The 72089-nt window shown below is 32.3% G+C and overlaps 3 protein-coding genes and 1 pseudogene across 4 annotated transcripts; all 4 read right to left on the bottom strand.

Moving 5' to 3' along the window:
• Positions 1-34643: 34643 nt before the first annotated feature.
• On the bottom strand, positions 34644-36086 carry LOC134240221 (putative uncharacterized protein DDB_G0286901). The gene has a single exon (XM_062722319.1). The coding sequence runs from the start codon at positions 36084-36086 to the stop codon at positions 34644-34646; it is 1443 nt and encodes a 480-aa protein (XP_062578303.1).
• Positions 36087-44085: 7999 nt separating this feature from the next.
• LOC134240218 (sulfotransferase 1E1-like) lies at positions 44086-52201 on the bottom strand. 2 transcript variants are annotated; one of them, XM_062722317.1, is made up of 6 exons: positions 52123-52201; positions 51449-51641; positions 49559-49876; positions 48132-48238; positions 45751-45946; positions 44086-44365 (listed from the first exon to the last, which is right to left on the bottom strand). In XM_062722317.1, exons 2-6 carry the CDS (start codon positions 51606-51608, stop codon positions 44256-44258), a joined length of 891 nt encoding a protein of 296 aa, XP_062578301.1. In that variant the 5' UTR covers positions 51609-51641; positions 52123-52201; the 3' UTR covers positions 44086-44255. The 2 variants fall into 2 exon arrangements, with proteins under 2 accessions (XP_062578301.1, XP_062578300.1); XM_062722316.1 differs by having other exon boundaries at positions 51449-51634.
• A 1609-nt stretch (positions 52202-53810) lies between these two features.
• On the bottom strand, positions 53811-59848 carry LOC134240216 (sulfotransferase 1B1-like; annotated as a pseudogene).
• An 819-nt stretch (positions 59849-60667) lies between these two features.
• LOC134240217 (sulfotransferase 1E1-like) lies at positions 60668-65654 on the bottom strand. The gene is made up of 5 exons (XM_062722315.1): positions 65418-65654; positions 63986-64309; positions 62347-62453; positions 61553-61757; positions 60668-60893 (listed from the first exon to the last, which is right to left on the bottom strand). The coding sequence occupies exons 1-5, from the start codon at positions 65581-65583 to the stop codon at positions 60784-60786; spliced, it is 912 nt and encodes a 303-aa protein (XP_062578299.1). The 5' UTR covers positions 65584-65654; the 3' UTR covers positions 60668-60783.
• Positions 65655-72089: the final 6435 nt, after the last annotated feature.

Here is a 72089-nt window from a genome sequence, read left to right as displayed (position 1 = left end):
ATTTGTTTTAAAAATTTTTTTTTTACTTTTATTCTTTTTATACACTCCGTTTAAAAAAAGCAACAATAATTTGTCACAAATTTCAAGGCTAATATCGCATCTGAAAATGATATCGATGAAATAATAATGAAACAATGAATCAAATGTGTTGTTGATTGGCTAGACAACGATGTGCACATCCAGCGAGCGTTACCCAAGGTATACTATAAGACAGGTGTGAAACCCCCAGGGCATGCCGTTTCCTGCTCAGGCACTGCTAATCCCTATACACAGGAAATGATCGCGGCTAATACTTAATACACAAAGAAACAGAATTTGTCAAAGAAAACAAAAATATATGAATTTTTGCATTGAATATTTATTAATATAAACTATAATTTCGTCTGTGAAGTTTATCATTACACCTACACATCCTATCCTATCTATTGAACACGAAAATCGAGAAATATTGAAATTAAAAAGAAAGACATTGTATTAAAAAGTAAAACATGTTAATGTGAAGGTGAAAAACGATATTTTTTCTTGATCTATTGTATAAAGTTCACGTGCTCAAAGTTAACTCTCGTCTTCAAATGCTTTCAGGTCATTTGACAATTTGAGAAAAATGCCTGCACATTTATATAAAAGAGGGAAATACATTAAAGAAAATTAATTAATCAAATTAACTTAATTTGGGAACAGAACATAAACGATGAGAAATAAAGAAGAATAGAACTTTTTCTTGATATCTTGGATAAAGAAAATTTAAGTTCACGTGCCCAATACGTGTAACTGCAAATGCTCGTCATCGGATGTTTTCCGGTAATTTGACACTTTAAGAAAAAGCCTGTACATTTTATATACAATAAATCGAAATTAATTAATAAACAATATGAAGATGTACATTTTTTAAAAGATGTACATCTTTTTTTTCAAATGAATGCTGAAAATCGTTCATCGAAACTTAAACAGTCTGAGTTCAACATTTATTACAGTTTGCATATAATATGAAGATTAAAAAAACTAATTAAAATTTCTAGTATTTAGTTTTGTTTCTTGATAGATTCTTAATAACATAAAAAAATTAACCAATTGCAAAGACGTAACAATTTAATGAAATTTTCTATTTAATTTCAAAGATTGATATGTAATTTTAGAAACAAAAATAAACTTATTTTTTCTTAGTTTAAATTCTATTCATAGCAAAATTTATTAAAAAACACACAGTTTTTTTTTGTTTTGTTTGTTTGTTTGTTTTTGTTTTTTTTGTTTTTTTGTTACAGGGAAAATTCGCAAATTTCAATTCGGGGAGATAACTCCCGTTTGTTTACGATACTAATTGTCAGTAATTGATCGATGATTTAACCGCGGCGGGGACAGGTAAGTGATGAATTTCCCGCGGAGGGAACGCGGTTTACCTGTCTACCTGGCCAAATACCGCGTTGTGATTATACCGCGGCGGGGACGCGGGAAATACGGGATCCGCGTTGCCTGTACTGTAGAATAAAAATCGCTAAAAACTGGGAAAAGGTTGCATTTCATTTATTAAATTCAGTACTGCCTTGAAATCATATTGAATATTTCTGTTTATTAAGCTCTGTCAATTATAATATTAATTAACTGTTATTAATTGATTTGATATGTAGAAATATGAAGTTATCACTGTCCTTGAAGCCTATCTCCACATGACATTGTAGAAAATTTGAAGTCCATATTTTTAACATGTGTCAAACACTCAATTTCTGAGTAATAGATATTCTACAGAAGGTATTAACAGTATATAAAGAAAAACAACCCATAATTTTCAAAATATTTAACATAAAAGTACGATCTAAATCCAGCTTTTAATTACTTTTTGTTTAAAAAAAAAATGTACATAGCTTTATCATGTTGCATTTACTGTCAATATCCCTTTTTCAGAACCGAAAATTAGATCAAGCATCATTAATTGCTTTTAAATGCTAATACCGGTATATGAAACTTAAAATCATTATGATAGACACATCTCATTAATAAAAGACAAAATAAAATTAAATAATTTCTAAAAGGTAAAGCAATGGAATCCATTATATTCCTGGGTATATATTGACCAAATATTAATGATATTATGTGTCTTGATTACTCTATAATGATAAGTTCAAAATGTCCCCATCTTCCTCTTCATTGTCCAATTCCTCGAACTCATGGAGGTCTCTAGAAGAGTTACTGCAATTTCCAAAGCATTCACCACACCAAATTGAACAATCTAAGCCAGATTTACGACATGTGCATTTCTTTGTGTCACAGTTGAGTCTGCAGTTGCATTTGATGATTTTCATCAGATTATCTGGCGCAGGAGGAAGTGGCATCTTTACTGGCAAACAATTTCCATTCTCTATGCACCAACCCAACTCTTTTACATCGAGTACAGTTTCTCCTTTTCAAACTTGGCATGGTAAGTATGTGCGAAGGCTATGAAATCGTGCTGCATCTGGTGTTGGAGGTAAAGTTTGAACTGAAACTGGAGTTCCTCTGTTCTGGGTCAGTTTTGTTGTAAATTTTCGCCACCTTAACACCTGAAGCCCTTCAAATGGAAGACCACCATATAAGCATGACAAGGCTTCCTCTCCAGCTTGTATAATCTTGTCCATTGTTGAGTCTTTTGACATGAAGATTTCACCCTGCTTCATAAAGTTATTTATTTGTAATGATTTTCTTTAAAGCAAGTGATTTTCCGATTCCAAAAAGCCTGGTACTCTGCTTGTTTTGACCTGGGATATCTTTGCGGAACGAAATACAACCTGTTTGTGATGCCTATTTATGAGATGACACAAAAGGACTAAAATATCAGTGTCTTCCCCAATCACAGTGGTTGGTTTATTCTCAGCTGACGCAAGAGCTGTTTGTGCAATGAGGAGACCAGCATCATCTTCAGCTTGTAAGACTTCGACATCTTAATTTTTCATTTTCTCAACTAGGAGGTTTAGGAATCTGTGCTTATTTCTGCTGTTTTTTGTTCTACATGGCATGTTTTCGGTAAACATAATATCTGTAACTTTTTTGCCTTTAGATCTTCTGACATGTGTTGCATCCTTTATGGTAGGGTGCTCTGGATAACTATCAAATACAATAACGACGTCCGAAAAGTTATGTTTGACATGATCGATGTATATCTGACATAACCTTGAGAACGTTGTGCCAATCACCCATGGAATCCGTTGAATTAATGATCCTCCATCTAAGACATACCTATATTGATCTGTTTCTTTGTAGCTTTCTGCTAAACAGTGATCTGTGTTCCATAATGCCTCTGCTAGGGAGGGCTTCGCAGCCTCGCGTAGAAATCCATGATTGTCAAAAATTGCAGGAGGAATGCTTGCAAGCTCATACTTAAATAATTCTGAACTGTCGCTGAAATATTCCTCTCCTGCTACCACCAATCGTTGGAACATTAGTTGAGGGTCTATTTGTATTTTGATATCTCCACTATCATTTCCTTCTTTACCCATCGTCTTCACACTAAGTGGTGTTAATTGCTACTTTCGTTTGAATGTAAAATCTAGTACATGTTTGTCCAACATCTTTTCTAATATCTTTTCTCCAATACCTTTAGCCTCATCTGCATTGGCATTTGTGGCTGCTGTTTCACCTGTCTCAATGTTTCTGAGAGTGAGGTCATCAAGAGTAAATGGGTTATGCTCTCTGAGAAACTCTTGTAGAAGGTTGATATCATGACAGTCTCTTTTTATCCTAGTTCTTGAACCATCTTTATGCTGATCACCTGATTCATAGGGCATAGCTGTCAGGGTTTGCATAGATTCATTAATTTCTGAGCAAGCTGGTGTGGAGAGTAGCCACAAAGTTCTCTGTGTAAGTCCTAAACCTCTCCCATGTGTCAATCCACCAACTGATTTGATGTTCCGCATAAGAACTTGCTCTATGGCCAAATCAGAAGATATTCCTCCCCACAAATGGTTAGTTCTTCTTATGACATGGAGTCCTTTGCAAAATAAAGTATGAACCTCTGGGTGGGTCTGTCATAAGTTCTGCATCTGCATTTATTTAGATAAATATTAGCCGATCTGGTGTATAGATTATGCCCTGCAGCTGCAAAGAAGGGAAGCATTTCCTTAATTGATTCCAAATGAAGCATCCAGTTTTCTGTGCGTTCAGCTAAAAGGAATTTTCTCAAAACTGACACCATCTCCATAAACATAAGCCATAACTTTGCTGTTCTTGACTTAGACAGAGCTTCTTTCTTTCTTGAGAAGTCTTTCTCGAGAATATAAATCTGTTTACACTTTGCAAACTCATCAACAGACATTGACTGAATCAAAAGCTTATCAAATAATGCAAGCAGATTATTCTGTAATTCTTCACTAGAATCCAAGGGTTCCATCTGCTGCATAAGTAGGGAGCCAAGGGCTGTGTCTACCAACAGATATCCTCTGACAGCTCTGGAAACTGCTTTACCATTCAACATATGAATGACAGAATTGGGTGCATATACAAGTTCTAACAGTTCTCGAAATCCAGAACCTGCCATGATGCGTCCAATACTTCCAATAAAACTCATCTCTGTATGAAATGCACCAAGACGGATGACCATTTCTCCTAGGTCTGAATCACTCACTATTAACATGGCTTTCTAGTAAAGAGGCTGGTCAAATGTTACAACTGGGATTCTATCATACTTTCTTGCCTCTCTATCGATAAACTTCAGCGTTGAATACACGCAGGAAAGGTCGCTAGGGTTGAGATCTATAATTGGTAAAAACTGGATTGAAGACTTGCCAGCAATGTGTCCTTTACTGACCATCTGCATTGTAGCTGACCATCCAGGTATTTCTTCTCGCAGAGGCCAAACTGCTTTCATCAGAAGATCTACTTTCAAACCGGAACATAATGTTTTTATTTCTTGAATTGTTTCAAATTTCATTTTATTCATTAGGCTTGAATGACTTGGACTGAAATAATAAATTTCTATGCGGCCGAGATTTGAGAGTTGATCTGATGACACATCTTGTCTCCTTATCAACCGTCCAAAGTAACCAGAAGGAGAAGGTGTGATGCATGATATCATTCCCATTGCGTGGAAAGTGTTTCTCCCATCTATTGTGTCAGTGTTGTGGTCTATGTTGTCTGCAACATACTGTACACAGACATCCGATCCTAGCTGCAATTCTTCCTCTGATTTTTCAACTGCTGCACACGACTCATATTTCTGAACTTCAGAGTAAGATACAGAAACTCCTAAATTATGCAAAGATTCAATTAGCAATCTTGATCCAAATAGACGATGCATCTGCACTCCCAATCCAAGTTGTATCGGACAAAGTATACCTCTTGGTCTAGTTACCTGCATAATGGCATGTCCAAGTGCTGCAGTTTTAAGTTCGGATTTTTGTCATTGAAGATCAAATCCAAAAGAAGATGCAAGCTGCTTGGAATGAGCTTCAAATTCTCTTCCAGGTTTTGAAATTTGGAAAACTGTGGGATAGATATCCTTATTAGTGTCTAGTGAATAGATTTCATCACGAATAATTTCAGCTGCTGCTTTGATTACTGTTTCCTTGTCTTTTTCTTGTGATTGGTCTTTTAAACTCTTTCTGTAAACTTTGTGCAAAATTTCAACAGCATTTTGTTTAAAAGTAACAACATTTGCTTTACCTTTGATATCTGTAATAATGACATTGTCTCCATAATGTTCTTTTAATTTCTGTGTCATCCAAACTGCTGTATATGATACCTTATTTTCAGAAAGTTCTAGTATTTTGTTAACTAGATCATTTACTGTAATTTGTTCTCTAAGGTTTTCTTTATCCTCTAAGTACTGAATGACTTGCAGAAATTCAGGGACTATAGGTCGCCCAACAGATTTTTGTACCTGGCAACTTGTGAGTGGAGAGAACTTTTTCGGAATAGCTTTGAGGGTTCTGAAGTTTACACTGCAGACATTGTGATAGACAGCGTCAGCAGCACACAAATCGCTAACTGAGGCCAATCTTCAATTTTTGAATGGGTTTATGCAAAATGTTAAAAATCATTAAAAAAAATTATAGTTATTATATTTATGCATATTATTTCTATACTTATTTCTATTCATGCTCTCACCATTTTATAGATTATATCACTTTTAGGTGCATATTGAATCATGTACATTCAAAACATAGCTGAATCAGAAATATTTATTTAAGGAATTTTTTTCTTTTTCAGTGAAGACAGAAACATAAAATGTGATATAATTATTAAATACAATTAAAAAAAATGAGAGATAAAATGGTCTCACCTCAGAAATATTATGCATTTTTCCAACTCATGACATCAGTGGTACAAACTGATGACAACATTGATGTACTATGGAATCCCATACTGGAAATGCGAATTATACCAAATGTCTATCATATATACCCCCATATTTTTTTGTATTTGTACATGGATTTAGAATGCAAGATTTTAACATTTTATTAACATTAATACCATCTACCATTTCCAATATATTTTATTTGTGTTGCAATTACTTTGATGTTATATTTTATTTTGACTGTACTAACATGCTTTAACAGGAAGAACTTGACAGACAAGTTCTCTTTGTAGACACTGACTCGGGACATAGACAATTTGGCCACATGCGATCCAAATATGCATTGCCTTTTGATATGAAGATCATAATTAATTGGAACAAATGAGAATCATGTATATACAGTCAAATGAGTATCACATGTGGCTATTCATATGTGAATCATATGAATACTTATGTTAATCATATGAAGCACTTGGTATACCTATGAAAGACCCTCCACATGAGAATCTTATATATGTTTGAGGATGAACACAGAAAAATCGTATGAAACAATGTTCATTTACTTATCTTTCTTTTACTCGGGTAAAATTGCAATTTTATTAAAATATATGTATATATCAGGATAAAATGAAATGTACACTTATTCGAAATAATCAAAAATGGTAAGTTCTACTATGTTACTAACCCACCCCTGCAAAAAAAAAATACTCTCACAAAATTTGTTTTCTACAACGATGTCTTTCCGAAATGAAATTGCTCAAGAATATATTAATTTGTATTTCATTGAAAAATACATACATATTGTAAAATGGCAGTGACAGTTGCTAGGGTTATACTTAGGTAGTTCATAAAATGATTTTTTGCTTTGTCTCATTTGAAATTTTTGATTATTTTGAGAAACAAGGCCTGGCCCCTGTTTCTCTAAGCGATATTATCGTAAGGCTTTAGCATTTTTTACTTTCTTATATGGGCAGTAATGCTTATATAGTCAAAGAGCATTTTATTTTGGTATTGTTTTTAGGAAGTACAATAGATTAACCTTAGAATATTTATTAAAATGTTACATCGTTTAATACCCCCACTTCATTATGTCCTGTCTCCAAAGGCAAGGGAGTATACTATTTTATAATTGCGTGTCTGTCTGTCAGTCTATGTGTCTGCTTGTCTGTCCGTAGCAGATTTTTGTCGCAGTGTTAACACCAACTATTCAAGGCAGATGCTTGAAGTTTAAACACACTTTTTTGCATTTTTATAAGGTATGACATGTGTTGGCATTCATGTTAAAGTATCTTCAGATCTGAGCTGGGGCATTAATTTCTTGTTAATATTGGCCCAGAGACCTCTTGATTTACACATGAGAGATATGAATTCACACCACTGGAGTTTATAGTGTATGATTATAAATATAAAAAATGCAAATGTTTTCTTTATATTAGGGATAGCAGTTTTTAACCGATGAAATTAACCAATTACTCGGTCGGAACGATGATAATCGCTAAGGAAATCTCTTTAAAATCGGTCAGTCTGAAAAATAAAAAAAAATTGTAAATATGAACGCAGTTTATTATTTTTTTTTAATTCATCTAACAGATTTGCACTCTTTCCTTTTGTCTAGCCCTATTTAAAGTGTATTGCTTAAGATAAGAATGCTTAGAGAATTTTTGGACTTATTAAACTTTTTCTCACAGTTAAGAATTTTCATGGTGGACCTTTCCTACCCCGGCTGCTTAAACGTTGATAATTCATTGTTTTCACGTATCAAACTGACTTGGATGTAATTTTTTATGGTGACAATTCCAAATGAACATCTGTCTTACATGTGAGATTTGTTTTGGAAAAATACCGATGTCTGATATGATTCGTGTTTTTCTTGTTTATTTTCTTGTTTATTAAAATTGAAATAAAAAAAATACATGCCTGAAGTTTTCTTTTCAAGAATCAAGACACATAGAATTTTTTTAACTTCTGGACTTTATAAGTCTTCTTGTCTTTACAAATAGAGCTCTTATAAAGAAAATGTATACCAAGAAAATGTGTAGTTTGATACAGCCAATCGGTTAATCGGTCAGCTCGTATTGCAGTTCACCGATTGTCAATTCTGTATTCGGTTGCCATCTGACTCAGTCTAAATCCGTTCTAATGGACATATTGTAAAATCACTATTTTTTTTGGGGGGGGGGGGTCAATTTTCTTTGTTTTTGGGGTATGAAGAGACCCATGAATTCATGTCCACCACGAAATGTAAAATGTTTCACAACACAAGAATTCTTAATTCGCGAATTCAAATCACCACGAACAAAAGAGTTTTTACTCATACCACGAAAAGTTGACCCCACAAAATATGTGATTTTACAGTATATATGATCTAACAAAAGAGAACCAAATTCTCAGGAAAACAAACACTGTAGTATTTACAAAAAGTGTGGTGCTATTTAGTTGAAAAACTAACAAAAATACCTCGTACTTTTCAACACTTCTTTCCCTAGGCGTCTCCATATGAGTGTCTGAACAATTCTTGAGAGAGACGTTAAACAACTTACAATCAATCAATCAACACTTTCTTTGTTACAATTTTAACCCTGTCAATTATTCAATTATAAGAAATGTAAAGGGTAATAATGACCAATAAGTAATAAAAGTATTTATTTGCAGAACACCCTTCTAACAAATAGTATGGTTACTTGACGATGGGAAAATTTAAAGCCGTCTGTTGGATCGTCGAGAGTTTCCTATATAACCCTCGTCGTAGGTTCCTTGGTTATCCCTCAAATAGTCTCCGTTATTGGATCTTCGGGTACCTCTCGAATAATCCCCATTGTTAGAGTATAGGCCATCGTTAGAATAGCCATTCTGATCATAGAGATTTGATTCCAGTCCGGTACCAGAGACAGTTCCAGTCAACCTGTTAACGTTATCTATGGGATCAACCAGACCATTGTTTAAGGTATTCCCGCCGACTAGTCCGTCGTTTTGAAGACCTCCCAATCTGTCGGTGCCTCGTGACAGATCATTATTCCTGGTCCTAGTGACGGTAGAGTGTACCGTTTTAGTTTTTGTAACTCCGTGTCGAGCTCGGTTGTTGAGTCTGTCGCCGTTACGGTATTCATTCTGGTACAGAGCCTCGGTGACGGCCAGTGCAAGCAAACTAAAGCAAACAACGGTTCTCAGCATGCTTAAAGAGGAGACAAGACCCCAAAGTAAAGCGTCAGTCTTCCAACGAAGAGTTAATTGTGAAATGAAGCATCGACCTACCAATATTTATATAAGTGTTTTTGTGACATCTGGCCATGGTTTTACGCCGTTTTGCAGAAATTTATAGATGGATGATTTCTTAATTTTTGAAGTTAACATCAATCACGAACCAAATTTAATTATTGTTTTTTTGCGTAGGAAAACTACGCACGTATAAAATTTCAAGGGTATCGACAAATATTTACACCGAAATTCATGGGCATTAAAATATTTTTCTTAAATCAAATTCTGACTAAAACTTATGATAGTCCTATCCTCAAGTTCATAAAATCAGAAGTTAAAAATTCTCCAAAAGTTCTCTTAGTTCTCAGTTTGTAAATTTAGCCATATATACATCTATGTCTTCTTTGACACATTTTGTAAAATGAAATATATGCCTGAAGTTTTCTTTTCAAGAATCAAGACACATCGAACTTCTGGACTTTATAATTCTTCTTGTCTTCACAAATAGAGCTCATATAAAGAAAATGTATATCAAAAAAATGTGTAGTTTGATACGGTCAATCGGTTAATCGGTCAGCACGTATTGCAGTTAACCGATTGTCAATTCTGTATTCGGTTGCCATCCCTACTCAATTTAAATCCGTTCTGATGGACATATTGTAAAATCACTAATTTTTTTGGGGGGGGGGGAGGGGGATCAATTTTCTTTGTTTTTGGGGTATGAAGAGACCCATGAATTCATGTCCACCACGAAATGTAAAATGTTTCACAACACAAGAATTCTTAATTCACGAATTCAAATCACCACGAACAAAAGAGTTTTTACTAAAACCACAAAAATTTGACCCCACAAAATATGTGATTTTACAGTATATATGATCTAACAACAGAGAACCAAATTCTCAAATAATCAAACACTGTAGTATTTACAAAAAGTGTGGTGCTATACAATTGAAAAACTAACAAAAATACCTCGTACTTTTCAACACTTTTTTCCCTAGGCGTCTCCATATGAGTGTCTGAACAATTCTTGAGAGAGACGTTAAACAACATACAATCAATCAATCAACACTTTCTTTGTTACAATTTCAACCCTGTCAATTATTTAATTATAGCAAATGTAAAGAGTAATAAAGACCAATAAGTAATAATAGTATTTATTTGCAGAAAATTCTTCTTACAAATATATGGTTACTTGACGATGGGAAGATTTAAAGCCGTCTGTTGGATCGTCGAGAGTTACCTATATAACCCTCGTCGTAGGTTCCTTGGTTATCCCTCAAATAGTCTCCGTTATTGGATCTTCGGGTACCTCTCGAATAATCCCCATTGTTGGAGTAGAGGCCATCGTTAGAATAGCCATTCTGATCATAGAGATTTGAGTCCAGTCCAGTACCAGTAACGGTTCCAGTCAACCTGTTAACGTTGTCTATCGGATCAACCAAACCATTGTTTAAGTCATTTCCTCTGAGGAGTCCGTCGTTTTGAAGACCTAATCCGTTCCTGTCATTAGCCCTGGTCCTAGTGACGGTAGAATGTACCGTTTTAGTTCTTGTAACTCCGTGTCGAGCTCGGTTGTTGAGCCTGTCGCCATTACGGTATTCATTCTGGTACAGAGCCTCAGTGACGGCCAGTGCAAGCAAACTAAAGCAAACAACGGTTCTCAGCATGCTTAAAGAAGAGATAAAACCCCCAATTAAAGCGTCAGTCTTCCAACGAAGAGTTAATTGTGAAATGGAGCTGCAACCCACCAATATTTATATTAGTGTTTTTGTGACATCTGGCCATGGTTTTACGTTGTTTTCCAGAAAGTTATAAATGGATGATTTCTTAATTTTTGAAGTTAACATCAATCACGAACCAAATTTAATTATTGTTTTTGCGTAGAAAAACTATTTGCGTAAAAATAATTTCAATGTTACTGACAAATTTTTACACCCAAATTCTTGGGCATTTAAATATGTTTCTTAAATCAAATCTTGACCAAAACTTATGATAGTCCGATCCTCAAGTTCATAAGATCACAAGATAAAACAAGATTAAACAATTAAAAAAAATCTCCAAAAGTTCTCTTTATTCTCAATTTGTGAATTTAGCTATATATATTTCTTTTTTGATGCATTGTGTAAAATTTGTGGCTTCTTGATCATTTTTTTATTTTATACTAATAAGTATTGGTATACATCATAACTTCAAGAAATTTGTATCCTTCTCAAAATTGAACTTATTTTTTGTCCTTTTATTGCGAACATGTAATCATTAAAAATCCTTTTCTAAGATTTAACAGAGCCTTGGTTTTTGTTAAGATTTCAATAATAATCTTCATTCTTGTTTTATTGATATCTAAAATTTTAGATCTATAAAAAATGTAACTGAATAAAGAACTGGATCTTAATGTTAAAAATATGTCTACAACTTTATTAATAATTAATTTTACAATTAAGAAAGGTATTAAAGAAAAACTCGAATGAAATTTTAATAGAAAAATTAAAACCATGATTGTTTTTAAATAAATAGCTGAAGCACACTCACTATCGCTGTGACTTCGATCAGCCGCCAATTTGAAACATATACATTTGTTGTGAGTAACCAATTTTTATTATACAGTTGAAAAGATAAATATCATATTTAACAAATATATATAAACCCAATATTCAAAGGACGTGTATAGGACTGTGGAGAATAAAAATGACTGTAGAGAATAAAAAGTTTTATTTTAAAGAAAGATTTTGATCAGAATTAAATATTTCAAACAATGATTTAATACGAATGATCCAATAAAAAGATTACAAATGATAGTAATGTCAGCTGGTAATTTTTTTTAAATCAATTAATTTATTATCTTGTGGATCTATCTAATTGGAAGTACCTCAAAGTCAGCCAATGCGTCTTAATCTAATTGAACTTTTCTTTTCAAAGAGCAAGTGTCTTTTAAAGGTAAAGTTGTTCTTTGTTTAAGAATCTAAATGTGGTAAAAAAAAAAATAAGATTTTTATAACATATGTAAAGAAAGTACACTAGTAAGTATTACGGATGGTAATTTGTAACCGGTTATTCGATTAATCCGTCAGAACGATGGTAATCTGTTATAAAATCTGCAATCGGTTATTCGAAAAAAAAAAAAAACACGAAATTTTCTTAAATTTCACCTTTGAAAACTTCAGTGTTCCAGCTAGGATCTAAAAACGGAGGGGTGCAAGAGAAGGGCACTTTTTCACGACATACCGTTGTCGCAAATTTTTCATACATAGGCGTTTCTCATTTCCTCACCCTTATAACATTAAATAATTCCTTAAAATATCATTAATTTATTTAACCTTATTGATAGTAAACTTTCTAAAATCTGCAATCGGTTAGTTGGAAAAAACAACGACATTTTCTTAAATTTTACCTTTGAAAACTTTAAAGGATACCTCTGCATAACAGTTGATAGTTTAGCATTTTTATACATCTTATTAAACTGATTTGGTGGTAACTAAGGCCCTCCGGATTGAAATCGCGAATTAGTATTTGATCAAATTTATTAAAATGAAATGTCTTCATTATTGATCAGATCTTCGATTCAATGAAAAGTGGAGGGGGGGGGTCTTAACAGATATTTCTAATCGCTCCTGGAGGTCAAACCTGAAGTAGTTGGTTGCCCTGGTTAGTGTAAGAGAGATGTAAACAACAGGAAATATATTCATACATGTAATTATTGCTATAGGGAGGCATTTCAGTTGAATATGATCACGAGAAATCAAATTTAAACCATGAACATTTCTCTGGAAAGGATTGGTTGGGTGGGATGGGGAATGAGCAATATTGAATGCAGTATCTTGTTAAAACTGTGAAGAATTGTGATTTGCTTACTAGTGAGAAAAATTCGTTCTTGACGAAATGATACGTATTTCTTGGGTTGATAGGGTTAATTTCCGTAGGAGAAGTTGAAGCAGCTACACATGCTTTAATTCGATAAACCTGACAGACAAGTTCTCTTTGTAGACATTGACTCGGGACATAGACAATTTAGCCACATATGATCCAAATATGCATTGTCTTTCATATGAAGGTCTGTATATACATTCAAATGAGTATCACAAGTGGCAATTCACACGTAGATCATAAGAATGCTCAGATGTAAATCATATGAGGCAATCTACATTTGGTACACAAATGAAAGGCCATGCATATGAGAATCACATGCATGTTTAAAGATGAACATAATATGAAAATAATATGAAACAGTGTTTATTTATTTGTCTTTCTTTTACTGAGGTAAAATATCAATTTCAATATAATATATATGTAGGACACAAAAGTGCGATGGTACTCCAAAATCCGATGGTCACGCCAAAGTGCGATGGTCTGCGCCAAACCCTGATGTTGGACACGCCAAAGTCTGATGGTGCGGTAAAACGATTAACGTTTATGACGTCATAGTACTACTGTGCCAAACCTTAATGCCGCCCAATGCCAAGGCCTTAAAAATAAGTACATGTATAAATAAATAAATGCGAAAAATAACCCTTATCTCTCAGATAGGTGCGAGACGCTCGAAAAGTGTGTATCAACTATAACCTAGATATCTTGAGTGGGAGGCAAGACTAACCCTAATCACTCGACTAGTGTGCGAGGACTAACCCTAAATCTCTCGCCCGGGTTGATGCAATGCAAGGACTAATCCTAATCAATCGAGTGGTGTGCGAGGACTAACCTAATATCTCTGAAAGGTGCAAGCAATAAGCAAAATAAATAAAATTGTTTTCGAGGACGAATTCAGGAATGATTGCTTTTGAATACAGGACAACGGCGTCAAGGATTGACGTGGGATTATTGTGACGTCATAAACGTTGATAGTTCATCCGCACCAGCGGACTTTGGCGAGTCAGACCATTGCACTTCAGCGCAATGTGTCTCATAGGAAACGAGCCATCGGACTTTGGCGTCCGTAACAACAGAGAGCTCGGGGTTTGGCGAGACCATCGGACTTTGGCGTCACCATCGGACTTTAGAGTCTTACATATATACATCAGGATAAAATTAGATGTACTCTTATTCAAAAGAATCAATATGGTTAAGTTCTACTATGTTACTTACCCATCCCCGCAAAAAATATCCTTTTACAAAATTTGTTTTCTACGACGATGCATTTCCAAAATAAAATTTTTCAACATATTAATTTGTATTTCATTTAAAAATACATATATATGGTAAAATGGCAGTGACAGTTGCTAGAAATATAAATAGATAGTTTTTAAATTATTTTTAGTTTTGTCTTATGAGAAATCTTTGATTATTTTGAGAAACAAGGCCGGGATTTCTTCTGTAAACGATATTATCTTTAGGCCTTAGCATTGTTTTACTTTCTTATATAGCCAGTAATGCCTATATAGTCAAAACATTTTATTTCATTATTGTTTTTAGTAAGTACAATAGATTAACCTCAGAATTAAAGATTTATTTTAATGCTTCATAGTTTTATACCTCTACTTCATTATGTCTCCGCTCCGAAGGAGAGGGAGTATAATATTTTACAATTGTGTGTCTGTCTGTCAGTCAGTCTATGTGTCCGCTTGTCCGTCCGTAACAGTTTTTTGTTGCAGTGTTCACACCAACTACACAAGGCAGATGCCTGAAGTTTAAGCACACTCTTTTGCATTTGTTAAGGTATGTCATGTGTTGACTTTCATGTGAAAGTATCATCAAATCTGAACAGGGGCATTACTAGTGAATGTTGGCCCGGAGACTTCTTGATTTTCACATGAGAGATATGAATTCAGCGCCGTTTATAGTGTCTGTATATGAATATAAAAAAAAATTAAATATTTTCCTTATAAAAGGGATAGCAGTTTTCAACCGGTTAACCAGTTACATGTACTCGGTCAGAACGATTTCTGTCGGTTAGGAAATCTCTAATCGGTTAGTCAGAAAAAATAAAATATCTATGAATTTGAACGCAATTTTGAAAAAAAAATCATTTAAAAAAATCTGCATAAACATTGGTTTTCATGTATCCAACTGACTTGGATGTAATTATGAATTGAGATCGTAGGGTAATTGATCATTTTGTGTTTGGACTGTCAATTACTGTAAAAACACAATGTCGTTACCCCGACTGTCCTGTAATTCTTTAATGAGAATTAAATCACCGTTGAGGAGTACGAATAACTATGTTTGTCTCTTGCAGTTAACTTATCCCTGGAATAAATTACAAAAAAAAACATTGTAAATTAAGCGATACTCTACATTTTAGTCGTGGTGACAACTCAGAATGAACATTTTTTTTACATGTGAAATTTGCTTTGGAAAATGCCTGGAAATTTTCACAAATTCGCGTATATATGTGCATATTCTAGTGATTAATTTGTTTGGAACAAAAAAAAAAGTAAACAGTGAGAAAAGGTTTTTTTTTTTAGCTTGAATTTATTCTGTGTCACTGTTAATTTCTATAAGGCCTAAAAAAAAAATATGTTTGTTTCCTGTAACCCGACCGACCCATTCAAATTATCCCCGGGTGGATTTTTTTTTCTGACAAATGGCAAAACTTCGTTTGATCAATCAGCTGATCCCATTTATTAAATTTAAAAAAATAGCTTGTAGCTTAATTTGAGACATAAAATATGTCAACTTAGTGTACATTTACCTTAGATATAAAGAATAATCATTATTGTAACAACAGTTTCCCCCTACAACTTTCTGAAGTTCGTTTTCTGTCGCTTGGCAGCCATTTTGGATGCCATATTGGGTGTTTTATAACACCTGGTATTTTCGGTCCGGGGATGTTTGACCATTCTGCAAAAAAAAAAAAAAAAAAATTCCGTCACTATTTTTTGGGAATGTTACTTATTTTTTTTTTAAGCCTAAGGTGGTGAATGTGCATTTATCTTCTAAGCGATCGTATGTACATAAAGCTTTCGATCTAATTTTAAACTGTATTTTTATTGCTTGATTTTTATGAGATTTGAATATATTGAGCTTTAAAATAAAATAGAAAATTTAAATCAATTCTTATATAAATTGTCAAATTGATTGTTTGTAAATTGTATCTTTTTATTATTTTGACAGTGTGATTTTAAGATCGGACTTGGTCTACGCAAAATACTATTATTGTTAATGAGAAGCCAGACAGAAATGTAAAAAAGTGACAAATAACTTAGTTTCTTGCTTGTATTTTCGTTGGTTATTACTTTTTTTAATGAAATTACTTGCACGTACGTATTTTAAGAGTGCCCTTGACAGCTCGTAGACTTACGATCACCTCTAATAGTTACGCGTAACTCGCAAATCGTAACTCTTAGTGAAACGCACTTACGTGCTACGTTCAAGTTTACGTCTTCGTTTACGAGCTACGACAACGGTCCCTGATGTCTCAGATAAGCTTCGTGTTTTTTAAAATTTTATCATGTTTATTGAAATTGACATAAAATATGTATGCATGATGTTTTCTTATCAAGAATCAAGACACATAGAATTATTTAACTTCTGGACTTAATTAGTCTCTTTGTGTTGATAAATAGAGCTCTTATAAGGAAAATGTATATCAAGAAAATACGTATTTTTATACGGTTGACCGGATAGTCGGTCGGAACGTCTTGCAGTTAACCGTTTAGCAATTCTGTATTCGATTGCCACCCCTACTTTTTATCCATTCTGAGGGACATACATATGATCTAACAAGAGAGATCCAAATCCACAGGAAAACACAAAGCGTAGTATTAACAAATTAAGAGCTAGTGTGGTGCTTATCAAAGCAAACAAAAAAACCTCTTAATTTTTCAACACTCATCTCGTTACAGATGTAACCGTGTCAATTATTTAATTGTAACAAATGTAAAGAGTAATAAAGACTAGTAAATAAAAATAGTATTTATTTGCAGAAAACCTTTTTAGCAAATTTATAATAACTTGACGATGGGGATACTTAAAGCCGCCTGTTGGTTCGTCGAGAATCTCCGATATAACTTCCAGTACCTCTCGAATAATCCCCATTGTTGGAGTAGAGGCCATCGTTGGAATAGCCATTCTGATCATAGAGATTTGAGTCCAGTCCAGTACCAGTAACGGTTCCAGTCAACCTGTTAACGTTATCTATCGGATCAACCAGACCATTGTTTAAGGTATTCCTGCCGACTAGTCCGTCGTTTCGAAGACTTCCCAATCCGTTCCTGTCGATGCCTCGTGACAGATCATTAGCCCTGGTCCTGGTGACGGTAGAGTGTACCGTGTTAGTTCTTGTAACTCCATGTCGGACTCGGTTGTTGAGCCTGTCGCCGTTACGGTATTCATTCTGGTACAGAGCCTCGGTGACAGCCAGAACAAGCAAACTAATACAGACAACGGTTTTAAGCATGCTTGGAGAGAGAAAAGACAAGGCCTCAAAATCAAGCGTCAGTCCTCTAACGAAGAGTTAATTGTGAAATGAAGCTCAAACCTACCTATATTTATACAAGTGTTTTGTGACATCTGGTCATAGTTTTACGTTGTTTTCCAGAAATTTATAAATGGATGCTTTCTTAATTTTTGAAGTCAACATCAATCACGAACCAGATTTAATCATTGTTTTGCGAAGGAAAATTGCGCACGTTTAAAAATGACTTCAAGGGTACCGAAAAATATTTACACCCAAATTCATGGGCAATAAAATATTTTTTTCTGAAATTAAATTCTGACTAAAACTTATGATAGTCGTATCCTGAAGTTCAGAAGATCAGAAGTTAAAAATTCCCCAAAAGTTCTCTTAATTCACAACTTGTGAATTTAGCCATATATACATCTATTTCTTCTTTGACACATTTTGTAAAATGCTTGGCTTCTTGATCATTTCTTATTTTATATTCATAAACATTGGTTTACATCCTAGGCTAGGTTCAAGAAATTTGTGTCCTTTCCAAATTGTACTTTTTTCTCCTTGCGTACATATAATCATTCAAAAATTCTTTTCTAAGATTTTACAGAGCTTTGGTTTATGTTAAAATTTCAATATCAACCTTCAATCTTGTTTTATTGATATCTAAAAGTAAAGACATATATCCTTTTAGGACATATAAATCTATACAAGTGTAACTGAAAAAGAAATGTAAAAGATATGTTACTTTATTTATTTTTTTTTTTTAATTCCTTAATTTTATTTTTTATATTTTTACAATGAACAAAGGTATTAGAGGAAAATACGAATAAAATTCGCAGATGAAATTTTAATAGAAAAATGAAAACCATATTTGCTTTCTTAAAAAAAAAAGCTTAAGCACACTCTCCACGTTGTGGCTTGGATCATCCACCATTTTGAAGTGTCTTTATACATCAATTTTGTTGTGAGTAACGAAATTCAATTATACAGTTGAAAACATATTTTTGAAAAATATTTTAAAAAAGAACAATATTTCAAGAACGTGCATAGGACTTATACACATGACTTTAGAGTGTTTTTTTTTATAAAGAAAGATTATGTATTGAACAGAATTGAATATTTAAAAATACGATGATTTAATATGAATGATCCAAAAAGATTGAAAGGATAGTAATGTCAGCTGGTGTTTCTTTTTAGTATTACTTAATTATCTTGTGGTTATACTAATTGGGAGTACCTAAAAGTCAGCCAATATGTCTTAATCTAATTAAAGTTTTCTTTTCGAAGAGCAAGTGTCTTTAAAAGGTAAAGTTGGTGAAGTTATTCTTCGTTTTAGAATGTGAAAGTAATTTTTCTTAAACATACATAAAAAAGTATAATTATGTAAATATTTTAAACCTTTTTACAAAATTGTAAATTTGAAAATCTAAAATATAACGCACTAAATTAAAAAACATTTTTAAAACTTGTTTTTATATACATTTCTACATATGGAAGATTGATTGTATGTTGTTTTACATCCCATTCGAGAATGTTTAACTCATGTAGAGACGTCACCATATACCGGTGATGGGCTTCAAATTTTGACTTTAAATCGGCACCCAGGACCATTGAGCAGTAAGGGTTCCTTTTCGTGCCAACGCCTGTCGTGACACGGGACTTCGGTTTTCAAGGTCTCATCCGAAAGACTTGAAACCTTCACTTCAAATGCCGAGCACATGGCGAATGAACAGTTGCTACCACTTTTTTCTTACATATGCAAGAAAGCCAATCTGAACTATCTGAAAAACTCTTCATCTATATTTATTAACAAAAGAATGTAAGAAACTCTTGTTCACACTTTGCAAAATGTACAGAGAATGATAACAATAATATCAGATTCTACAAAGTTCGAGACAACTTGTTCATTTATTGGGATATTGATAAGTTTTAAAAAAGCGATTATAAAAAAAGGAATAAGATTTCCCGAAAAATGAAAAAGTCTCCTATACTGTTAAGATCATCAATTAAATGAAAACGGGAGGGCGTCTTTAAAGATCACATTAATCGTCTCTGGCGGTCAAACATGAAGTAAGTGGTTGCACTGTTGAAAACAAAAGGAAATATATTCATACATTTAATTATTTCTATTGGGAGGCATTTAGGTGGAATATAATCATGAGAAATCAAATTTAAACCATGATCAGATTTTTGGAAAGGTTTGGGCGGGAGGGGGGGGGTATTGAATGCAGTATCTTGTTAAAACTGTGAAGAATTTTCATTTGCTTACTATGGTTCAAAAAGAAAAGATACGTATTCCAGGGGATATTTCAATAGGAGAACTGGAAGAATGAACATCTTCATCGCACTAAACCAACTACAATGCTTTAATTAGAAGAACCTGAAAGACAAGTCCTTTCGTAGAGCTAATTTTGCCACATGTGATCCAAATATACATTGCTTTTAATATGAAGATAAAACGGGGATCAAATGAGAATATTGTATATAAAATCAAATGCATATCACATGTGCAAATTCCCACGTGGATTTTAAGACCATTCATATGTAAATGATATGAAGTAATCTACATTTGATACATATTTGAGGATGATCATATAAGAATAAAATGAAACACTGTTTATTTATATTCATTTGTCTTTATTACACTCGGCTAAAATTGCAGTATCAATAACATGTTTATCAGGATAGAATTAGATATACACTTATTAAAAAAAATCAGTATGCTTACTTCAACTCTAGCTGTTACAAACCAACCCCATCAAAATGAATCCTTTCACAAAATTTGTTTTCTACGATGCATTTCCGAAATAAAATTGATCAAGAATAAATTTATCTATATTTCATTTTAGAAATATATATTCTCAGATTTTTGACTATTTTGAGAAATAAACCTTGGTTTGTTTCTGTAAGCGATATTATTTTAAGGCTTAAACATTGTTTTACTTTTTTATATGGCCAGTGTTGCAAAAATAGGCAAAGAACATTATTTTTCATTATCCTTTTTTTTTAGATTAAACCCAGATTTGAAGATTTATTTCTATGTTACGTCGTTTTTATACCCCACTGCGTTATGTCCCCGCTCAGAAAGAGATGAAGCATACTGTTTTATAAGTGTGTGTCTGTCTGTTAGTCTATGTGTTCGCTTGTCTGTCCGTAACACATTTTTGTCGCAGTGTTCACATCTAATACTCAAGGCAGATGCTTGAAGTTTAAGCATACCTTTTTGCATTTGTTATAGGATTAAACGTTCTTTTTGAAAAATTTATCGATATGTAAACTCTTGACATTTTACTCACAAACTAAATAAAAGTGCGAAGCACTTTTATGTTAAGTTTGTGAGTAAAATGTCAAGAGTTTACACATCGATAAATTTTTCAAAAAGAACGTTTAATTCTTATAATTCCAATATCGAATTTTAAAAAATATTTAGATTATTTCTCTTTGAGGCCTCCATACAATCTGTTATTTCTGGACAGCGTAGGAATACATTTTATCGCAAAGGAACGTAATCGAGAAGAATTTCGATAGAGTTCATCTTTAAGTTGTCAAAACAATCGATAAAGAAACTTATAAAGACTCATCGAATATTGCTTAAGTCAACAAATATCGTAATTACGAGTTTACTTCAGAATAGTTCGTCCTTGACTATGCATGGCCATGTTGACATGAACGACAACTCTCATAGCGAAAGTTGCAGACCGACGACGCCTTCGATTTGCACTTGTTTGTTAAAAGATTGCGGAACAATATAGAAAGTAAATATGAATTTGATGCTAATATGGCAAGAGTTTGAGGTACGTTTCGTTTCCCTGTCAAAACGATACAAACTGAGCTAATTTTCTTCGTATTATGAACGTCGAGACAGCGTTTTTTTAAAATTCACACTGCATGGTGATCGGACAGTGACATAAACATTTTCATGGCGTCCGTCAGCTGGGCAATCCAGTTTGTCGCCAGATTTGTTTTAATTAATTAAATTTGAAGTTTTTTGTATTCATAATTTAGCCAAAACAGACCAGAAATAACTGCTTTCATTCAATCATTGATTATACGATAACCTAGAAGCTTTATCAAGAAAGTAGTTCTGATTGAAAAATTTTATCGATGTGTAAATTTTTTCTTAAACGTGTTCTCGTCCAATCAAAACACAGGAAATCAATACATAAAATGAAGATTGGAATTATTAAGGCATATACGAGGGGTTATCAAAAAGTTCGTGGACTAGCGTCATAAAATTCAAACCGCTTTCGGCACATCAATGAATTTTAAAATATCTAGTTAGCATCATCTTTTCTATCTAAAGAATAAACCATAAATCATAAATTTTATTTTTTAATAAATTAGTAATGTTTTTGTAAGCAATGGTATGTCCAGGCGGCGCAACCTCGAAAACGAGGTTTTTTGCGACCTATGTGTAACAGAAAAACTCTTTTGATATGAACAACTGACATCCAAAAATCCCGTTAACTCAGGTATCTGTTGGGACACAATTGTTCCATGAAATATGACATTTTCACTTCATTCTGGAAGTTCTATGAAATTTTATTGTAAATTTTACATGGAATGTCCAAACAAATGAGGCCTTGAAAATGACGTCAAAAGGGGGAGGGGTTTCCTTTTCCAACATTCTATAAAGTTTTGCCCCTGAAAAAAAGAAGAAATGTTTAAACTGGCTACAGAGAAATAATATGCATCCAGAGTTCTTGTCTTTTAATATCAAAATAGATTTAGAGAGAAAGGAATGCACAGTTAATATAGATATGTAGTCAAGGTGTGAAAAATCAATCACGTCAAAATATGACGTTGATCATGTGTTGTAGATATTGAACTCCTAAAAGCAAAATATGCTGGCACAATCAAGCGAGGATCTCTCCCAATGTATAACTCCATTTGAAATATTATATTCATTGAAAGCCGCTGCATGTTCATGCATGACATTTTAAAGTCATATAAACAAGGCTGGTAAGTCCTTACTCAGCTGCAGGGAATCTCATCAAAAAAAGTGTATGAGGTAGAAGAAGCGGGCATTGAAAAAAACAATGACGTTGTCGGACGACGACAGCGCCGGGTGATCATATAATGTCGTTTTTATTTTATAATAATTTGGCAAATAATGAACGTATCAGGCTAAAATTTTCAACATTTCTTTATTTTTTGTTGTTTTATGTTCCATTTAAATTTTGAAAGCACAGACAGCATAGTACTAATTTTATAGCCTCAGTCCGCGAACTTTTTGATAACCCCTCGTAATATGCAGGGATTCATGTGAAAGTATAATCAAATATGAAAGGGGGCATAACTAGTGAGTACTGGCCTAGATACTTCTTGATTTCAACATGAGATATATGAATTCACACTACTAGAGATTATAGTGTCTCTTTATAGGTATAAATGAAAATGTTTTTATCATATCCATTCTTGAAGCTACAAGAGAGAACCGAATTCACACGAAAAAACATACAGCTTAGTATTACCAAAGAGTGTGGTGTTACATGTGAATTTAAAAAAAAACCCTATTATTTTCCAACAATTTCTTTGTTAGAGTAACTCTATCAATTATTTAATTATAACTAAAGTAAAGAGTAATGAAGACCGATAAGTAATTATAGTATTTATTTGCAGAAAACTTTTTTCACAAATTCAGGATTTCTCAAGGATGGGAAAACTTAAAGCCGCCTGTTGGTTCGTCGAGAGTTTCCTATATAACCTCCGTCGTAGGTTCCTTGGTTTTCTCTCAAATAGTCTCCGTTGTTGGTTCGTCGAGTACCTCTAAAATAATTCTGATCGTTAGAGTAAAGACCGTCGTTGGAATAACGATTCTGATCCTAGAGATTTGAGTACAGTCCGGAACCAGTAACGGTTCCAGTCAACCTTTTTACGTTATCTATCGGATCAACCAGACCATTGTTTAAGGCATTCCCTCTGAGTAGTTGGTCGTTTCGAAAAAGGCCTCCCAATCCACCTTGTGAAAGGTTATTATCAGTGGTCCTTGTAACGGTAGAGTGTACCGTGTTAGTTCTTGTAATTCCGTGTCGAACTCTGTTGTTCAGTCTGTCGCCGTTGCGGTATTCATTCTGGTAGAAAGCCTCGGTGACGGCTAGCGCAAGCAAACTAATGCAGACAACGGTTCTCAGCATGCTTCAAGAAAGTGTAGGAAAGGGCGCTAGAAACAAACATTGATCTTCCAATTGAGGGTTAGTTGTGAAATACAAACTCCTACTTACCAATATTTATATTAATTTTGTGATATTTACACAGATACAACTAGCCTATACTTATTATTAATTTTTCAGAAGATTGCATCAATCACTATCCAACTTGTCTCACTTTATTGTGCAGAATATATATTACAAAAAAATAGAGAAAAGGAATGGTCAAGACACAAACATATGTGACATAGTAGGGTAGAGACCTGCAAATCTCTCTCTCTCTCTCTCTCTCTCTCTCTCTCTCTCTGATATTTTCTATATTTTTAAACTAGTAATGCGGCATTAAAGTTAAGGTTTTTCAATTTTTTATTTAACTTGTTTATTTTATTTTAAAAATTGTGCGTTGGCATCCAGCTTAAAATTTGGCTTATACTGATTTAAATTGGGCTTTTCCAAATTTAATGTTGGTAATTTTACTGGACGTGTGAAGTCAATAAAAGTTAGAAAAGCAAATTTTAAGATTAAAAGTTAAAAAGCCAAGATTAAACAAGATTAAAGTAGGAAAACAAATTTCAAATTTGAAATTCCCAATTTAAAAAAAAATGTGTAGCAAATATGCCACCGTTACATTGCGTGAATATAAACTTGTTATTGAAGATGTACAAAATTCAAATTAATCCATACTGCAACATTTAAAAACACAAAATAGTATATATAATCTCTATGCATTCATAATTATTATTATAATAGATAGTAAGTAAATTTAACATATGTCAGTTTTTTATGAGCATGTTTTTCGCTATTAACTTATTAAAGTAAATATTTTATCCATGTAAATTATTGAAATCTTAAACTGGTTTGAAGTATTTTCAAATTCTTCTACACACGTATTACAAATGAAAATTTTTTACAGAGAATTATTTTGACAAAAAATGTGCCCATTTGATGATAAATATATTTCATATAAAAGACATGCCTGAAAATTTAAACTTTAAGTTTTAGAGAATATAAATAGTATTTTTGCTTGAAAGGTTTCGAAATGAAATTAGATATTTTAAAATTATGTTATAAAAGATAACATTAAATGATTTTTTAATCAGTCGAAAATAAAAAGCTCAGCTGGTGATGATTTTTATTTGTCGTCTTGTGAATCTATCTATTTGGAAGGACCCCAAAGCAAGTCGATGTATCTTCATTGCGCTTTTCGAATGAGATATGCGATTTGTCATTTTTTGATAAAATAGTAAAAAATAAAGTTATTGCACACAATTTTTCCTTTATATAATCGAATATTTTAAAAGTTAAGATTTCGCTAATGGGATTTAAAATCTTATTCATCAAACGAATAAAGAATACGGGAAAACATATTTCAGCCCCCCCCCCCAAAAAAAATAAATAGTTAAATAAATAAAAAATGCACACAAACATCAATTTTAGGTACCGTTTATATACACCCTGGTAAATAAAAAGACGAATTCACAGATGATAATATTGTTTGTCGTTGTCATGGCAACGGAAATTATATTTTTATAATCATTTTCAGAAAAATACATGCTTTCAGAAAATATATACATTGGAATATACAAAAATTACAAGAATTACGCGAAAAATGCATTGAAATCTTAATATCATTTTTTTGAATTTGCTTAAAATATACGCCATGAAATATATGGCGTATCTGAGCTTAGAAATAAAATACGAGATTAAGTGTATACATGTACAGGATTTGGCCAATTTTGATTCCGAAAATAGTATTCAAGGAACATATAATTAATAAATTGCAACTGTGAAAAATAAATTGATTTCTATGAAGAAATTCAAAAAAATTATGAAATCGTACTTGAAACATCGACATACTTTATCATTTCATGCAACTTTTGAATCACCGCGAAGCGTAAGTTGCAGTAAAACTTCTGTAGATGCATTAAAAAAATTTTTCACATGAAAACAACGTTTAGGTATCAAATGTAAGTTTGATATGTAGCTCAACATATACTAAAAACTTGTCAAAAATAAATTTTAGAACACTGGAAGATATCGAAATATTTTCGTGCTCTTATTTTACCAGTTCCGAAAACATTTTAAACAAATATTCATCTCTTGCGAAGTTTTCTTCATAGTAAACATGACAATTACTTGAAAAAAAATTAAGAAGCGATTTGTAATGTGCAATGTTTGTCCAAATACACATATCATACTGTTCCGTCACTTGATATGCTCTGGGGTATCCATTTTGTCGTACTTCCGCAACCCCTCTTCTACCACTGAATGAAGTTTAATGAGGCTTCACAGAATTTAATGAGTCTTTCACAGAATCTTTTTTTAACAGTGCCAAAGTGCACCTATTTTATTTTTGGATCCGGTACATAATTTGGGCTCCCTAAGAAAAACATAGATACTGCCATTCTATGTAATATTGAAAGGTGTATCCATCTCTTGTCCGCAATTCCTCCTATACTACTGAATAAGATTTAATGATACTTTCACATATTCTTTATTGCATTGTGACATTGTGACCTATTATTTTACTTTTTGATCTGAATACATTTAAAATAAAACATGGACTTTGTCCTAAATAATCATACAGGAGGCGTGGGGTATTCATTAAAAATGAGCTCAGTGCCCACAGTACCTCTAGTTTCTCTTCAAAAGTACAAATAATTTATTGGTAAGCAATTAATTTAACTTTTCTTAGGCAAATGGATAACGTCTGTATATTTTTAAATTTAGGGTTGATTGAGTAAGAATCTCTAGGGTATCCGGAACCCGTCGGCTTATTCGTAACTGGTAAAATGGACACCTATGGTAACTTGCGAAATAAATTTTTTTGAGGGAAGGTTGAACTTTTATGAAACAGTATTTAACTATCATTAATTATCATCGAACTACCTTGACAAAACACTTAGATTTTGAAATGATTCCTAGTATATTTGTAGCACCGTCGAATCGGTTTCTTATTCGGAACTGGCCAAATAACTGTATTAAGATGAAACTTTGTAAGTGAAAGTTTTGAAAAAAAATAAGAAAATTGCATAAAAATTATCTTTAATATTTTTATAAAATTTCCAAAAAAAAAAAAAAAATCGTAATATCATACCTGTGCAAACTTTGTGACGATACAAAACACTGGAAAAGATATGTGACTTGTGGGTACAGGTGCTTGACCCGGAAATGCATATGTATCTTTTTTTTTATTATTTTGATGACGTTTTGAAATTCAAAATAGATAGGGTAGATAGAACTAGTTCCATCTTCCTAGCCTGGAATGTTAAAAGTATTTATTCAAGAGAAAGAAAATTGATTAAAACTGTTTTCAGAAATAGAATGAAATAATTTAAAAAAAATAAAAATAATTTTAATAACCAAAATTAACAAAAATAAATGTTACAAGTCTTGTATGCTAGAGCTATAATGTTATAATCATTCCAATTGTTTTACCACTGATTTAGAAATATTTTTTAAGGAAGGAGAGATATTTAGATTGCATCTTACTTTTATATTTTCTAATACGATTCTGTAATAAATTTCTGAAAACTTGATACTTAGGTTATTATATTTTTGTTAAGTTCAGACTAACTAAAATTAAAAAAAAGATCTTTCCATTTGTTTTGCTACTTTATGTGAAGATAGGACTTTCCTGTAAATAAATTATACACAATTAAAAGTTAATTCAACCAAGAGAAACATGGGGATACGTCAGTTTAAAATCGGTGAATTTTTCTTTGAAAGAGAATTGCCTTTTGTCCGCAAAACTTTAACCTTGACCATTACTTTTAAGTGGATGGGGTTATGACTTTCATATTTCATAGGTCAATTCATTGTGACAAGACCTTTTTAGGTACCATCAAATTTAACCTCTTGACCTTGGATTTTGACCCACTTTTACACAAAAATACAAAACTTTAACCTTGGCCATAACCTTTGACTGGATGGGCTATGGCTTTCATATTTCACCGGTCTTTTCCTTGTGAAAAGGCCTTTCTTTTGAGTACCACCATATTTAACCACCATTTGACCTTAGGGTTTGACCCCCCTTTTTTTTTTTTACAAAAAATACAAAACTTTAACCTTGGTCATAACTTTTGAACAGTTCGTGCTAGGACTTTCATATTTCAAATGTGTAATTAATTTGGCCTAGACTTTAGAGTTTGACCAACTTTGTTTTTTTTTTTTTGTTATTTTCATATATACCGAATTTTTTTTCTATGTTTAGAAAATAAATTATGAAGTTTCTGTTCACTGTATCATTTTTTCTTCATATCATGACTAGACGTCAAATTCATTTCTGAAGAAGTAAGCATTGCTTCATACTTTAATTCAAACTATTTTCAATTTGAATCATGTGTTATTATTGTTGATGAATAATCAATGATGGAATTTTTAAAAAAAAAATTGAAGAAATTTAGAGCAGGGAGATATTTCACCTTTAGATAACCTATAAATATAATGAATGATATCTAAAAATAATAATAAAAATAGACAAATCGCAGCTGGTGTTTTATTTTAATTAATTATCTTGTTAATCTATCTGTGTGGAAGTATCTCAAAGGCAGTCGATGCATCGTAAAATAATTGCATTTTTCTAACGACATCTGTTATTTTTTATGCTAAAATATAAGTAAAAGTAATTATAGAAAATCAGCATCACGTGGAAAGAGCACATGTGTTTTATATAACTTGCTTACACATATGCTTTCACTTTTTTATTCACACTGCCATCGATTATGACGATCATCTGATTTATCAAAAATATAAGGCTTTATCTAATTAACACTAAAGGCAATGACACTTTATTTATCTTTAAGTAATTATACGATTTCACAAATATACAGAAAACGGAAAAAATATTCAACGAGCAAAACAACACAAACAAAAATTTGAAGATTTTCAAAAAAGAATGGAAAGAGAGGGAAAACAGAAATAGAATGATATTATCACGGTGTTTCATGAGAAAGCAACAATTCTTTTGAAATGTTCAATTAGAAAAGTAGGTAATAAAGATTTAAATTTTTAAAGAATAAACTCAAAAGCTATTCAAGTAATACTTTATACAGCAAAAGGGTTTCTAAAGAAGCGTGATCTGTTGCAATCCAAACTATTCAAGTTTAATTTTGTAGCTTTTGAAAATAATTCTTATAACTACTTTTCCATCGTTAAAAGTGGAAAATAAGACAATTTTCCTTTCAAAATCCCTTCAAATTGAACATAATTTAAAATTCTGAAAATTACATCAATCAGATATCACTTTCTGAAGTTTTTTTTTTTTCAACTTTTATAGGATGTATTTTTACTGCAGGTTTCTTGCAATTATTTTTGCAGTTTTTGCAAGGTTTTATGTTAAATAGTCCGTCTACCCGATCAAGATATAAGGTTCATGAAAACTGGTCGAGAGTGGATTCTCAATTTTTCCAAGCATCCTTTTGAATGTTCAGGAGTCTGTGTTTTATTTCTTCTGACACATTACATTACGTATTTTTTTATTAGATCGAACACTGTCCGTTGCCTTTAACTATTTCTTCGGCAAATAAATACTGTTTGAACTTGATTATTACAGTGCATTTTTTTTTACATTCATCTGGTTTGAATCAAAGCGACATGCTCTTTAAGGTTTCGTCAAAGGTCAACATGTCTTATTTAAAATATTATTTTTACAATAGCAACAAAACCATGTGAGGTATAAAGTTAAAACTTTTACAGCTTATAAAGATATCATTGATTAATAAATAGAAAGTATCACTTGAAAATTAATATTTTAAAATGTATTTTCTGAGAAAAATTGTATACAAAAATGTGCATATTTCAAGAAAAATGCACGTGCTTACGGGGAGACAGGGCACATGTCACATGACTAAAAAGACATATTCCGTCATAATCGGTGATGATATACATGTTAAACGTTGTTAAAATCAACAGTTCTTGTTGAATTTTATTCTAAATTCTAAAATTGTTGTTTAAACATTTAACATGTTTAATTTTAAAAATTATTATTCATAAAATTTTTAAAGATCTTGCCATCATTTAGATATTGTGAAGTTGCCCAATCCACACATTTGTTTCTCTTTACCCTGCAGTTTGACGTCAGTGACGTCATAGACGTAGTGTTTGAATTTTCAGTGCAGCGAGATTAAGTACACACACCCGTCATGATCAGTTTAATTTCATAATAAACAGGTCACAGTCAATGTATCGTGATAAATTTCTGAAGCAGATTTTTTAAAATTAATATTTTTTCGTGTTTAGTAGCAGAGATTCTCTCTATTTAGATAATTTTGAATGTTTATGTTTTCGTGTGACGTCACAATTGATTTCCCGCACTCAGAAAATACAAACGTGTTCAGCGTTTTATCATGCTTACGTCTAATTCAACGATGTCCTGTGCGAAATTGAGGTAAGCTTCACCCTATGATATTTATGCAGGAAATAATTACGACGAAGGACTGACATTCAATCGTAAATTTAGAAATATTTATTGACAGAATTTTTTCCCAGTGAGGTTTTTGTCGTTGAAGCTGCCTTGAAAAATGCAGAAATTATCCCACCCAAATACTATATAAAATTAAAACAATTTCTTTCAGATGGATTAAACACTATGAATATTCTGAAATATTTGAGTATATAGTGTTATCTATAATATTTATCGTTTGTGCGTAAAAATTCGCATGATGGACTCCGTTATGGGCCCGTAAATATGAAGTATCTAAACTCCATACAAACTCTACACAGGGCGGTATTTGTGGGGCGATATCTTTTAAATAAGTCAAGAAATCCAATGACAGGACCGTTTTAAAATGTTAAGTACATATTAAATTAGAGATATAAAAAATACAAAAAAAATTCATTGACAGGAATTTTTTAAGCTAAAGGTCCTGTTCCTCCTTAATTCAGTCCTTTTTGTGAAAACCATCATTCAAGAAATAATATAATATGTTTTAAACGACGTGATGTATTCTGAATTAACAAATGGTGAATTGTTGTTGGTTTTCATTTTGTCCTTCAACCGTATAAACGAGAATAAAATATTCGTCTGGTACTCTGACTAAGTACGTGCAATGTTTCGATTCATGCTTGTCCCATTGCACGACATAATCTTCCAAAGAACTCATTATATTTATGTAATTAGAGAGTGTTCCATGAATCTTTTGCTTCGTGTTTTAATTTCCCCTTTCATAACTATATTTGCATCATCATAAATTAATTGTCCAGCAGGAGTATAGTTTCAAATTGAAGAAAAACCCACATAGATGGAAAATGATTCAAATATTCTGTATCTATCCTCTGAAGAGATTTAAAAAATTTGGAAGCAATAGTTGAGAAATGAAGAGTGTGGAATTTAACTTGAGATATATGATAAAATAGGAAAATCAAATCATTTTTTTTTTCGTACATTGTATATACTTGTCAAAATTTCTAAGTCCCCATTTTTATTTTTTCAAAAAGATCAAAAACAAAACATCAATTTACTATTTGCTTACAATTTTGCCTTTAATTTGCAACACCTACCTGTCAAGGCCAAAAAAACTGTAATCGAATGTGTAATTACTTGACCGTGACCGTTTTTGTTAAAAAGCATGAAGTTAGAGTTCCATGTGTTTTTCGGGTGTATTTTTCATATTTTTTACTTCAATGTGTTCTCAATCTTTAATTGATTACGAAAAACAGAAAAAAAAAGTTTGATTAAAATGCGGTGTATGTCCACACAACAATGTGAAAGTCAAGTTGAAATGGCCCAAGCTGGTCGTAATTAACGAGAGTTCTGTTTCCTTTCACTGTATGACTTTATTTAACTTAAAACCTTTATAATTACCGCCCAAAAACCTACAAAGCATAACGGAATTCCTTCTAATCATTTTCAACAAACACAACAAATTACCGTAGAGTTTATCCGGAAAAATCAATGGAACCGGAACCGGAAGTGCCCTCCCCTCAATGTCAAACTGGAGGAGTGGGGTATGCATGTAATGAGACATTATGTAACTATTGTCAGCAGGGCACAGACACTTTTGGTAAGCCCCCTTGAAACCCTAATCTCAACCCTAACTAGCATGTATAGAAGGAGATAGACTGGAGTGTGAGACCGCTTTTCCAGCAGCAGAATCTAGCGGAACTAGAGGACGACCTAGTCTCCACATGGAAAAACATTTAATAAAAGAATTTTACTTAAATAGTGTGAACTCTTTGAGGAACGGTTGTCTTGCTGTGAATTCGTTTGAATGGAGGATAATGCAGTATTTAACGTTGTGAATTTTTAATTCTAGGGTGCCTTAACATTTCCGCATATTGTGTTAAAGTTCTTAAATAAAATGAATTAATGAGGAAAAATTGTATTGCCACTTTTTTTCCTTTATACTTATTAATTTATACTGTTAAAATAATTCAATATAAGAGCGATGTAAAGCAAAAACTTGCCTTGGGACTTAGAAATTTTGACTAGTATATATACTGACACGCAAAAGAAACGCAACAAGCAGTAATCTACAAATGTTTGATTTTTTATCTTATGATTTTTAAAAGCGAATAAAGTAAGGCTAAACTCACTTTTCAGAACATCCGAGATTTGATAAAAATATTAAATGTTTATCTGTTTACTTTACTAAGTAAAATATGACTGTTAAAACATCCCCCTCCCAGCCATTCAAGTAAAACTTGCAAGACTGTCCTAAACAACAATTGCAGCTTAATTTCTACGAAACAATAGGTTCATTAATATCGAGATCTGAGCGAAGGAATTATTCTTTGGCATTTTTAAATGCCCATTTTTCAGATGATTAGGTCGAATTTTCTCTAACATAGAGCAGTGTAGCCACCCTTGGACTTCCGGTACAAGGACTGTCCTTAATGCATATGATACGTAAGACCCTGTTGAGGCGTAATGTAGTGAAATTTCGCATCAGGAACTCTCCATCACCTTTACATTGAAATTTTCCAGCTAGAGCAATGGAAATGCGTACATAAGCCATTTTCAAGTAGCCTTAGCATCGTTATGGGAAACTAAAGGAGAGTTTATTTTTTGAAATATTGCTGCATTACTTATGATAAACAGTAAAAGACCCTTAAAACTCCATAATATTGCAAAATGTTTTGTTAAACATGCAATTTTTGATTTCTGTTTAGCAGACTCAAACTTGACTTCCGGTTATGGTATGGAAGTCATTCAACCGTTAAATTACCGATGTTTACCAAATTGAAGATATTCATAATTTTACGATACAAAATTCTTTACTTTACATTATTATTTCCCCCTAAAGTAGGGTGTTGCGTTTCTTTTGCGTGTCAGTATATATTAGAAATCACCAGTATAGTACTGCTGTGATTTGTCAACAAAAATAACGAAAACTCTGTTATAACGATGCTATTTTAAAAAGAACTTGCCTGCCCATATCGGACATCAAAGTCTTAAAATCCAATACTACTTGGTTTCGTGAATCGCAAAGGATGATGCATTTAAGCAATGAGAGTTGAGTACCGGTGTTTTGCGCAAAATAAAATCCCGAATTTCATTAAATTTATGTTTCATAGGTATTAAACTCTGCCTTAAGATCAGGTTTTAGTATATTATATTACATGAAAGTACTAAATAATGCCGAGCGACACTAGCTTTTGAGACGGGGGTCTTACAGATTTGTTACATTTCTATTGTCATTCATATGCATACCAGTTTTCAACAAGATTGTTTACATCGTTCGCAAATTGGCCGTTGGTCTCATTTGCACAGAATGTGTATTTTAATTTAAACTTATACATATCCAAAGGACAATGTTGGCCAAGTTGCGGCTCATATCTATTTTTTTTAAATCTCCAAACTACCGTCAAGTTAGCCACTAAATTAACAGGTCCACGAGTGTCAAAGATTAATATTATAATCACTTTACTCACGTGACATTCCACGGATCGGTACGCCAACGCTTTCATTGAACATTTCATTGTTTGTCATTTGAAGTTTCTATTCGGACAGTATCTAATCGTACTTCCAACTTCAAACTATGGAAGATTTTTGCGCAAATTTTAATAAGGTTCGAAGATTATAAGTGTCTTATTTTACTGTGTATTTTTCGTTAGGAGTGTTTTGAAAGAATTCTGGTATTGGTAGTGAGATTAGTAAATAGAGTCTCATGTGGCCTCTGCATTATGGTCTGCAGGGCGATACATCTACCCCATCCCTAAACACTAAAATCATTTATTATTTGTGCACCATGAAACTATAACAATCTCTCTAATCACCATTTAAATTCGTAGAGTAGCATCTGATTGCGAAAAAAATCATATGTGCTTTTATTTACATTTCACATCCATGCGATTTAAATGACTCCGCCTATTTGCGGGTACCTTAAATTCGATAGTGGTCCGTTCAAATTTCCGGAATTTAAGGCTTATACATGTTCTTTTCAATGGCATTGTCTGTAATTATAGAAATATGTATGACAAAATAATTCAAGGCATATATTCAAAAGCATATGCTTGCACAATAACCATACTAGTATACTAATCTAGCGATATATTGTAATGTAAAGATTAAAGTGGGTAGCCGAAAAGGTTCCAAATGACGTACTAAAGCACACTCATTCTTTATTGTGAGAATTAAACCAAATATATTGAAAATAATTTGAAAAAAAGAAAAAGAGAGCAATAACACTTGATATTTTTTTTATTTGACAGAATTCAAGACTTTTATTATAAAAGCTGACTGTCAATATGTTCCGATTAAGGTGTTTTAGACACGATTTAAAATATCTAGTGGATTACGGGTTGTTACTACGTCGGTTGCCCTAATGTTCGTCTGTACATTTCTCTCAAAGTTTACCCTCTCAGTTCTACCAAAAGGACGGCGAGTGGTCATTTCGTTGAACAATCCTTCCCTAGTGTTACTATTACGATTTCTCTGTCCTAGGGAAACATCTCCAATCGAGGGCAGTGGGTTTCTAGTGGTTATTATGTTTTCTGATCTGCCGGTAAGTTCATTTCTGTTCAACCTATCGTTTCTGTCAAAAGGACTAATAGTGGTCATTCTGTTAGACATACCTCGATTTCTGTCAAGGTTATTCCGATTACGATTTCCCTGTTCCCTTGAAACTTCTTCTAAAGAGTTCATCGGATTAAGAGTTGTCAATCTGTTGTTAAGTCGCCTATTTCTGTTCATTCTATCAGTTCTGTCGAAAGGACTGCTAGTGGTTATCCTATTGGACATCCCTCGATTTCTGTCCATATTTTGATTACGATTTCTCTGTTCCGTGGAAACTTCACCCATAGCGTTCAGTGGATTAAGTGTTGTCAATCTGTTGTTAAGTCGCCCATTTCTGTTCATTCTATCGGTTCTGTCGAAAGGACTGCGAGTGGTTATTCTGTTGGACATTCCTCGATTACTGTTCATGTTTCGATTACGATTTCTCTGTTCCGTAGAAACTTCGCTCATAGAGTTCAGTGGATTAAGAGTTGTCAATCTGTTGTTAAGTCGCCCATTTCTGTTCATTCTATCGGTTCTGTCGAAAGGACTGCGAGTGGTTATTCTGTTGGACATCCCTCGATTATTGTTCATGTTTCGATTACGATTTCTCTGTTCCGTGGAAACTTCATCAATAGAGTTCAGAGGGTTAAGAGTTGTCAATCTGTTGTTAAGTCGCCCATTTCTGTTCATTCTATCGGTTCTATCGAAAGGACTGCGAGTGGTTATTCTGTTGGACATCCCTCGATTATTGTTCATGTTTCGATTAAGATTTCTCTGTTCCGTGGAAACTTCACCCATAGAGTTCAGTGGATTAAGAGTTGTCAATCTGTTGTTAAGTCGCCCATTTCTGTTCATTCTATCGGTTCTGTCGAAAGGACTGCGAGTGGTTATTCTGTTGGACATCCCTCGATTATTGTTCATGTTTTGATTACGAACTCTCTGTTCCGTGGAAATTTCATCAATGGAGTTCAGAGGGTTAAGAGTTGTCAATCTGTTGTTAAGTAGCCCATTTCTGTTCATTCTATCAGTTCTGTCGAAGGGACTGCGAGTGGTCATTCTGTTGGACATCCCTCGATTTCTGTTCATGTTGCGATTTCTCTGTTCCCTGGAGTTCAGTAAGCTTAGTGTTGTTGTTTCCTGTCTCATTCTGTCGTTAAGTCGCTCATTTCTGTTCAATCTATCATTTCTGTCTAAAGGACTTCGAGTGGTCATTCTATTGGACATCTGGTTTTTATTGTGCACGTGGTTACGAGTAGGGTTTACATTGTTCCTTCTTCGGTCAAGGTTTTGGCCATAAGTTACGACCAACAACGAAATACCAATACAAACCAAAACTTTGTACATACTTGGCATTGGATTCGGGCTCAGTCCTTCAGCAATAGAGCTAGCGACTGTACAGTCAAAGGCATATTTGCTATTATATATACTTAAAGTTTGTGTGACATCTGGTGTATTTTGCGAAGTTAAGATTTGATTTAAATCTGTTTTTCTTCAATGGACATCATTTATTAATGCGTAGAACTAATGCGTTTTAATCTTGTATTTCTGTTGTATAACTTTTTATAAAGTTATACTGTCTGACACTGAATTTCCTTCAAGTTACCAAGGCCAAAACATTTCAGACGTCATTGATCAAATAAGGGCCGAAGGGCTTCACCTGTTGATCTTTCAATAATTATCACACCATCACCTAATTGTATTGTCACCTTCAGCAAGATTGATTTCTTTATGAACATAAAACAGCTGCAAAGTTTATTTAAAATATTCTCACTTTCAGGTATTAGCAAAACTTTGAAAAAACAAATTTCACAAATACTAGAACAAGAGCGGTTTATTTTATATTCCAAAACTTTAAATTGAGTGTTCATTTAAATTGCTTTCTCTGACTGAGGAAGCTAGTAATTTACTTACTAATTTATGAGTCATTATTATTAATGTATGAATGAAATAAAAAATCAATTTTTTATTGGGTTATTAAACATATGATTACCCTTAATCAAACTTTACAGCAAGGGTTCGATAAAGATAAATTTCCATGAATTATATAAACACTTTTGATTAAGTGTTTCTATAAAACAATTCATTAATATTCACTCTGCATGGAGTATTTTTTAGCATTTTAAATATTTTTTTCGTATACCAAATTTGAATTTTATCTTAACGAAACACTTGTAAAAAAAATTAAAATTTTTCTCGTGGTTTTGAGCAGTCGAAAATTACATTGCTATGATTTGACAATTATTAAACATTAGATTAATACTACATGTGTTGGGATTTGAAAACCGGTGTGAACCTGAATTTTTTCATTCTCTCAACCAAATGATAGGTTCATGAAATACATGTAATACCGGTATATTTAATTAGCGAGAAGTTGATTTTTAAAATTTTTGAATCCCCTGTAACATTACTTATTTCTCAGAACCTTGCCTAGGTCAATGATGATTATATATGCTTACAGCATGTTCATCTGATCATTTGGAAGACATACATTGTAAAAAGCTATTATAAGCTTTTTATACCACCATTTTCATTTTTCCTCAATATATTTTATTTTCTTCATTCAAGAGTCTACTGTATTCGGTTTTTGCAAATATAAAAACAAAAGCTTTTTGTAGTTTGTCATTAAGGTCTATATCTAGAATAATATTCGGAGCTGCACATTTGATTTTAGACTTCTGTCTTTTATCCAGATTTTTTTAGTGCACCGTAAGTCGAATACACGTTTCAACTAAAACAAGTCTTGTTAAAATACTAGTATATCGTAATTGAAATAAGTTTGTGGAAAAAAGAAACATATTACAGTTTAAAAGTAAAAAAAGTCTTTTAGCAAATTTTCATGAAAAAGCAGAGAAAAAAAGGGTCAATTACAGCACAAACAATTAAATCCTGTTTCAACAATAGTTGCTTGCAGAGAGATAAAAAAAATTGTAAAATCAGAAACTCTGATTAGACGCATTATTAATGTTAGAGAAGGAGATACAAGTAGTAATATTATCAGTATGATATCACCAAAATGATGCCCTCTCTGCATTCTCAATCTCACTTTTACCAAAACCATTCATTGCGAAAAAAAGGTTATATGTACATGTATAAGATAAAAATAAGCATAAAATGTCGAAGTTTCATGGCACCGGAGAAAACAGAGTTTTTAAGCATCATTCTACATTTGATTACCATAACTTTCATGTACCAAAAATATCTTTCTTCGTCGTATTCTATATTTAGTTTCAGAAAAAATGCTTGATAAAACATTAGGTCGAGATACGATGGAGATATTGTTGTTTGTACAAATTCTTATGCAAATGAGCTTTACAAACAAGAGCTTTGTGTTACATTGTTTATCTCGAAAATAAGTCATATCAAAAAATGCGCAATAGTGTCAACACAAGTTGTATAATTACAGCTTAACCTTTAATAAGATTGATGAACTGTTCATTTAGATGATGATTAAAACTGCTTATGAATTTTTTTTTTCTGTTTCAGAGTTTTTATTCAACAAAAATACAAATCAAGTTTTGAGGCAATGCCTCCTAAGAGGTCTTCAGTATATTCCTCACCTGGGGTGCCAGGGGCCCCCTGGATTGGAAATTTAAAACACATATGTGTATATATATACAAAGAATATATAGATTCAAAAATATTATTAAAGGTATTCATATAGTAATATATATGGATTGTGTTTTAAAAAAAAATACTAGTACTCATAGTTACTTCATACATTCTTACTATAATATATATGAATTTTTTTATATCAAATCATTTGTGCTTTGAAATTATATGTCATATAATAAGATGAAGAAGTGGACCACTCACGATTATTAATTGCGGAGGTACAATCCTTACACACCACAGAGTCCATATCATAAATTTACCTCCGAAATACAAGATTACTGGCTAATCCTGTAGTGAGTGATGAATCGTCCCACCCCTAATCCTTAAAAAAATTTAAAATAATCCTGTAATATAAAAAAAAATAATAATAATAATAATAATAATTTACAAATTTTCAGACAGAGTTTTTAGCATACAATAATCAAATTTGATAGTTTGTGCATGCCGATTAACAAGGTAAAAGTTAGCAAGCGATGACTTCAAAAATAAATTAAGCCCATCCCTTGTTATATCTTCTTCTAACATTTTACATTTCATCTTATATTTAAAAATTTTAAATGCTATGAAAGAAATAACATTATTCAAAACTGTGCTTGTTTGGTTTCCATAGTAACTAAAACCCAATACAAGATGTTTCCAAACAATATTAACTTTAAGTACAACCGACACTCGTTTCCAAATATTTTCTATAAGTGTACAGTCAAAAAGCATATGTTTTGTATTTTCTATTTCTTGACAATGAGAACAATATTTTTCAATATTTTTATTCCATTTACTAAGATACAAGTTATTTGGTAACATATTGTGCAGTAGTTTAAAATTGAACTCGGCAATATTTTTATCATTAATTTTTACAATTTTTTCTTCATATATTTTTCGCCAACACAGTGGGTTTACATCGCTAAATTCCTTTTACCAAAAACTTTCCATGATAGGCTTTTCGGACTTGTTATATATTAAGATTTTGTAAAAGAAGCTAGATTTTGTTTTACTTATATCTTCTATTTTCCCTTGTAATTTAAAATGAAACTCTTTGTTGATATTAATATATTTTCCCATACTTGTATCGCCATAAATTTTAGAATAAAAAACGTTTTTAAATATCAAATATTCACAAAGATAGTTTCGTTTTGACTTTAATATTTCAGCTATTTCATTAAGCGATTTAAAACCAGTATCGTTAACAAGATCTTTCACATAATGAAAGCCGCTTTCGTACCAGTTCTGAAAATACAAGATTTTCCCTTTGTATCTAAAGTTTGTATTAAACCAAATATTTTGTCGTAAAATTTTGTCTATTGTTTCATTGTTATTTAAAGTCTTGCATTCATTAAAGGCAGTAAAAACTTCTTTGTAGAATTGCGAAAGCCCTTTCAGACTATTGAAGTCAGAAGATTTTGTTACATTTGACTCTGCAATATACTGGATATTCATCTTATGAGTTGCTAAAACTGCATTTAAAAGCTTACTTAGATTGCTCTTATTTTGTATAAGTTTAGATACCCAAGCTGCTTTAATAGCTTTAATTTTGGTGTCCGGATCAATAACTCCTACACCCCCCCTCTCTTTAATTTCTCGAATTAATGTAAGTCGCTTAAAGCGTTCTCGATTGCCCCATAGGAATGAGAAAATAAGCTTATTCAGACTTTTGATATAATCATTGCCTGGATTGTCTAAAACCGTTGCAGGGAAAACAATTTTTGATAAAATAAGCGAGTTCACAATTTGACATTTACCGAAAATAGTAAATTTTCGGCATCTCCATGAATCCAATATTTTTTCAAACTCCTTTAGTTTACATATCCAATTTTTTTCATTACAAATTTCTTTGTTAGTTCCAAGATATATTCCTAAACATTTTAAAGTATCTTTATTTATTTTTGTCTGACATATGTGTGTTTGGTGAGCTAATCTTTCCTTAAGAGGCCCTAAAATGATACATTCTGTTTTAGTTATATTTAATATTGTGCCCGACACCTTGCCAAAATCGTAAATAATGTTTAACGCATTTTCCAATGATAATTCATCTTCCAGTGGAAGCGTAGTATCATCGGCGTGTTGTACACATTTAATTTCTTTTTCCAATGAATTAATTTTGAAACCTTTTATATCTTTACAATTGTTTATTTTCAAATTGAGTATTTCCATTACGAATAAAAAAAGTAACGCAGATACTGGACATCCCTGTCCAATTCCACGTTTCATTTGACATTTTCTTGACAACCATCCATTGTTCTTTACATAGAAGAAGGGGTTTTTATAAAATATTTGAATCCATTTTATGAAATTAGGTCCAAAATTGAATTTCTCTAGAGTTTTAAATAGGAAATTCCATTCAACCGAATCGAAGGCTTTATGAAAATCAGCAAAGAGTAAAATGCCTTCCTTGTTATTATTTTCGCAGTATTCTAGAATATCTACGATAAGTCTAGCATTATTACCAATAAATCTACCTTTAATATATCCTGTCTGGTTTTCATTTATAGCGGTATCTATGACATTTTGTAGCCTTCTAGCGAAAACAAAAGCTATGATTTTGTAATCTATATTAGTTAGACTGATAGGTCTGTAATTTTGTAATGTAATTCTCTAATTTGTCTAAAGACCCTTTTTTATAAATAAGGGATAATATTGAACATTTTTGTGTATTTGGTAGTTCACCTAGTTCAAAAGAATAAATAAGGGCATTGTAAAAATATGTTTTTAAGTGCCTCCAAAACATTTTGTAAAATTCTACTGGTATACCATCACTGCCCGGGGATTTATTTTGTTTCATATGGTAAATTGCCTCAGCACATTCTTTTAAAGAAGGAAAATTTTCAATTGTTTCTCTTTTTTCATCTGTTATTTTACTTTCAAGATTTATTTCACTTAAATAGTTATCAACGCATTCATCCGAAACATGTTTACTCGAGTAGAGATCGTCATAAAATGAGCTAAGTTGTTTTAAAATTTCATCTGTTTTAGTGTATATTTGTCCATTGTTGTTAACTTTGTTGATTACATTGTGAGATTGGTGTTTATTTTCCAGTCTAAGAAAATATGACGTATTTTTTTCCCCTTCGTCAATCCATTTTGCTCTAGATCTGATTTGTGCGCCTTTAGCTTTGTATTTATATAATTCGTCTAACTCGTTTTCTAGTTCTCTCTTTTTTTTAACGTCAATATGTGCGTAATTCCTATTTTCAATCTCCTCAATTTCTTTTTCAATTAGTTGGATTTTATTTCTTATCGTTTTACCTTTTTGTTTACAAAAATTAATGCTTAAATTTCTTATATGTATTTTTATTAATTCCCATTGAATATGCGGATTTTCCTCATTTTCTATTTCATCTGGAAGGTTATTTAAAAAGTCATTTATTGTTTTAACATAATTTGTATCATGCAAAATAGATACATTTAATTTCCAAAAGCCTTTTCCTCTAGTGTTGCATGATATTTTAAATTTAAAAACTATTGACATATGATCACTCATTCTACAAGTATTAACATTTGGGGCTTTGCGTAAAAAAATGTTCTCTGGAGCGTAACAAAAATGTTTGCTTGCTAAGACATAATCAATTTAACTTTTGGGTGACCCATTTCCATCACACCACGTTAAACAATTTTTTATCAGGTTTTAGTTCCGACCACATATCAAATAAATCAAATCTTTGCATTATCTCCCTTACTATTTTCCCACTTTTATCTTTTTCATTCTTTACATTACAATTGAAATCTCCAGCAAATATCAGATTTTCTTCATTCATAGCATATTGTGATATCCACTTAGTAACCTTTTTAAAGAAGCTAATTCGTTGGGTTTCTAAATTTGGGGCATAAACATTGACCAAAGTAATAATATTGTTGTCATGTTCAATATTCATTAATAAGATTCGACTATCAGCAGACTTGTGTAAATTTAGGGTTTTGAATGTAAAATTTTTACGAAAAAATATTGACACACCTTTACTATGCGAAGATTCAGAAAAATTATGAAAAGCAGAACCATGCCACCTCGAATCATAGATACTCTGCTTTTTATCAACAAAATGTGTTTCTTGTAATAAAATAATATCACATTTTTGACAGTTTAACCATTCATACAAAATTACTCTTTTATCATAACTATTTAACCCTCTACAGTTCAGAGATAAAAACTTAACACAAGCCATAGTCTTGGTCGCGTTTTGGGTTAATAATTAAATTTTATTTATTTGATTTACCGGACTTCTTTACGAACCCATCCAGATCTTTCTGCTCGGATTTGTTGGCATTCGCTTTCCTGGTCCGCGATCCCGTGCGTTGGGTGTTTTGCTGAAGGGATTCCGCAACATGTTGTAGTATCTTACCCATGACGTTTTGCCCCGGCCATGCCTTGGGTTTGGTGTGCAACGTTTGCGTAGAGTTGAGACCGGTTCCCCAGTACTGGTCGTACACGGAATGTGCAAAGATCTTTTCGTTTGTATATACCTGTATAATTTGCTTTTTCATCTCAGAAACTTGTTTCACTTTTTCTAGCACAATTTCCTCCATGACCTTAGGCGCGTCCTGTTGCCAGGATCCGGATGCTTGGACGGATTTACCGATCTGTTTGCATTCCAGTGCAGATTTTGCTGCTCGGATCTTCTCCGCTGCCATAAGATGGCCTGCTCGCACTGCCTTGGTGACCTGGAATGCTTGCTCGGCGGAATTAAAAGTTTCCCCGAACACTTTGAGATTACACGCAAAGAAATTTGATATTACATTTTCCTGACCATCGAACGCCTCAACTTCCTTAGAGTTGTCTTCGATGTATTGCGGACAGAGATCGGATCCGGGTTTATGGCCTGCGTCCTTGCAAGCAGAACGCGGATTGTTTTGGCACAATTTGAATGAATGACCAGTTTCCCAGCAATTTGTGCAGGTTATTGGAGGTTTTTCGAAATTTTGCCCTCGATGGAAGATCTTACATCGAAGACCCGCGCAGTAGCTGAAACGAGGCAGGGCCTTGTTTTGCTCAAGGGGTTCTATATACAGGAATCTGTTGCCATTTAGAACGTTGGTCATTTTATTTGTTGTAGGATTTCTAATCTTTTCGAATTTAATTTCGCTTTTTGGATGCACTCCTAGCTTTTTGAGCATATCATGTATAGCGGAGTCGTCCACGGAAAGTGGAATGCCGCATATCGTAACTTTCAGGACTGGGTCTTCTGGATCAGTAAGACCAGCTGAGTAGTGATTCGATTCGTACACTCTCACATGTCGGTTGTTGAGATCAATCCGTCAATGATAAGTCTATCTCGACTTTGTTTATCATTTAAGTAGATTCGCCAGAGGTCACAGTCCAATTGGACGCATTTAACCGTGTCCCCTATTGTTACGCTTACTGCATCTAATAAACCAAAATTTGTAATTCTTTCATTGTTTGATTTTGGCAGTTCACTGTCTTTTAGAAAAACTGGTTTCATTAATTTGTCCATGTTGCATACGGACGAAGTTCAATGAATACCGACAATGATAAATAGTCACAAGTTTTGAAATACTTGAATAATAGTAGTGAGTAGATACTCACCGATGCGTCGTATAAATACGTTGAGACAAAATCCTAATGAAATTAACAGAATTGTGATATAACTCATTTTATCTACTAAAATATTTATTTCAAAGTACTGTGAAGGAAAACAATATGGTTTGACAGGTATTCATATTTACCATGTTAATCTAACATTGTAAATTGTATTGAAACAATCTTCAAAATTTTTGATTACTTTTATGATTACATGTATTATATCAAATGAAAATTATAGTTTATTCAAATTGCACTTTGATTTTAGAGTCTTTCATTTCTTCTTTGAATACTGCATCGAAGTGTTCATTGAGAGCGACTGTAAAATGGTTTTTCCAATCTCCAATCTCTCCTGGAAAGGAAAAGAAATCATTTTTACTAATGGACTTGTGGGAGTGCTGACTTTTACAGTTGACAGCTAACTTTTACACTAGGTACGGTTCGGAAACTCATTTACGATAAAAATATTTAGTTCAACATTTAAAAGAGCAGGCTTATTCAAAGCTCTAATAAGTTACCCTTGAAAAAAAAACAACGACAAACTCCCTACCCTCAACTCCCGGCTTAATTCTAAGGGCCCCTAACACCATTGATTTCATACTGATGAGGAATCACGAACAATAGATTAATCGAATAACGACTGGTTAACCTTATCACTTTAAAAGACCGTATTTTTACTTCTCTAAAATGGTTTTGATCTAAGATTCTTATGTTGATAGTGTGTATTTCTTGTACAAAGAAATGTTTTTTATTTTATACGCATGGTCTTTTCTTCTACTTTTTAAATTGATGGCATGTTTTGCTTTACTTTTTTCTTGGACTCTAGTTATGTTTTGTTCACCTTTCAAATAAAATCTAGATATTTGTATTTTCAAATTTTTGTTATAAAGGTGCATAGAAACAGATATGAAGTTAATACTTTCTGTATAATATCACGACTTATATCACCACTTGTAATAGCAGTTCACACGAAAATAAATTAAAGATCTTATTTCATCTTAAAGTTATTGAAATTAAAACTTTTGGATGGGTGTGATTGAAACATCCTTGCACTTTCACAAATTTTAATTTTATTTTTAATACTTGGGAAAAGTGGCGATCTTGTAGCACTGTGTATTAATGAAAAATATTAAAACTATAATCCAAAAAATTCAGAGTCAAAATGTTCGAAAGCAAAACATACACACAGTATATTGTCAGTCCGTGGAGTTTTGGTGAGCAGACTTTAAAAATTGAACGCCCGGTGAATCGTAAACATTAACAATAACAGGGTCCGTGTCCTGTTTACAAAAACTGTATGTTTAACGGGTGTGTTTAAATTATTAAAATATGTACATAGCACTTCTCGCGAAATGACAATACCCGCAAAAAGGGTTTTGCTCTCGTACATTTCTACACTGAATATTATTATTTTTCTGGATTAAAGCTTTGTTATTTTTCATTAACACACAACGAATTTGCCTTAATATTAAGAATAAAATTTAAATTTGTGAAAGTACAAGGATGTGTCAATCAAACCCATCCAAAAATATAAAGTTTCAATAACTTTAAGATGAAATAAGATTTTAAATATATTTTCATGTGAAATGCTGTTACAATATATAAGTCGTGATATCATACAGAAAATATTAACTTCAAATCTGTGTCTATGCACCTTTGATATCTTCTCTGCAAATTTTTGGAGTACAATCCCTCATCGTATCTCAACATAAACATTCTTTACAAGTTTATGCTTACCTTTTCTATACATTTTCGTCATCAGTTGCTTCATCTTGTCAGGAGATCTATTTGAAAATTTTGGAAGGTCTTTCACTGACTCAGTGGCTTCTTTTAATTTTCTGAAGCTACATTTATCTACTATTTCATCTATTACTTCGTCAGTCAAATCCACATTTAAAAAGTTGGCTAGTCTTTTGGTTTCATCTGTTGGATTCTGTAAATGAAAAAAGAATTAGTTTTTTGATTAAAACTAAGAGAACTGAAATTGTATTCATGTGGATTTCTTGATTTATGCTACATGTACAATTTGTATTGTACAATTGTATCGGAATGGTTTTTTTTAAAATATATTTTTTAAAGCAATCAACTTAAAGCACAAATATATATATTGTACATGTACATTTAGTGGTGTATGTGCATAATAAGAAAATAAGAGCTGTGATTTTTGTGTGATGTGATTTCCGTAGTAATTAGGCCCAGTCATCATAACCCTCTTTTATATCTCCGAAACTAAATAGACAAAAGACAACAAAACAGTTTGTTTATTTTAACAGTATTTTTCTAATTTTGTTTGTCTTTGATTTCAACATATTTTAATAATCAAGATTGATTAATTCTACATTGTTTAACGTCCCTTGAGAATTTTTCACTCATATAGAGACGGAAACAATCAAGAAAAATACAACTGCTTAACTAATTTGTGTCATTAAATCACATGATAATACAGTAATTGCCTCCTCCATAGATGTATGTACATGTATGACAATTTAGACAACCTTAAGGTATAATATTCACATGGTCATTTGGACTCTTTGAATATAATATCCCTGTTTGCAGCCCTTCACCGGCAATGGTGACGTCTCCATATCAGTGAAATATTCTGGAGAGGGACATTAAACAGTATACAATCAATCAATCATTAGTTGGCTTTAAACTTTATCTATTACTTTTTGTGTAGTCGATAAATAAATCTGTTATTGTTTTAAATCTTTGAAACGCGATTGATTTAAGTTTTGTAATTTACAGATATTTCCCATCTTTATATTAAGTAATAAAACAAAATACTAGTAAGAATGAAATAATAGAAAATGTAATTTTTGAATTTTAGTTAGCTGATCTCGGCAGATAAACTCCTTATGATTATTACTTTAATAGTGTGTTGAAATACCTACGGTATTTACATATTAATAATGCTTAGTTTGAATTGACATTGTTGTTAATCGATGTTATTTTCTCGATAATAGTTCTAAAGTTTTTTAAAGCAATTTACAATATACACAAAAGGTAATTTGTGCCACCTGTACTTCAAATTATGCCTGATATAATATTAATATTATTAATTCCGATTCTTATACTGTCCTTTTGAATATGGAAATACTCTGTGTTATGTGGTCTGTGATCTTGTCACCGGATATTAGCAGAAAAAAAATAAATAAGGAAATCTTCAAATTCTTTTGGTTGTCCTCTACCGACCGAATGGCTTCAGAATGATCCAACTCAAAACATGCACGAGCTCGAGATAATTATTTGTAATGCATTCCGGAAAATAGATTTTGAAAATTCAGCATTGATTTGAATTTTTTTTAAATAATGCACCGACCTATATTGTTCATCTCGAGTCGGGGGAGAGCAAACAAACATTATTTTAAAGTTAATCCTACATCAAATTTATTCTTAATTGGAAGATCAACTATTCCATGATCTTTTTAATCGTCCAGGACGAGTGGGTTACAGCTCTTTTGTTAACCTAGGTCAATTTGTTATCAATTGCTGTTAATGGAAATTTTAAGTAAATACACTGCACGAAAACTGTTTCACGCTCAGAATTTAAACGTTCTTAGAATATGAAAAAACGAGCCTAAATTTGCAGCACAGCATCTTTTGGAAATTTTAAACTTTAAGTGGCAAACAGAGTCCTTTTTATATGAAAAGTGTGAACACCTCATCCATCAGTGCCTTTTTATCTTAGCCCATGTATCTACTTCAAATTTGAACTCACTAATGACAGAGCAAGGGAAGTTTTATTATGTCAGGCTTATGTCAGGCTTTCTGACACATTGCTTTTGCATCCGATTTACTTGAAAATTTCGGAGAAGGTATATCTTTATCTAAACCTTAAACGTTTTTTTTTTTTAATTTTTTTGAAATTCACTTCCGGTCGGAAGTTATCGCCCTTTGATCGAAATTTTGAGGACCTCCATGCCTGTGATGGAACTCAAAAACGACTCAAGCTAGGAAGCTGATTTTTTCATGATGATAGAGGACATGTTGCCATATTTTCCGGAAGTGCCTAGTATGGAAGCTCGGTAGGGGTCGAAATTTAGGACACGAATCATATATACTTTTCACACTTCATTTTGTCAGGCTTTTTATGCATCTAAAAAGAAAATTTTACAAACCTTTTTCATACTTTCATAGTGCACTGTAAAAATTGCACCTTGTTTGTCCGCCGCTTCTGCTCTTTCAAATTCTTTTTCGTACGAAAACCAACCTCCCATATGCTGAACTTTAAAAGAAAAAGTAATAACGACTTTTTAAAAAATCAAAGATGTTGCATAATTTAAATTTTTTCTTAAGGTTTTTATTTGTTTACAGTAAAAAGAATTCTTAAATATGATTGAATTTAATTTATCCACCGAAAAATAGACACCGATTTCAGGAAATTAACATATGAAGAAATGGGGGAAAAAATAAAGCCATGAAACATCATGCTGATTATTAAAGTTGCTTTACACATTTTATACTATTTTTAAGCTCAAGGGCATTTAAATTTCTGTGAAAGTTATTAAGTAAAAAAGTAATAAATCTTGAAATGATTTCATATCAATTTTCAAACATTTATTTAAATGCTGGATTGCATGTGACCTATTCGCCTTTAAGTTAGATTTTTTTTTTTTTTGGCTCCGTTAATTGTACCCAATGAAGTTTATGGATGCCGAATAATAAAGGATACAAACATGAAATACATGTTTGATTGATGAATTTTCTTTTACTCCCAATAGAGAATTTTTTACTCATATATATTGAGATTTCATCATATACCAGTGAAGGGCTTCAAATTTTGACCTTTACTCAATATTCAGGGCCATTGACTGATTGAGCAGTGAGGGATCTTTATCTTGCCAACGCCTGTCGTGACACAGGGCCTCGTTTTTAAAGTCTCGTCCGAAGGACCCGCAACTTTCACTTCAGAATGCAGAGAAGGCGAAGGAGCATGCAGTTGTTACCCTTTTTTGATCGAATCTGGTCAGTTGTGGCCGAGATTCGAACTCACGACCTACAGATCATGGATCGAACACTCTACCAACTGAACTAGGTACCGTGATCGGTTGAAAAACATGAAAGGCGCGAAAATAATTAGAATAAATATACTTCAGACTGTAATGAATATGTACCAATAATATTTCGATGGAATTTCTGTATTTCTATCCATTCTGTTGATTTATCGATGAAAGGCAGGCTATCGATTAGTTGAAGTCTGTCACGTGAAGGGGGTATATTATTTGTACCTACTAAGAGTCATTTGACAATCATTACTTGGTCCATACGGAGTTATCGTTCTTTCGAAACACTTCGAGCAACTTAAGTTCACGAGGTCTGACAAGTAAAAAAGTTAGAGATTACGTACATTTATTTTTAAGAGACAAGATAGAACCTTTTTTCTCCCTTTTACTGAAAGTATTTCATTCTGTCGTTACATTACAACAGCAGGATATACATGTACTCTCAAAACGATATAACGTAACACGATATAACGTCATAAAGGAAATGTATGAGAGTGATGTTAAAAAACCCTGTCACTACAAAACTAATTAACAAATATTACCTGGACCTACGAATATCTTTTCATAGAATGTGTTGAAGTCCATTGAACCCCCATGCAATCTTTTAATATGATAATACATCGACACGGCAACATCTTTAGGATTTCTCAGAACATGGACAATCTTTCCGCCATTTTCTATATGCTGCTTTGGTAACCACCTGTAAGGTACATGCGTGTTCAGTGGTCTTGGAGAGGCAAGATTATTAACTATGCTCATGTCCGGTAGAGCTTCCAAAAACTGAAATTCTTTGGTTTCTTTCATGTATTCGGCTTTCTTTTTGAGGATCATGCAGACGATTTCCCATATCCAGTGCGTTCCTGTTAAAATAATGTTGTTTGTTTTTTTTTTAATTTGATTTTGTTTGATATTAATTTCTTTTATTTTGTTGCTTTCAATAATATGATTTAATTATCTTTGTTAATAATTATATGTGTAATCTATAAGGGGCAGTACAAGAGAGAAGAGAAGAGTAAGAACCTGAAAGTAAAATAGTAATTTGAGCGAATTTTGATTATAGCTTAATAATTTAATTTTAGTTGTAACACGCCATTGGATTGGTTAAACGGTTTTATCCATTTTTTATAACATAACTTGCCTACGTCACAATGAGTAACGTTATAAACGTGTTACTCCGCTTGACGTCAACTTTTAAAATATGCGACATTTGAAGCCTTTTTCCGGCTTCGTGGTTTATAAAGCGTAAACTGCCCCAAGCTATGTTATATCGTATAACAAAAGTTGAAATAAGCTTCATTCCTTAAAGAACAAAAAAAAAACTTAATGTATCTTTTTGTTTCTGTAATATGTCCACATGTCATGCATTTTAACAGAAAAATTACTCAACTTTATACGATTAAATTCAAAAGCTGTGGATGTATAACAATATGTAGACAGTCTGTCGATCATAAGTATTTTTTTTTTATCTCGACAAGCATATTTCTGCTAGCATGTACATGTATGACTTCTTAGAATATTTTGTTGCTTTCTATTATAAAAAAAAGTTTGCTAGTGCAATAATCTTTCTTTTATATTACTTAAATGAATAACTTTACAAAAAATTAACAAAGATTTAAGTTACATGTATTTTCTGATTTGGCATAAATTCTCAACGAATATACTGTTACAATTTCAATTCCATAACAAGAGGTACTGTGAGCAATAAGCTCACTAAATAATACCCCCCGCCCCCCCATATGAATATAATGGCAGTATCCATGTTTTGCACTGGAAAATTCAAAATATATATCAGATCAAAAAGTAAAATAGAAGGTGCACAATGGCAATATGTAATAAAGATTCTGTGAAAGTTTCATTAAATTTCCTTCAGTGGTATGAGAGGAGTTGCGGATAAGCGATGGATACCCCAAAGCGTAACAGACGGACGGACGGACAGACACACGGACAAACCGATTACTATATACCCTCCCACTTTTCAAGCGGGGGTATAAAAATTGTTATAAACTAAAAGCTGAAGTAACGCAATTAAAATACTGTAGAAGTACTTTTATTAGTCCCATCGAACTTAATTCAAATATAAGGCATATAAGGAGAATCTTAAGATATCCGCGTAATTAACTACCAGCGGATTAAACAGAAAAAGAGATTCCGCGGAATTATGACCCTGTGGAAAAAAGTACGTTTACAGTAGGCTCTTCAGAGACTTCATAATTCAAATTATCTACATGTAAATACGCTCTTATCAGGGTAGTATATGCTATGATGTATAGTGTTTCTAATACACAGGAATATAAAAGGAAAAAAGCACAAATTTGTATCTATTTGTTCATATTTTACACAAAGCAAACAACTTATACGTTTGCGCAGTTTTTGATATTAATGTGTATTGGAAACACTGCATGTGACAGACATAAAGCAAGTGCAGTCTTTACCTGACTTTGGATAGGTAGCCAGTATGATGTCATCCTTTCTACATTCTAAATTTCTTATTTCTTTAAACCTTTTTTCAGCATCTTCGATTAAATGAGGAAAAGGCGGTACACTCATCCCGTCAAACACGGGGAACGGTTTTTCTTCGCCATTATTCTCCATTGTCGGGTGTAAGATGTAGTATGTACCTGAAAGCTAATATACTGAATAAAGTTCTACTTTTTAACCGGAGGCATTACAATTTATCACTTTATTTACATTTTATCATTCGTTTCAACATGTTCCAGATATCAACCTAAAACTAGAGGTACTGTGAGCAATGAGCTCACTAAATGATACCCCCCGCCTCCCATAATGTCGATGTGTTGCTTTATATTGTTTTACGGTAATGTGTACAGAGGAATAACTCGTCTTATGAAGTGTTATCCAGAAGCTTCTATTATGTGACGTCATAGGTAAACAAAAAATGGCAATGTCCATGTTTTGCTCTGGGAAACCTAAAATACGTGTCGAATAAAAAAGTAAAATAGGAGGTGCACAATGGCAATATGTAATAAAGAATCTGTGAAAGTGTTATAAGTTGCGGATAAGAGAAAAAGCTGTGTGTATATATACCCTATAATAATTGAAAGTACCTTACCGTGTGTTTGTCTGTGTGTATAATTATAATCCTTACCTTATATTATTTGCTATGTGTATATCATCCGCAGATATTTGTATTAAACTCTCCTGAATTACAATGTGTGATAAGAAACTTGTTTATTGTTACAGAAAACACGTGGTGTGCTAACACAGTTTTAAGTTCTATACAAAGTTTAATGAACAATTGTAATGTGAATAATCGCAATCTTAGACATCCATACCTACAAGTTATTTCTAGTAATTTCTTAATTGTTATGGTTTCTTTATAAATCTGTTTCGATATCAGTTTTTTTCCTGTATTATCATATTAAGGTATGATATCAGTGCTTTATTGTTTATCACCAGATATTGTGTTTAAATATATTATTTTGGAAACACCAGAATTACGATCAGGTGTCAAGGTGAAATAATTAACTATCCCCTTTTGACTGGACAAACCTAGCATGAGCCCTCGTAACGGTAATAATCACAGCGGGGGATAAGGAGGGGTTACGGGGTTTTTAACCCCTCCCCTTTTGATTCAAGAAAAAAAAAAAGAGAGAAGAGAGTCCAAAATATTTGGTAATTTAACATAGATTTTGATAAATGAAAGGCTAAATGTAGTAATATATAAAGAAAAATAGGTTGTGAAAAAATTGATCCACTTCCAAAGAATTAGGATTCGGGTTCGGAAAATTATTTTCTCCTTTTGTCAATTTCAGGCAATCGAGTTCTTTTCCTTGCCCCTTCCCCTCCTTAAATAATAAACCTTCTCTTAAGCATTTCTATTAAGTAATTGTTGAACGAATGTTACATGTATAACAACTCTCATTCCCCCCCTAAAAAATGCTAGATCCGCGCTGAAATCCGTAGTTAAAATTTTAAAGAATCAATTACAGTTCTTAACATTTGGTCTGAAACATGTAAGTCAAAAAACAGTTCACATATTCTGTCGGCAAACAACATCATCATAACAACCATAAGATGTGCGAATATAAATGACTCAGATGAAACCCTGTAACATTTGCATCAAACATTCTTCACATATTACGAGTCTAATAATAAAAAAAAGCCCCATAATTTTATTTTGTGACACGATCTCAAAAATAGCTCCGCCCACTTTATAGCTTTGCAGCATCCAAACTTCCGCCAGAGTTCTGTAGATGAGGCCCCGACGGGGAGTACGCATCCGCAGTATATATATTTCCACGGAAAACGTAAAATTCGGTCAGATTAGTTTTGACAATTTAACCGGGTTGACTTAATAAACATTGAATATCATTCAACATTTCACAAGGTTTTAATGTTATTTTACACGGATTTTATTTTCAAATTGAATTTGCATTGTGTGGCTGTCGTCAGCGAGAAGGATTTTAAAAAATAAAAACTTTACATGATTTTGCACGTGGATGTTTTCAAGAAATGCATTTTCCGTTATTGCGATTTTTACTTTTACTTTGGATGTGTCTGTATAATGATTTTTTTTTTACATACTCAAATTGCAATTGAATTTTATTTGTACGTGCTTTTGCTAAATTGAATCTTTTATTTCTTTTTTGAATAATGCATCGAAGTGTTCATTAAGAGCTACAGTAACTGTAAAATGTTTTATTTTAGTCTCTATCAGATTTGCACTTAAATTGACTTAACAAACATAAATATCATTCAACATTTCACAAGGTTTTAATGTTATTTTACACTCAAAATGTCTTTGACTTTAAATACATCAAGAAATATATCATTTCATATAACAAATTGAAATTGAATTTTAGATTCTTTCATTTCTTTTTTGAATAATGCATCGAAGTGTTCATTAAGAGCTACTGTAAAATGGTTCTTCCAATCCCCGATCTCCCCTGGAAAGCAAAAGACATCATTTCATATAACTATACAGGAATATACAGTAGCCAAAAAAAAAAAAAAAACAAAACCACACATTAATAAAATGAAAAGTCATTTATGGAGAAAATTGTAAATTCGGGATATATTTGATCATCCCTTAAAAATATTTTTGATATGTTCTGCTTTGAAATTTCCTTTTCTGAGATTCTAATAATGACTTTAATGTTTGGTTTCTATCTTTCAAGTAAATGCCTAACATGTGCATTTTTATTAATTTTACATTTACTTTAAAATGCCGAAATCTCATTTTGATCTGATCGCAACATCTTCACGGAGTTTTGTTTACCTTTTCTGTACATTTTCGACATTCTTTGTTTAACCTTGTCTGGGTCATTGCGATTTGCATTTTTTGGAAGTTCCTTCATTGCTTCAGTAGCCTCCTTTATCTTTTTTGAAACTACATTTATCTACTATTTCATCTATAATTTTCGTCATTCAAATCTACATTTAAAAATTTGGCTAGCCTTTGTGTGTCATCCGTTGGATTCTGTAAAAGAAAATGAAAAATAGTCTTTGAAAAGTAAACTGAAAATTTCTGCAAGTTAATTTACATGTGTAATTGATTTAAGCTAGATGACAGTGTGTGACCTAAAAACAAAGTAAAACTAAACATTAAAATTTTATGTATATGGATTTCTTTCTGTATAAATGATTGTGGATTTGTATGAAGCCCTCTCAGACCCTGATATATTGGTTATGATCGTGAAAAGCATCCGTTTACGGCCATAATTATTCAAAATATGTCTTAATTTGACTGGATGCCTTAAGCTTTATTGGTTGAAACGTTTTACGCAGTAACACAATAAGACTTCGTTTGTAAAGAACCTTTAAATTGCATCTTTCTTATGAAACTCATAGAGATAACAAACAGTATTCAAGATCAAAAGTCCAATAAACAATTCAAAATAAGAGCAGAGCAAACACAGACCTCCAAAACAGAGGTGGGATCAGGTGCCATGGAGGAGTGGGCATCCTCTGCTTACCAGTTACACCCGCCGTCATGATCGGAACATAACAGAAACATCCGTCGTCAATTATAAATAATGGACTAACATTTAGTATGAAAAACGTTAGTCAGCATTTGACTCAAAAAGTTACGTACACTATCTCATGCATCTTGCAAATAAGTTAACAATGACCTTTTTGAGATGACAACAGAACATGGTTTTAGTTCTTTTTGTGAGTGGGTATTTTGGGCTTTGTACCTAAGTGATATTTGTATTCCTTATAATAGAACAAGATAAAACAGGTCTTGTAATGTGTGAGATTCTAGTATCCGACACGTTGCAACTATGAGGAAATCTTACATACCTTTTGTCAAACTTTCATAGTGTACTAAAAAAATTGCACCTTGTATGTCCGTTGCTTCTGCTTTTTCAAATTCTTTTTCGTACGAAAACCAGCCTCCTATACGCAGAGCTTCAAAAGAAAGTTACTTTGTGTTACTTTCTTTTTCTTTTAAAAATGGTGTACAAAGTATATTTTATATATAAGTATATAAACTCATTTATAATGTTATTCTTCATATATTTAATGAACGCATAGCCACCTATACAACGTATTGACATGCATCTGAAATATATTAATGGGGAAAAAATACTAAATAATAATGAGGTTAAAGCTGCAGGTGTTTATATGCTTTAAAAAATACATTCGTATTAAATACGTTCCTCCAACGTAAAACGGGCATACATAGAAAACATTGTTAGATAATAAAAGAAGTGTCTTTAACGGCATAAATAAATCATCAAATTTATATTTATTAAAAAAATGTAACATTTGAGGAATAAATTGCTCCCACAGAATGTGAAAAAAGATTTTTCCCCTGAAAATTATCCTAAGAACGAACTTTGGATAAGTTTTAAACAGTTCTCATATCAAAAAAATTATATATAATATCTACAAATGTAATTCTAATGTTAAATATGTGATGTATCTATAAAGATATCGAACATATGTTGAAAAGATGTCAAAATAAAGATGTTTTGTTTGGGAGTGGAGTGTCAAACAAGAGTTGCAGGCCCGTAAGACGCAATTTCAGTTAGGGGCACAGCTACTTTTTTTTCAGTTGGGGGTACTATTGATAACCAAAAATTCCTTGACAAGCATAAAAATGGAGGGGGGGGGGGATAAGGCATTTCAATTGAGGGGTCACGAGCATATAGTTTTGTTTTCTATAGTATGAGGGCCGTTCAAAAATAACGCAGACTGTGCTATTATTTACTCTTACAGACGTCATATAGTTATGAAATTTCACAGAAATATGTATCTTAAAGATTCCAATAAATTTTGGGCAAAATTTCTGTATTTTAAAAAAATTCTACGAAAATTATCGGTATGTTAATGTCGCTGATGGAGAGGTACGGAGCACGACAAAAAACTGAAGCAAAAACATGCGGAATCCAAAATGTAACTCATTAATTTTCTATAATTCGGGATATTTTTCGACAATTTTCTCAAATGTATCTTTAAATTGTTTTATTATTATGTAATTAGATTTCTGACATGATATTTGAAGTACTAACAGAAATATAGCGATTTTTTTCCGATGCGATTCCCGTGAAAAAGACTGTGAAAATGAACTCTCCCGAATTGACGGCGCACCACACTTTTGTTAAATTATGTGTAATGCTCGAGATATCGCCAACATAGATCCAAAATATGCATAATAAAACATGTAGTAAACGAGGGTATTCTTTCGTCCACAAATAGCAAATTGAAATTTTAGACCGTAAGACCTCTGTAAAAAGGCTACACGGGAGGACGGGAAGAAGATTATCATTTATCCGGACTGTAAAGAACGTAATTGAGAGTCACCAGTATCACACTATATCTCAAAATACCTGCAATTTTTTTTTTGTTTTTTTGTTTTTTTTTTTAAAATAGAACATTCTTTACTTGTTTAATAGATTTTAAGCTCGACAAGAAATGGTGTTTGGATGTTGAGTAGATAAGGTAACTCAAACTGTACAGGTACTCTTGGGAAAATATTGAGAAAATGAAAGCTCACATATTTTTTTATAATGCTTGTGACGTCGAAGATTTTGCTGCTCCGTGACTCAATGATATGTCCTGAAAAATCACTCAAAATTGATACCAATTTACAACATTTTGATATGAAATTTTGAAGACCATATAAGTAAAGATTCTTTTATATTATGTGTGACATTTTGCCCGATTATGTCGTCAAATATTTTGTCTGTGCAACAAGTCCGTGTAATTTTTGAACGGCCCCTTGTATTAATACCTGTTTTCTTATATTTTATATCTGCAAAGTAATGATTTGCCTTTACGATGTTCTGAAGGGAAAACTGAAGTCTTTTAATTCAGGGATAGACAAAATTAATTCATTCTATGAAGTATAAATGTATACATTAATGTAGTTCATAAAGCTACTTTAATTCAACTGCAATATTTCGGGTACATTTTATTAATACATAAAAATGATGCAAAAATATATATATATACAGTGAAAACTGTCTAATCCGACACCTGAATAATCCGACACACTGTGAATTCCGACTTGAAATTTCTCTCCCATGTTACTATTTTCTATGTTTTGAACACTGTCTAATCCGACACCCTGTCTATTCCGACACAAAATTCGTCTCCCAGTGCATGTCGGATTAGACAGGTTTCACTGTATATGTTTGAAAATGTTCGCAATTCCGGTAAGATGTTTTTTTTTTCTTACATCCATGTACAATTGTTAAAATTTTTCTGCTCCCCTAGCCATACGTGACATTGAAATAATGCCACGCTGTTGGTTAACTATGGCAATGATATCGGAAAATTGCATGTTTTATTTTGAGTGTATTGTTGTTTAATTCAATTTTTTTTCCGAGTCACGCAGGCATACGAAAATAATAACGTCGCACCAACGTAATATAACGTTGTGATGAAAATATAATACTTTTGATGAAAAATTGTAAAACTTCAAAGTTCTTTTGCGATAAATTGAGCGAGAACACATATTGATTTTTTTTAAAAGATCGATTCTAAATTTACTTCACATTCATTGTGTCGAGTAATGTAAAATTCGTCTGCTTCGTTTTAATGTTATGATTATGGTTTTGAATTGCGTATTCCGGCAAAAAGGGACATTTTATTCAAATTTCATCGAAAAAGCGTCATCTGTTCTATCAACATTAGCGCATTTGAATAACGATTACAATCTAACCACGCAGACGAATTTCAAAAAAAAATTCAAACAGAAAAATTTAAAACGAGTTGAGTTAGCTGACAAATTTTTATCCAAAGCAAAAAACGTATGTTTTCAGACAGACAGTAAACCCGCGTTTATTCTGAAACATCGACACGGCAACATCTTTAGGATTTCTCAAACATGGACAATTTTTCCGCCATTTTCTATATGTTGCTTTGGAAACCACCTATAGGGTACATGCGTGTTCAGTGGTCTTGGAGAGGCAAGATTATGAACTACATTATCCAAAGCCTCCAAAAATAGAAATTCTTGGTTTCCTTCATGTATTCAGCTTTCTTTTTGAGGATCATGCAGACGATTTCCCAAACCCAATGCGTTCCTGTTGAAGGCAGTGTTTTGCATATGAACAATTATTTTTGCTTGTTGTTAATTAAGTTTTAATTTGTTGTTTTCAAAAATCATAATTATCAAAGACCGGCCCTCGGATATTTTTATCTGAGTTATTTCTTTACTTTTGCAAATCTTGCAGGAAGAGAGAATCGGAAAAGGAAAAGTAAATAGTTGAAAATATTCAGAATTTGCATACAAAATAAAACAAAATGCTTGCCTTATTTTGTTACAATATAATTATCATTTTCATATTTTATGGACTTGAACAAAACAAACAACTTCCTTAAATTATATTAATTATCTTAAATGAGTTTGGAAGGTTGTAGATCTTTCATAGTGTTATATTTTCTCGACATGCCTATTTTTGCCAGCATGTCTAAATAGAATGCTTTTGTTGCTTTCAATTATAATAAAAAGTAGTATACCAGTGCAGCAATTGTTAATAAATGTACTTTCATGAAAAACGTTGAAAATTCTGATAACAAGTTTAAGCTTTGCATAAATTCCCAATGTACGAATTAAACAATACGGTGAACTTTCAATTCCATTTGAACATTATTATACATATTAGAAATATATTGCAATTGACTTTAGAAGGCTTTTTCAAATATTTCATTCAAAATAACTAAATACTTTCTAAATCAAGGTAGTGTATTCTGTGATCTAGTAATTCTAATACACAAAATTGGTTTATTTAAGCGTGTTCATATTTTACACAAAGCAAAAAACGTACGCTTGTGCAGTTTCGGTACCCATGTGTATTCTGAATGTGACAGATCTTAAACCAAGTGCACAGTCTTTACCTGACTTTGGATAGGTAGCCAGTATAATGCCGTCCTTTCTACATTCCAAATTTCTTATTTCTTCAAACCTTTTCTCAGGTCTGGTAAATTTGCTTGCGTGTTCATACGACAAAATTTACACATATGAACTTATAATTTGCTATAAAGTGTTTGCAAAAGTTAATTTGCACCTAGTCCTGACTAGGTGTAAATGTAATCAACTACACAGAATTTGCATATGAGTAAATCAGTTCATACGACCAAAATTGCACATGGGAGTAAATTTACTTATGTGTAAAATATACTGAGGTATGCAAATCATATCGTATGAATGGGGTAGTTGTTACACAAAGGCATACGGAAAGGGGACCACGTAAGACATTTGTTCTGGCAGTGTGTATCAAGACAATAATACTTGCTCCCATATCTGTGATTTTCAAAAGTCCGGGTTTATGCCCTCATCATAGCTTTATATAGTTAAAATATTTCTGCATTTTCAATTAAAATGGAACTCGCTAATTTACATGTACTAACCTTGTCATTGGTCTTTTGCAAAATCATTTTGCAAACAAAAATTCTATTTGTATACATATGTTCTCTGAAGTTGATACCAAAAGATTTTGGAGTTTCTGTTTGACAATATCTATGTGTGTTTTGGAGACTTAGGTCATATAACAATCTATTGGAATTCCTATGAGTACCAATGGCGCCCGTTATTAGCGGACCCATTTTTGTTTTCATACAACGCAGAATTTGTCCAAAATCTTACATGTTAAAAGAAGAAAACGCTGTGTTCTTCAATTCGATATTTAGATTTCTCGACGACGTATTGTCAATTATTTCCATTCTTACGTCGATGCTATACAACCAGTTGAACTTGAAATAAAAGGCAGTGGGACATAACAAAAAGGAACATCATTTATTTTTCTAACAAAAAGGAATATCATTTATTTTTCTATCATATAAAAGTACATATAGGCAACGATTTCATGTAATTCACTTAGTTTTTGTGCATTTACCCTCAGGTATTCACAGCAAATTTTGATTTTCACTTAATATGCTTTCCGCATGTAGCAACTGTGGGTTCCCTTAAAAATTAAGGTTAAAATATGGATTAGATCCCCGTTTTGGCACACTGGAACTTGTGGCGTACTGTAACCTCCTCCCACCTTCTTCTGTTCTTTTATATGCTGGATCGACACCTCTGTTACCTATGCATTATTATGATGATGATGATGATTTCTACATGCATTCCGCAATTCTAAATGTACAATGGTCATTTAAACCGGGTATTAGGAAACCAGCATCATTTAAACAATTTTTTCAAGTTCAGAATGAAATATGTCTTTTTCTTTTTAACCTTTGATAAATTGTTCAAGAATGATGATATTTTTTCTAGGCTCAAAGATTTTTTTGTAGTTTGCGTTTTGATGTTCATAAAGAGTAATAAAATTATCTTTGTTTAATACATATCATTTCATTCATATTGCACTTGAATTTTAGAATCTTTCATTTCTTCATTGAACATTGCATCAAAGTGTTCATTTAGAGCCACAGTAAAATGGTTCTTCCAATCCCCAATCTCTCCTGAAACAGAAAACACATTTATATAAGTTGAAGGTGACATTGCTTAAATCGCAAATTCATTTTTATACCAGAAAAATAATCTCTTTCAAAACCATATTAATTTTAATTCAAAAGTTCATTTGCGAGTTGTTTTTTTTATGAAAAGAAGAATATTGCTTTCAAGATGACATTGATTTTATAACTCTAGTAGAGATGCCATGGGAAGTTTTTTCCTAACCTTTCTCTAAGACACTATATGTAAGTAGATCATAATGACCCAACCCAGGGTAAAATTTTGATTCTACTAATAATGTATTTTTAGTTTTAAGTAGAAGTTTGTTGCTTATTATAATATTTGAATATCGTCATTTCAATACTTGATCAACTTAGCTTTGGTCTCAGGACAAAACCTTTGATCCAATAACTATACATTGTAGGCTTCTGGCAAAACAACATTCTTCTTAATTTTTTTTTGCAAACATTTTGATTGATTGGTGATTCTATTAACTCATATAGAGACGTCACCCTATACCGATGAAAAGTTTCATATTTCAACCTTTACTCAGTACTAAATACAGATACATGCTTCTAATTATAGTACATGTAGTAAGAAATGCGTTTTTTCTATGTTTCATTTACTTTGTGTGTCTTTCGCTATGTGATTTAATTTTATGACTCACCCTTACGATACAACTTTGACATAATCTCCTTAGCTTTTCCTTCATGTTTCATTTCCTCTGGAATTATCTTTATAATGTCTTTCATTGTGTCATTAGCTTCTTTCAGCTTTTTAAAGCTACATTTGTCCACTATTTCAGCTATAAGTTCATCGTTCACGTCAACGTTTAAAAATTTAGCTAGCTTTTTGGTTTCCTGTACTGGATTCTAAAAAGAAATTAATATAAAAGTCATATTAAATCAGTTAATATAAAGTGCCTGGTTATATGATTCGGATTATTAAGAAATCAAAGACCTATTACCATATTGATACTAGTATTCTATCTTTCATCCATCCCCAAAATAACAAATGAAACCAGCCTCATGGAGTGAGGGGAAGGGGGGGGGGGGGTTAAAGAACTGTCCATTAAGGTTCATCGATACTCTGATAAGAAAGATAACTCTTAATGAAATAAAAGTCTATTTGTCCTTTTAAAACTTATCGAGTTGAAGTGTCTTTTTGTCCAATTGTGCCCCGCAAGGTATGCTTTAATTGTTTTTATCTTATTTAACAAATCCGTTTCTTTTGGAAAATCGTAAGAGTTACCGAAATATTTTATATGATTGAGCTGGGGATTTATGAACCTTAAAATCCCTGAAAACAGCTTTTTTATCATTCAAAATGTACACATGTATTTCTTCGGATTTAATATTTGCGATTTGATTTTTTCTTTTTAATTTTTCTTTTTCTTTAATTAATTTTCTCAAAACGAACTTTACTACTTAAAGTAAAACAAAAATATCATTGTTATATTACCTTTTTCAAACTTTCATAATGCAATGTGAAAATAGCGGAACCTGTGTCCTTTGCTTCCGCTTCTTCAAATTCCTTCTCATATGAAAACCAGCCTCCAAATAACTGAACTGAAAGAAAAATATACGTTTCTTTTTCATTATTGATCAATTGAAACCACATCCGTTGATTAAATACAAGCACATACAAGCATTTCTCATCTTTTTTAATTTAATGCATAACTAATTCTAAGAATCGTACACTTAATAAAATAAAATATATGGAGAAAATTAACAGTACTCGAGTTGAAAAGTCAAGGTTTCATCAAACATGTCCAAAGAATTATTTTTACAATAACAGCTCTAAAACAATTTGAGGTTCAAAGTTTAAACTTTTAAAGTTTATAAATATATCATTATTTACCAGTTAGAAAGTATCAATTGAAAACAAATACTTAAAACACATATTTATCAAGAAAAAATATGCATGTATAAAAAATGCATATTTAAAAAAAAATATTGCACCTGCTTAATTTTGTACTTTTAGATAAAACCTTTATTGCAGAAAAATATGTTTATCAATGAAGGACAAGTTGAACGTGAATAGTCTTTGAAAAACTCTTATTAAAAGCATGACATGTATAAACACATGACCCTATAAAATCCGCAATTTGCAATGTACTTTTGGTTTCAAGTCTTAACATTTGGACAAAAAAGGGAACACAACTTTCTAGAGGCTATCGAAGTCCAACTTGCCCTTCATTGGTAAGTATATACTTTTTCTGCAAGGATTTCACTAAACATACGGAATTAATCAAATGTATTTTTTTTTTACAAAAAATATGGGCATATCTAAAAGAATTTCTCCCTATAAAAAATTTTACTCAGTATGTGTTATCAAGTGGTACTATCTATCTGTAAATCAATGATAAAAAAAAGTTTCAATTTTATAAACTACATGGTTTTGGAGCTATTGTAAAAATAATTTTTTTTGGATATGTTGACCTTGGATGAAACCTTAAACATGATAAAATATGAGCCTTAAAAACACGGACCTCCAAAACATTAGAGGTGGGATCAGGTACCATGTAGAAGGGAACCGGTTACACCCGCCGTATGCTCCTTGTAATGATCGGGATATAAAGGAAAAAACCCTGGACAACTCAGCGGGTAAAAAATGACCTTACAATCAGTATGGAAAAAGTCAGATTGAATTTGACTCAATGATTAATTGTATTTGCTGACAAGGCCGTTGTATCAACCATTCAACTTACAAAAGGATGACTTTAAACGAGAATGCAGATACCGGTATTATTGCTTTGTCGACTTGTTTTTCAATGACTTACTTCGTTTAAGAAATTGTTCCATTTTTTGGTTCAAATTATGATCAAAAAGTAAATTGAATTTTAGGAGCGACCAGTTTGTTTTAGTTTGTCAATGTCAGTGAGACCAATTTAGAAATATTTGTCGACGGATTGGCATTTGAACATGTTAGTGTGTTTGTCAAGCTGTTTAAGAAGGTTTTTCCCCAGTAATTAAAAATAGAGGAAGTCTTACTAAAACCTTAAGCCTTTGTTCAGAGGGCCAATATCAACCAGTATGATGCTTATTAATTTTTTTTTAAAGTGAAAAAGTTATTTCTTTTCTTTTAACTCTAACATTACCTGGGCCCATGAAAAATTTCTCATAAAATGTCTTGAAGTCTAAAGGTTCACCAAATTCTCTAGTATTGTTGAAATGATGACACATCGATACGGCAACATCTTTAGGATTCCTCAGAACATGGACAATCTTTCCTCCATTTTCTATATGCTGCTTTGGTAACCATCTGTAGGGTACATGCGTGTTAAGTGGTCTTGGAGAGGCCAGATTATGAACTACGCTCATGTCTGGTATGGCTTCCAAAAAGAAAAACTCCTTTGTTTCTTTCATGTATTCGGCTTTCTTTTTTAGTAACATGCAGACAATTTCCCAGACCCAGTGGGTTCCTGAAATAGAAAAAAAGATCTTTTTTGGTATTTTTATATTGAAAAATCTGTTAAACTGTAATACTGTATGGATGAAATATGTAAAAAAAACAGACAAATATTGAGATAAAAATATATTGTGATTACGAACAGTATTCAAATCCAATTAAACAATACAGAGTGGGAGCAGAGCAAACACGCACATCCAAAAACATCAGAGGTAGGATCAGGGGCCATGAAGGAGTAAGCAACCCTGCCGACCGATCACACCGTGTATTCCTTTTCATGATCGGTCAAATGCAAAAATCCGTAGCCTATCCAGTGAGAAAATAACCTTACCGTTAGTATAAAAATGCCAGTCAGCATTTATTTATTCCCCTTTACCAAAGAATATTCTGTGTCAAGTTCCGTTAAACTTGTCTAGTAGTTCTGAGGAAGAAGACGGAATTTTAAAAAGTTTACGGCGATGACAATACCATGATCGACGACAGAAATCAGAAAATAGGGAACATTTTCTCAGAAAAGATTATCATATCGGCATTTGGCTGAAAATCAACAAAAACAGCAAAGTCATGCTTATCCATATCTATATGGAACCATACCAGGTAGTTTGTAAAAATCATGACAACGGTGATATGAGGCCACATAAGGCGATCACCGTTTCATAAAGGGATACATGGGGAAAACTTAAAATCTTCTTCTCAAGAGAAAAGATTTATTCGATCCATAAGTGTAAACACAAGAAACTACTGAACAAGATCTAATCGATATGCTAAATTCTTAACACTGCTTTAGATCATGCCTGTAATGGGAATCTTAATTATCATGATTATGTTAACGTTACATCAATCATTTTCACACCAGGACTGCACTTATAGTTTTCATGAACTGACCGTGTCTGCTTACCAATATCATTTGTTAAAATAACCTTAACAAAGATATTAATATATCGTCATTTTTTTGTACGTATACCATATCTTAAGTTAAAAAGAAGTCTATTAAATCTTTAGCAAAGTCACAAGCACTTTTCCTAGCTCATGCTGTTGTTTGCATATACCAACAATTGTGGATAACACGATATAATGTAAACAAAAATTAATGACTAGCACAGCTACATGTCTATAAATACCTGATTTCGGATAGATAACCAGTAAAACATCGTCTTCCCTACAAGGCAGGTCCCTGATTTCTTCAAACCTTTCCTTTGCATCTTTTACGAGGGGAGGAAATGGCGGCAATGCCATTCCGTCAAAAATAATAGGCTTTTTCGGTTTACCATCGCCATTTTGCTCCATGTCTTCGTACAGTATTTAATTCACTGATGATTAGTGACCATGTTCGCCTCTATATAAATAAACGCGCACACATCGTTCTACTTTTTGACCGCATTCCTTTACACGTTCTATTTAGGAAGTGTCTCTACTAATCAGAAAAACATTGTCACTTCTTTTATTTCATCAGACAAACAAACGTATGATTCACCTTTAATTTTAAACTAATTAATCATGTTAATGGATATATGAAAATGGTAAAACTTTTTATATCATTTCATGAGGGCCATTATTTTGATTATGTATTTGTAATTTAAATGCTGACTTAAATATATATTTTGTCCTACTTCATGTCCTACTTTATGTTCTAGATCTAGTACATGTATTTGTTTAAATACTTTACTCTCAAGTCAACGTTCAAACCTTAAACACCCAATTAAAATTGTTATCAATTCCGATATCAGATTTAGAAAGTATACATCAAGAAATCGACAGACATTTTCTTTGTTTACATTTCTTTGTGTAACGATATAGACGATGATAACGAGAGTGATTGATTTTTTATAAAAAAAAAAAAAAAAAAAAAAAAAAACAAAAAACAAAAACACGAATGTGATATCAGGGCATATATCCCAGAACCATGGAAATTTCAGAGATGGGATATCAGGTGCCTTGGAGGAGTAATCATCCCTCGTCGATCCTACAGTTAGATATTAATCAGGTAGACGGAGTATAGTCAGTTTTTTTAATTTAAAAAATACATAATTAATTGAAAAGAAATATGTCAGATAATAATTAACACAATTCAATAATAATACGAAATGCTGACTTTAAGCGGGGTTGTTAAAATCTCTGTAAAATCAACTTATTTTTCAGAAATATGCATCTGTTTAAAAAATGTTTATACTCAGAGCGTGTTATTAAGTATCGAATAATTTAGGAGACATATACACCAGATACCAGTGGAAATGAAATATCACAAACAAAAAAAAGTTGACGATGGAGGATTTAAAGACATCTCCTTCGTAAAGCAACTAAAAAAAAGTTCAGATTCACTGCTAAACCCCAATCCTTTTTACAATATTAGAGGAGAAAAATCAATTAACTATTCAATACATAGGTCTCACAGCAAGTGTGACTGGTCGACAGAGGAAGCATATACATCCTAGGGATTTTAAATTACGATAATTGGCAGAGATGGATATTTTTCTACAAGAAGCGTAAAGAATTATTGCACTTAACGCTGTGGTTTGGTTCTTTTTCGAGACCTGAGTAACTACAATGGTCTGTCAATTAGACGCCCAATTTGAATGTCAAAAATAATTTTAGACTGTAATACATTAACTAATTTCATTTTTTTGTCCTTACGGTTTTCCAGATAGAGATCATTTACACATACCTGCCCTTGATTGATCATTATGTATGCATGAGAGGCGGAGCTTACATATCGTAAGAACGAATCTAAAATTAAACTGGATGAATACCAATGACATGTATTAAGATATACGAAATTTCTATTTTTCGCCATCTAATTTATTCTGTACGTAAGTAAGTAAATTTTATTTAAAGTCGGCATTTTTACATAGCATAACATTAAACATGAGCTCTGTAGAGCTCTTAAACCGATTATCATATTAGTTTAAAAACAACACATAGAAAACATTTACAACATAAATTAAAGCTGACATGAATTCTTAAAAACGCAACATTTTCATCTATGTACGACTTGTTTCATACCAACTCTAGCCGTGTTCCGCCATATTTCTTTCAGATACCTTGTCTCATTGTAACGATGTATACCCCAATGCGCTCGTTACACTTGAATGATTTTTTCGGATTGGGTATCGACTTGTGCACATCTCCGATGGTAAAGCATATGAGAACACCTGAGGTGATCAAGACATTTCAAAAACAAAATAAACAACATAATAATCATATTTTTGAATGATTATTGATTTGAATCAAAAGAAAAAAAAATGCAAGTTTGGGTGAGTACGTATTTTTACAGTGCGCCAATTTATGCAGAATAAACTTGAAATAAAAAGCTGTAAAATTTGCAAACACATTTTTGAAATTATATCATTTGAAGGGAACAAAACAACCAACGTCTTTGATTTGCAGGTCCTATGCAATTGATGCATATCGAGAAAACGCCTCGAACGCTGTAAACGTACCCATACCTGGTAATAAGGTTACTGCATCGGTTCGAAGATGTGCACAAGTCAAGTGAAATACACCCTGAATTCCATTTATTGAAATATGCATCACAAAAAAGAAATAAACTCCATAAAAGCTCAATAGTAAACACATTGTCATTACTCCGTACACACTAGCACGACGATACACTTAGCCCGTGCTGATCAGATTTTGGTCTGGGAAAATATCAAAAGTGGAAAGAGAAGTTATTTGTATTGGTATTTGCGCGGCTGAAAGGGGGGTTGGATATTATAACTGATGTTCATAAGCTATAATTGTGAATTGTTTATCTACATGTAGTTCTAATATAGATTCTGTACAAAGTCTTGTATATAGTCTGCAGTTGGTTTGCGTCGCAAAATTCATTTGTCAATTATAACTGATTATTTTAGTACTAATCTCAAATCTAAACAAAGTAATTTGATGTACGGCTATAATTTACTTCAACTCTTAAAAGCAATTAACCAGAATGCAAATTTTTATGGGTACATCTATACATTTAATATCTATACATTTTCTAACACATACACACACGGAGAAAGGTCATACCCTGTTCAGATTGACATTTAGGCATTTGATTTTTTGGACGGGGGGGGGGCATACAAAAATAATTGACATGACCGTTATTAAATATTCTTGAAAGACACATTTCTGCCGAATTCAGTTTTGAGATTTTTTTAAAATGTGTCACTCCGACCACAAAGTATGTGCATTTTGAGGAATGTAACTGTTTTATAATTATGTTGTTACAGGAAGTATTTCGAGATTTCAGTATCCCTGCCTGATAGTCTAGGTATCTTTTATATATATATATAAATAATTTCTGTAGGCGAATTTGGGAGATAATTTTTAAAAGCTGGGGTAGGGATACTTGACACTGGTTGAATACTGATAATTATTATTTATTCTTTTTTATATTGAACTCTCTCTCTCTCTCTCTCTCTCTCTCTCTCTCTGTAACCACCCGTTGGGGCAATGATAGGTATTAAATCCTACGCACTTTGCGCTGTACCATTTATTATGCCTCAGGACAGATCAAGGAATTTTTTCAGGCGGGATGTCTGAAACTTCATAAATTGAAAAATAATTTTACTTTGGACAGGAAATTTACCCAAACGCCCAAATTGAAAGAGAAACTAGACGTACATGTATTATGAGCAATGAACTCACTAAATGATACCCCCTGCCTCCCATATGGTTATAATGGCAAAGTCCATCTTTCGCTAAACCCATACGTGTCAGATCAAAAAGTAAAATAGGAGGTGCATAATGGTAATATGTAATAAACTTAAGATTCTTTGAAAATTTCATTAAATTTCTCTAAGTGGTGTAAGAGGATTTGCGGATAAGAGATGGGTATCCCAAAGCGTAACAGACAGACGAATGGACATAACGATTACCTCCCACTTTTCAGGCGGGGATATAATAAACGTGAAATATAAATCACAGGAATGGGAACATTGGGAACTCTCTCGAATATCTTCTCAAACTTGGACAACAGACAAGAGAATTTTAAAAAGCTTGTTTAGGTAGAATATGGAATTCTCACGAGGAGTTTACTCTCTTCCTATATGCTTTTTCTAATAATCATTAATTATTTATGTCTAAAAATTTAATTCACATTAAATTCTATTTTCATTATCGTTGTACCAAAAAATCGAACTCGTTTATTATACCCCACGCGTGAGGTATAATGTTTGTGACCCGTCAGTCAGTCTTTTTTTTTTTGGTCAGCGCAACTTCTCATAAACCACTGTAAAGAGTTTTTTCGAAATTTGCAGATATTTATAGGAGACAATGTGTTTGTAGATTTGCACATCACCAGGAAATTCCGAATTCTTTATTTTTCGGGAATTTCCGTTACATTTATATTTTGGCCATATCTTGAATATAGAGGTGAGCAGTTTTTCAGTGCAACTCCTCATAAACCGCTGTACACAATTTCGTCAAACTTTGCAGATATTTAGGACACAATGTGCATAGATGTGCATATTACAAGGAACTTACGATTCCTTTATTTTTTTTCTGGGAATTTCAGCACTTCGACTTTTGAGGGAGCGTGGGGTATGTGAACGTGCTCACTTTTTCTTTCATGGTGCATAAAATTATAAATAACTTTAAATCAAATTATATTAGGTCTGATAAAGCCAATACACAGTATCTATTTGATAATAATTGATCATAAAGAAATCCAATCTGTTTCAGACGTTTTTCTTACATTATTTTTATGAGAGTGTTATGCATGTTTTATCAGCCCCCCCCCCTTTCATATCACGGGAAAATATCTTCAAAAGGTGAATGATTCGTACAAATGTAATAATGCCTGCTTTTTTATGAATTTGATGAAGTTAAACCATGTACTTAATCGTAAATTTTATTCACAATATGTACAGACAAGAGTAATGTTTATTTTTGAAAAAAATACTTTTTCTTCAATCAACCCCACTGAGCTTTCAAACTTTGATATTTTCCCTGACCAAATAAAATGATCGGCATGGGCCACGTGTGTCCAAGCATCTTTTACTGTTGAGTTAGCAATGGATTACATGACTTCTGAGATGCATTTTTCAATAAAAGTAAAATAGGATAATTCTTTCGACATGTGCACATCTCTGTAACGATAGCAGTAGTCAGGTAAATGTTTTTATCACTGCGTTTGACGCGTTTTCTCTACCTGCATGGGTGTTTGATGTACATGTATGTATTCCGTGTTAGATTATTTTCTATATTGCAGCAAATGCATTCAAAAATAATTTAATTCTCGGTATAGTTCTATTTTTTGTTGAATTTTTACTTTTCAAACATGTATTTGGTCAGTTTATGGACTTCTAAAAATTATGCTATCAGAGATGTGTACATGTCGACAGTCAGGCTAGAAATCACTCAAGTGAAGCAATCGTACAAGGCTATATATAGCAGGTACAGGTGACCAAAAATTTTCAATTAAATATGGCTGAATCGAAGAAATATGGCGGACAAAGGCGTACAGGACTGTAGTAAGTTGTACAAAGATGAAAAATGATGGCTTTTTTAAGAGTTCATGTCAGCTTTAACATGCAACAACACATGTACATTTATACATACACACTAGGCACATAAAAAAAATTAAGAATTAGATAGAGAGAAAAAAATAAACTTGAAAAGCCAATGATTGCATTAAGAAGAACAGTAATAACCATAGTAAATAAATAAAATAAAAGGAAATAAACAAACATCATCAGGAAAGTAAATTTAATTTAAACACTTCATTTAACATATAGAGTCAGAATAAAAAAAGTTAATACCTTTAATAATAGAAAAATAGATATAGTAGCTTAAAAATAAAAAAAATTACACAGATATAGCTTAATTAAATTAAAACAAAAAAGCAAAAAAAAAATTAAGTTCCTCGTCAAAACAAATCCTGACTTGTGATTGGGTCAGTCATTACCAACATAGACAATATGCACATTGTTATGAGGTTCAAGCTTTCATGATTTTTTCATCTATGTATGACTTGTTTCATACCAAATATAGCCGTTCTACTCCATATTTCTTTCAGATAAATGATATATACCCCAAAAGCATTTGAAAACACATGAGTTGATCCAGACAACAAACAACATAATAATCAATTTCTGAATAACTATTGATTGGAATCAAATGTAAAAAAGAAAAAGAAAGAAAATGCAAGTTTGGAAAAAAAAAAATTTAATTGCACAGAGTACATTTTACAGTGCGTCAATTTATGCAGCAAAACTTAAAATAAAAAGCAGTAAAACCCTTAAACACACTTTAAAATTATTATCATTTGAATGGAACAAAACAGTTAACGTCTTTAATTTGCAGGTCATACGCATATATATGAAATATATGTCTTTTTCTAATTAACCTTTGATGAATTGTTCAAGAATGTTGATATTTTTTTCTATGCTCAAAGATTTTATTGTCATTTACGTGTTAATGTTCATAAACAGTAATAAAATTTCCGCCAACAATTATCTTTATGTACAGATTCTTTTATTCATATTGCACTTTAATTTTAAAATCTTTCATTTCTTCGTTGTACACTGCATCAAAATGTTCATTTAGAGCCACGGTAAAATGGTTCTCCAATCCCCAATCTCCCCTGAAACAGAAAACACAGTAACATGAGTTGTAGGCGACATTGTGTAAATCATAAATTAAATATTTATACTAGAAAAATCAGTCTCTTTCAAAATCATTGGGATTTTAACTCAAAAGTTCATTTATAAGTATTTTTTAATAAAATGAAGAATATTGCTTTCAAGATGACATTAATTTTATAACTCTAGTAGAGATGTCATTGCAAGTTATTTTTTCGACCTTTTCTC

The sequence above is a fragment of the Saccostrea cucullata genome, unplaced genomic scaffold, assembly GCF_032062105.1.
Source record: "Saccostrea cucullata isolate Sc308-1 unplaced genomic scaffold, CSIRO_AGI_Scuc_v1 ctg1226, whole genome shotgun sequence".
In the NCBI taxonomy this organism is placed as follows: Eukaryota; Metazoa; Mollusca; class Bivalvia; order Ostreida; family Ostreidae; genus Saccostrea; species Saccostrea cuccullata.
The sequence above is the reverse complement of the archived record's forward strand: the minus strand, read 5'-3'. Positions and strand labels throughout refer to the sequence as shown.

Bases quoted from the DNA above. Each gene is read 5' to 3' on its own strand.
- LOC134240218 (XM_062722317.1), bottom strand. From the start codon at position 51,608: ATGGAGAATAATGGCGAAGAAAAACCGTTCCCCGTGTTTGACGGGATG. The intron at 48,239-49,558 runs GTAATATTTGTT...TTTCTTTTAAAG, and splicing joins AAAGATATTCGTAGGTCCAG to TTCAGCATATGGGAGGTTGG. The intron at 44,366-45,750 runs GTAAGCATAAAC...TTTCCTTTCCAG, and splicing joins GACGAAAATGTATAGAAAAG to GAGAGATTGGAGATTGGAAA.
- LOC134240217 (XM_062722315.1), bottom strand. From the start codon at position 65,583: ATGGAGCAAAATGGCGATGGTAAACCGAAAAAGCCTATTATTTTTGAC. The intron at 64,310-65,417 runs GTATTTATAGAC...TTTCTATTTCAG, and splicing joins GGTTATCTATCCGAAATCAG to GAACCCACTGGGTCTGGGAA. The intron at 62,454-63,985 runs GTAATGTTAGAG...TTTTTCTTTCAG, and splicing joins GAAATTTTTCATGGGCCCAG to TTCAGTTATTTGGAGGCTGG.
- LOC134240221 (XM_062722319.1), bottom strand. From the start codon at position 36,086: ATGACCACTCGAAGTCCTTTAGACAGAAATGATAGATTGAACAGAAAT.